At 46.4% G+C, this 66,445-nt stretch overlaps 1 protein-coding gene and 1 pseudogene across 1 annotated transcript in view; both read right to left on the bottom strand.

The window, feature by feature from the left end:
- Positions 1-10,481: 10,481 nt before the first annotated feature.
- On the bottom strand, positions 10,482-60,698 carry LOC106570510 (vegetative cell wall protein gp1-like; annotated as a pseudogene).
- An 808-nt stretch (positions 60,699-61,506) lies between these two features.
- Positions 61,507-66,445, bottom strand: part of LOC106570508 (potassium voltage-gated channel subfamily H member 8) — a 25,419-nt gene continuing 20,480 nt past the window's right edge. Inside the window, exons 4-7 of the mRNA XM_014142916.2 lie at positions 65,741-65,945; positions 63,984-64,196; positions 63,033-63,232; positions 61,507-61,812 (exon numbers count right to left, since the gene is read on the bottom strand). Of these exons, the coding sequence (XP_013998391.2) occupies positions 61,507-61,812; positions 63,033-63,232; positions 63,984-64,196; positions 65,741-65,945 (924 nt within the window). The remainder of the gene's footprint in view (positions 61,813-63,032; positions 63,233-63,983; positions 64,197-65,740; positions 65,946-66,445) is intronic.

A 66,445-nucleotide genomic window follows, 5' to 3' on the forward strand; every position in this document is an offset into this window, starting at 1 on the left:
TTCCATTACCGTACTTAAAAGCATGTCAAACGCTGTTTAAAATCAATCTTTATGGTATTTTTTCCGTAAAATTGCGATAATATTCCAACCGGACAATAGCATATTCATTCAAGAAGAAAAAGAAGGAACGGCGTGCTCGCGGGATCGCGCATATCCAATCCCTTTGTCCACAGGCAGTCCACTGATTGACTGAGCTCCTATTATCTGCCCAGTGACAGGAGAATGCTGAAAGACCTTTCTGAAGGCTGTTGACAGCCAATGGAAGGCTTAGGAAGTGCAACGTGACCCCACAGAAACTGTAGTTTCGATAGAGAATCAAAAGAAGAACTACAATTCTCAGACTTTCCACTTCCTGGTTGGATTTTTCTCAGGTTTTTGCCTGCCATATGAGTTCTGTTATACTCAGACACCATTCAAATAGTTTTAGAAACATCAGAGTGTTTTCTATCCAAATCTACTAATAATATGCATATTCTAGTTTCTGGGCAAGAGTAATAACCAGTTTAATTTGGGGAAGTTTTTTCATCCGGACGTGAAAATACAGCCCCCTACACCCCAACAGGTTAAGGACGAGCTCGCAGCATGGGAGCTGCCCTTGGACCTTGACTCTCTCATAGCGTTGACCATAAGGATCGATGGGTGACTACGGGAACACAGTAGGGAGAGGAGGTCTGACCCCGGGCACACGCCTCCGTCCACGGTTTTCCTCATCCTCCGAAGAACCCCGGAAATCCTGCATGCCTAAGAGAATCCAATGTCACCCGAGTTCCCTCAGAAATCATTGAGGACTGTTGACTCGCCTCCTCCGGCGCCCATGCAACTGGGCAGGGCTAGATTGTCCCCTGAGGAACATTTACGCAGACTAAACTCTAAAAGCTGTCTGCATTGTGGAACTTCAGGACATTACATAGCCACCTGTCCAATAAAACCCCCCAGCTCGTCTGTAGGTACGAGTACACTGGTGGGCCATAGAGGGAGTCTCCCAGCTCCCATTACTCATACTCCTCTCCATGCTATCCTGTTGTGGGGTGAACGGTCTAAATCTCTCCAGGTGCTCATGGCCTCTGGGGCCGACGAGAGCTTTATGGTCACTACCCTGGTGTCGGAGCTGGGTATCTCCACACAACTCCTCTCTGTTCCCATGGACGCCAGAGCATTGGATGGATGCTCTATTGGCAGGGTCACCCGTAATATGATTCCTATCAACCTGTGAGTGCCAGAGAATCATAGTGTGCATGCGGTTCCTGCTCATTGAATCTCCTCATGCACCCATGGGTTTGGGATTGTTGTGGCTCCAGAGGCACAAACCACTGATCGACTGGACTACGGCTTCTATCCTGGGTTGGAGCCCATTCTGCCATGTACATTGCCTCAAGGCGGAGCAGCCCATCTCCTAGACGTCCTCCTGTGGGCTTGGGTAAAGCCTCGGATCTCTCTCCGCAGAGCATCAGGACCTCCGGGAGGTTTTCAACAAGGCCGGCGCCACATCTCTTCCTCAGCTTCGACCCTATGACTTCACCATTGACCTCCTCCCTAGCACTACATCGCCTCGGGGGAGGCTTTATACCATGTCTGGTCCCAAGACCAAAACCATGGAAAGTTCATTCGTCCTTCTTCCTCCCCTCGGGCGCAGGGTTCTTCTTTGTGCTTTCTTTCGAGCCTCTCTGGGGGTGACTCTATTCCTGAAGTTGGACCTTCGGAACACCTACCATCTGGTTCCAATACGGGAAGGAGACGAATGGAAGTCAGCCTTTAACAGAGCTAGCGAGCACTTCGAGTATCTGGTTATGCCATTCGGACTGACCAACGCTCCCGCAGTGTTCCAGGCTCTGGTCAATGATGTGCTCCGTGACATGTTGAACCGGTTCATGTTTGTCTGCCTTGACGACATCCTTGTCTTTTCCCGTTCAGTTCAGGAGCATGTTCTCCATGTCCAACAAGTCCTCCAGTGCCTCGTGGAGAACCAGTTTGTCAAGGTGGAGAAGTGTGAATTTCGTCGCTCCATTATCTCCTTTCTGGGATCCATCATCGCTGCCGAGAACATTCAGATGGATCCGAACAAGGTGAGAGGGGTGGTGGTGGCCCCAACCCACATCCAGTGCACCTGCAACGTTTCCTGAGTGCAGCTGCAACATTTCCTGAGATTTGCTAATTTCCACCCCCACTTAATCCAGGGCTACAGCACCCTGGCTTCCCCCATCTCTGCACTCACCTCACCCAAAGTTCCGTTTACGTGGTCCCCAGCTGCTGACGGGGCGTTTTTGGATCTCAAGCATCGGTTCACTACAGCCTCCATCTTAATCCGGACCCATCCCGTCAGTTCGTGGTGGAAGTCAACACCTCAGACATTGGAGTGGGGGCCGTCCCAGCGTTCTGCCCAGGACCAAAAGATATATCCCTGCACTTTCCTTTCCCATCGTCTTAATTAAATTTGTTGTTGCCTAATAGTTTTTTGGTAGATTTCCACACTACTTTCCTTCCATCTATAGCATGTATTCAATTCCTTTGGCTTTGATGCCTCCTGATTGAATATACCTCTGTTCAAGTAGAGTGTGATTTTGCTGTGATCTGATAGGGGTGTCAGTGGACTGACTGTGAACGCTCTAAGAGACTCTGGGTTTAGGTCAGTGATAAAGTAGTCTACAGTACTACTGCCAAGAGATGAGCTATAGGTGTACCTACCGTAGGAGTCCCCTCAAAGCCTACCATTGACTATGTACATACCCAGCGTCCGACAGAGCTGCAGGAGTTGTGACCCATTTTTGTTGGTTATGTTGACGTAGTTGTGCCTAGGGGGGCATATGGGGGAGGGAATGCTGTCACCTCCAGGTAGGTGTTTGTCCCCCTGTGTGCTGAGGGTTTCAGGTTCTTGTCCAGTTCTGGCATTTAGGTCACCACAGACCAGTACATGTCCCTGAGCCTGGAAATTGTTGATATCCCCCTCTAGGATGGAGAAGCTGTAATTGTTAAAGTATGGGGATTCTATTGGGGGGATATAGGTAGCACACAGGAGGACATTTTTCTCTGTTGAGATAATTTCCTTATTTATTTCTAGCCAGATGTAAAATGTTCCTGTTTTGACTAATTTAAAAGAGTAGGTTAGGTCTGCTCTATTCCAAATTAGCATACCCCCTGAGTCGTGTTTCACACCAGGTAGTTTGGTGGATGGGGGGGGGGGTTGCTGTGCTGTTTTGTGGGCTTGTTCTGTCTGGATTGTGTGGACTCGCTCTCTCAGCTTCACCATGTCTCTCTCCAGCTCTGTGAATTTATACCTCTTAATGATGGAGGAACAGTGCAGTTGTGGGACCCGGGTGTGTTCAGTGCTGGGGGGGTGACTATCCTCGTCTGCAGGACAGTTTGAAGAGGTGTGATCAGACTCACTAAGGATGGGGGAGTCATCAGAGAGAGAGAGAGAGAGAGAGAGAGAGAGAGAGAGAGAGAGAGAGAGAGAGAGCTTTATCTGCTGTGCTCTCTCTTTGATCTCGTAAAAGTCCTGCTGGAACTGCATGAGGATGCCCTGCACCATTACTGTCCCAGACTGATGATGCCCTGCACCATTACTGTCCCAGACTGATGATGCCCTGCACCATTACTGTGCCAGACTGATGATGCCCTGCACCATTACTGTCCCAGACTGATGATGCCCTGCACCATTACTGTCCCAGACTGATGATGCCCTGCACCATTACTGTCCCAGACTCAGGATGCCCTGCACCATTACTGTCCCAGACTGATGATGCCCTGCACCATTACTGTCCCAGACTGATGATGCCCTGCACCATTACTGTCCCAGACTGATGATGCCCTGCACCATTACTGTCCCAGACTGATGATGCCCTGCACCATTACTGTCTCAGACTGATGATGCCCTGCACCATTACTGTCCCAGACTTGTAGACGTTGACAGAGGTTATTTCAATTTCCTCAATGTCTAGTATTCTGAGTTTCCACCCTGGGCCAATACCCTATCTCTTGACATGGGGGTAGTGTGCTCATATAGCACTGTGCCATGCCAGGGGATGGTCTGGTTAATATAGCACTGTGCCATGCCAGGGGATGGTCAGGTTAATATAGCACCATGCCAGGGGATGGTCTGGTTAATATAGCACTGTGCCAGGGGATGGTCTGGTTAATATAGCACCATGCCAGGGGATGGTCTGGTTAATATAACACTGTGCCATGCCAGGGGATGGTCTGGTTAATATAACACTGTGCCATGCCAGGGGATGGTCTGGTTAATATAACACTGTGCCATGCCAGGGGATGGTCTGGTTAATATAGCACTGTGCCATGCCAGGGGATGGTCTGGTTAATATAGCACTGTGCCATGCCAGGGGATGGTCTGGTTAATATAGCACTGTGTCATGCCAGGGGATGGACTGGTTAATATAGCACCATGCCAGGGGATGGTCTGGTTAATATAGCACTGTGCCATGCCAGGGGATGGTCTGGTTAATATAGCACTGTGCCATGCCAGGGGATGGTCTGGTTAATATAGCACCATGCCAGGGGATGGTCTGGTTAATATAGCACTGTGCCATGCCAGGGGATGGTCTGGTTAATATAGCACTGTGCAATGCCAGGGGATGGTCTGGTTAATATAGCACTGTGCCATGCCAGGGGATGGTCTGGTTAATATAGCACCATGCCAGGGGATGGTCTGGTTAATATAGCACCATGCCAGGGGATGGTCTGGTTAATATAGCACCATGCCAGGGGATGGTCTGGTTAATATAACACTGTGCCATGCCAGGGGATGGTCTGGTTAATATAGCACTGTGCCATGCCAGGGGATGGTCTGGTTAATATAACACTGTGCCATGCCAGGGGATGGTCTGGTTAATATAGCACTGTGCCATGCCAGGGGATGGTCTGGTTAATATAGCACTGTGCCATGCCAGGGGATGGTCTGGTTAATATAGCATTGTGTCATGCCAGGGGATGGTCTGGTTAATATAGCACTGTGCCATGCCAGGGGATGGTCTGTGTTAATATAACACTGTGTCATGCCAGGGGATGGTCTGGTTAATATAGCACTGTGCCATGCCAGGGGATGGTCTGGTTAATATAGCACTGTGCCATGCCAGGGGATGGGCTGGTTAATATAGCACTGTGCCATGCCAGGGGATGGTCTGGTTAATATAGCACCATGCCAGGGGATGGTCTGGTTAATATAGCACTGTGCCATGCCAGGGGATGGTCTGGTTAATATAGCACCATGCCAGGGGATGGTCTGGTTAATATAGCACTGTGCCATGCCAGGGGATGGTCTGGTTAATATAGCACTGTGCCATGCCCGGGGATGGTCTGGTTAATATAGCACTGTGCCATGCCAGGGGATGGTCTGGTTAATATAGCACCATGCCAGGGGATGGTCTGGTTAATATAGCACTGTGCCATGCCAGGGGATGGTCTGGTTAATATAGCACTGTGCCATGACCGGGGATGGTCTGGTTAATATAGCACTGTGCCATGCCAGGGGATGGTCTGGTTAATATAGAACCATGCCAGGGGATGGTCTGGTTAATATAGCACTGTGCCATGCCAGGGGATGGTCTGGTTAATATAGCACTGTGCAATGCCAGGGGATGGTCTGGTTAATATAGCACTGTGCCATGCCAGGGGATGGTCTGGTTAATATAGCACCATGCCAGGGGATGGTCTGGTTAATATAGCACCATGCCAGGGGATGGTCTGGTTAATATAACACTGTGCCATGCCAGGGGATGGTCTGGTTAATATAGCACTGTGCCATGCCAGGGGATGGTCTGGTTAATATAGCACTGTGCCATGCCAGGGGATGGTCTGGTTAAAATAGCACTGTGCCATGCCAGGGGATGGTCTGGTTAATATAGCACTGTGCCATGCCAGGGGATGGTCTGGTTAATATAGCACTGTGCCATGCCAGGGGATGGTCTGGTTAATATAGCACTGTGCCATGCCAGGGGATGGTCTGGTTAATATAGCACTGTGCCATGCCAGGGGATGGTCTGGTTAATATAACACTGTGCCATGCCAGGGGATGGTCTGGTTAATATAACACTGTGCCATGCCAGGGGATGGTCTGGTTAATATAGCACTGTGCCATGCCAGGGGATGGTCTGGTTAATATAGCACTGTGCCATGCCAGGGGATGGGCTGGTTAATATAGCACTGTGCCATGCCAGGGGATGGTCTGGTTAATATAGCACTGTGTCATGCCAGGGGATGGTCAGGTTAATATAGCACCATGCCAGGGGATGGTCTGGTTAATATAGCACTGTGCCATGCCAGGGGATGGTCTGGTTAATATAACACTGTGTCATGCCAGGGATGGTCTGGTTAATATAGCACCATGCCAGGGGATGGTCTGGTTAATATAGCACTGTGCCATGCCAGGGGATGGTCTGGTTAATATAGCACTGTGCCATGACCGGGGATGGTCTGGTTAATATAGCACTGTGCCATGCCAGGGGATGGTCTGGTTAATATAGCACCATGCCAGGGGATGGTCTGGTTAATATAGCACTGTGCCATGCCAGGGGATGGTCTGGTTAATATAGCACTGTGCAATGCCAGGGGATGGTCTGGTTAATATAGCACTGTGCCATGCCAGGGGATGGTCTGGTTAATATAGCACCATGCCAGGGGATGGTCTGGTTAATATAGCACTGTCATGCCAGGGAATGGTCTGGTTAATATAGCACCATGCCAGGGGATGGTCTGGTTAATATAGCACTGTGCCATGCCAGGGGATGGTCTGGTTAATATAGCACTGTGCCATGCCAGGGGATGGTCTGGTTAATATAACACTGTGTCATGCCAGGGGATGGTCTGGTTAATATAGCACCATGCCAGGGGATGGTCTGGTTAATATAGCACTGTGCCATGCCAGGGGATGGTCTGGTTAAAATAGCACTGTGCCATGCCAGGGGATGGTCTGGTTAATATAGCACTGTGCCATGCCAGGGGATGGTCTGGTTAATATAGCACTGGCCATGCAGGGGATGGTCTGGTTAATATAGCACTGTGCCATGCCAGGGGATGGTCTGGTTAATATAGCACTGTGCCATGCCAGGGGATGGTCTGGTTAATATAGCACTGTGCCATGCCAGGGGATGGTCTGGTTAATATAGCACCATGCCGGGATGGGAATATAGCCATGCCAGGGGATGGTCTGGTTAATATAGCACTGTCCATGCCAGGGGATGGTCTGGTTAATATAGCACTGTGCCATGCCAGGGGATGGTCTGGTTAATATAGCACTGTGCCATGCCAGGGGATGGTCTGGTTAATATAGCACTGTGCCATGCCAGGGGATGGTCAGGTTAATATAGCACCATGCCAGGGGATGGTCTGGTTAATATAGCACTGTGCCATGCCAGGGGATGGTCTGGTTAATATAGCACTGTGCCATGCCAGGGGATGGTCTGGTTAATATAACACTGTGTCATGCCAGGGGATGGTCTGGTTAATATAGCACCATGCCAGGGGATGGTCTGGTTAATATAGCACTGTGCCATGCCAGGGGATGGTCTGGTTAATATAGCACTGTGCCATGCCAGGGGATGGTCTGGTTAATATAGCACTGTGCCATGCCAGGGGATGGTCTGGTTAATATAGCACCATGCCAGGGGATGGTCTGGTTAATATAGCACTGTGCCATGCCAGGGGATGGTCTGGTTAATATAGCACTGTGCAATGCCAGGGGATGGTCTGGTTAATATAGCACTGTGCCATGCCAGGGGATGGTCTGGTTAATATAGCACCATGCCAGGGGATGGTCTGGTGAATATAGCACCATGCCAGGGGATGGTCTGGTTAATATAGCACCATGCCAGGGGATGGTCTGGTTAATATAACACTGTGCCATGCCAGGGGATGGTCTGGTTAATATAGCACTGTGCCATGCCAGGGGATGGTCTGGTTAATATAGCATTGTGTCATGCCAGGGGATGGTCTGGTTAATATAGCACTGTGCCATGCCAGGGGATGGTCTGTGTTAATATAACACTGTGTCATGCCAGGGGATGGTCTGGTTAATATAGCACTGTGCCATGCCAGGGGATGGTCTGGTTAATATAGCACTGTGCCATGCCAGGGGATGGTCTGGTTAATATAGCATTGTGTCATGCCAGGGGATGGTCTGTGTTAATATAGCACCATGCCAGAGGATGGTCTGGTTAATATAGCACCATACCAGGGGATGGTCTGGTTAATATAGCACCATGCCAGGGGATGGTCTGGTTAATATAGCACCATGCCAGGGGATGGTCTGGTTAATATAGCACCATGCCAGGGGATGGTCTGGTTAATATAGCACTGTGCCATGCCAGGGGATGGTCTGGTTAATATAGCACTGTGCCATGCCAGGGGATGGTCTGGTTAATATAGCACCATGCCAGGGGATGGTCTGGTTAATATAGCACCATGCCAGGGGATGGTCTGGTTAATATAGCACTGTGCCATGCCAGGGGATGGTGTGGTTAATATAGCACCATGCCAGGGGATGGTCTGGTTAATATAGCACCATGCCAGGGGATGGTCTGGTTAATATAGCACCATGCCAGGGGATGGTCTGGTTAATATAGCACCATGCCAGGGGATGGTCTGGTTAATATAGCACTGTGCCATGCCAGGGGATGGTCTGGTTAATATAGCACCATGCCAGGGGATGGTCTGGTTAATATAGCACTGCCAAGCCAGGGGATGGTCTGGTTAATATAGCAGTCCATGCCAGGGGATGGTCTGGTTAATATAGCACCATGCCAGGGGATGGTCTGGTTAATATAGCACCATGCCAGGGGATGGTCTGGTTAATATAGCAGCCATGCCAGGGGATGGTGTGGTTAATATAGCACCAAGCCAGGGGATGGTCTGGTTAATATAGCACCATGCCAGGGGATGGTCTGGTTAATATAGCACCATGCCAGGGGATGGTCTGGTTAATATAGCACCATGCCAGGGGATGGTCTGGTTAATATAGCACTTGCCATGCCAGGGGATGGTCTGGTTAATATAGCACCATGCCAGGGGATGGTCTGGTTAATATAGCACCATGCCAGGGGATGGTCTGGTTAATATAGCACCATGCCAGGGGATGGTCTGGTTAATATAGCACCATGCCAGGGGATGGTCTGGTTAATATAGCACTGTGCCATGCCAGGGGATGGTCTGTGTAGAAAGTGAAGTTGCTTACATTCCCCTCTTTGTAGCAGTCAGCAAATAGTATCTCTGGGTTGTCCATGAGGAGCTTCTTTGTACTTATTCTGTGTAGTGTTATTTTGTATATCCATGGGGTACTGTATTGTAATAACCTCTGGACAGGGATAAGCCATGGGGGCTTCAAAAGGCCTCACCATTTGGGTGGGGTGGGGGGGCTGTGAAAATCTCCTGCCATTGTTAGGCTCAATGGTTTTCACACCTCTCACTTCACACTTCAGTGTTAATTGAAGTTGCAGCCAGGTCAGTTTCTTTCCTAGCAGCTTGGTAGGTTAGTGTACTTATTTATTAAGCTTTATATAACAACATTACCTACAGATTATTGTCTTTTACTTTTTGGCTTCAGAAGTAGGTTCAGACTGAATATTACTCACTCAGTTTTGTGTTGGATGGTATTTCCAGGTTCCGCTGTGTTTCTGCAGGTTTTGGTTTGTTAGAAGGTTTTTTTCTTGGTAGTCCTTGGTAGTGATAATCCATTCAGGTAAGTAATGTTTGAGGTATAGAATTGTGTTTGAAGGTTTTGATGTTGAGTCCTTTTGAATCCTGTATAAGTCCTTGCGAAAAAATTATTGTTTACATTTATCCAACTGTAAATTCTATCTTCTTGCAGAAGAACTCAGCATCTCTCTCTCTCGTTCTCTCTCTCTCTCTCTCTCTCAATTTGTTCAAAACTGTTAAACTATTGTCTTTCTCTCTCTTTGAGTCAACTACTCACCGCATTTTATGCACTGCAGTGCTAGATAGCTGTACTGTAGCTTATGCTTTCAGTACTAGATTCATTGTCTGATCCTTTGATTGGGAGGACAACACAGCTGCAAAGTCAAAACTGGCTATATTGTAAAAATGTGCTTTTTCGTCTTTATTTTAGGTTTGGGCTAGGCATTAGGGTTAACAGTGTGGTTAAGGTTAGGGTTAAAATCTGATTTGATGACTTTGTGCCAGCTATTAACCTGTGCCTCTTAATGGAATTACTGAGTTTGGGTAATCCAAAAGTTATGTTACCGATTATAATGTTGGACAGGTAACTGTGGTTGTGGTGATGGTTGTGGTGCTGGTTGTGGTTGTGGTGCTGGTTGTGGTCATGGTGATGGTTGGGGTTGTGGTGGTGGTTGTGGTCATGGTGATGGTTGTGGTTGTTGTTGGGGTTGTGGTGGTGGTTGTGGTCATGGTGATGGTTGTGGTTGTTGTTGTGGTGGTGGTTGTGGTCATGGTGATGGTTGGGGTTGTGGTGCTGGTTGTGGTGATGGTTGTGGTGCTGGTTGTTGTTGTGGTGCTGGTTGTGGTCATGGTGATGGTTGTGGTTGGGGTTGTGGTGGTGGTTGTGGTCATGGTGATGGTTGTGGTTGGGGTTGTGGTGGTGGTTGTGGTGCTGGTTGTGGTTGTGGTGCTGGTTGTGGTCATGGTGATGGTTGTGGTTGTTGTTGTGGTGGTGGTTGTGGTCATGGTGATGGTTGGGGTTGTGGTGCTGGTTGTGGTCATGGTGATGGTTGTGGTTGTTGTTGTGGTGGTGGTTGTGGTCATGGTGATGGTTGTGGTTGTTGTTGTGGTGGTGGTTGTGGTCATGGTGATGGTTGGGGTTGTGGTGCTGGTTGTGGTCATGGTGATGGTTGTGGTTGTTGTTGTGGAGGTGGTTGTGGTCATGGTGATGGTTGTGGTTGGGGTTGTGGTGATGGTTGTGGTGCTGGTTGTTGTTGTGGTGCTGGTTGTGGTCATGGTGATGGTTGTGGTTGGGGTTGTGGTGCTGGTTGTGGTCATGGTGATGGTTGTGGTTGGGGTTGTGGTGGTGGTTGTGGTCATGGTGATGGTTGTGGTTGGGGTTGTGGTGATGGTTGTGGTGCTGGTTGTTGTTGTGGTGCTGGTTGTGGTCATGGTGATGGTTGTGGTTGGGGTTGTGGTGCTGGTTGTGGTCATGGTGATGGTTGTGGTTGGGGTTGTGGTGGTGGTTGTGGTCATGGTGATGGTTGTGGTTGGGGTTGTGGTGCTGGTTGTGGTCATGGTGATGGTTGTGGTTGGGGTTGTGGTGGTGGTTGTGGTCATGGTGATGGTTGTGGTTGTTGTTGTGGTGCTGGTTGTGGTCATGGTGATGGTTGTGGTTGTTGTTGTGGTGCTGGTTGTGGTCATGGTGATGGTTGTGGTTGTGGTGCTGGTTGTGGTCATGGTGATGGTTGTGGTTGTGGTGCTGGTTGTGGTCATGGTGATGGTTGTGGTTGGGGTTGTGGTGATGGTTGTGGTCATGGTGATGGTTGTGGTTGGGGTTGTGGTGGTGGTTGTGGTGCTGGTTGTTGTTGTGGTGCTGGTTGTGGTCATGGTGATGGTTGTGGTTGGGGTTGTGGTGCTGGTTGTGGTGCTGGTTGTTGTTGTGGTGATGGTTGTGGTTGGGGTTGTGGTGGTGGTTGTGGTCATGGTGATGGTTGTGGTTGGGGTTGTGGTGGTGGTTGTGGTGCTGGTTGTTGTTGTGGTGCTGGTTGTGGTCATGGTGATGGTTGTGGTTGGGGTTGTGGTGCTGGTTGTGGTCATGGTGATGGTTGTGGTTGGGGTTGTGGTGGTGGTTGTGGTCATGGTGATGGTTGTGGTTGGGGTTGTGGTGGTGGTTGTTGTTGTGGTTTTGATTGTGGTGGTGGGGGTTGTGGTTGTCATTGTGGTTATGGTTGTGAGGACCTGTAAATGTGGCAGGTGCATTCCCTGGACAGCTGACTGGACAGGATCGACTGGGAGAGAAGGAGAACAGTGGAGACGTCTCTGTACCTTCAGTATCCTCTGTACCGTCCACAAACCTGGAAGGTGGAGAAGAGAGAAGAGAGAGAGAGACAGTGAAATAGAAAGAGAGAGAAGCGGAGGGAGAGGAGGAGAGGAAAAGAGGGAGAGAGAGGGGGAAGGGAAGGGAGAGAGAGTGACAGATTAGACATGTGGACTGATAGACAACTGACTAAAATAATTGACGAGTCAGTAGATTGCGCGATAGTATTAGCTGTTACCTAGGGCTGAGGTTGGAGGGGTCTAGCGTGGTGAGAGCTGTCTGGTGGATCTGGATCTTCTTCCTCAGTTTCCTAGTGCTCTGGTGTGTTACTTCTCTGCCGCGGTGCAACTCTCTCCCCATCCCGGCTCTACCCGGTGGAGACTTCCCAGAAGACACCTCTCTGGTGTACAGGACGCTGTTCCGCACCAATTCCGGAGATACAGATGCCAACTCATCTTCCTCCTCCTCTTCCTCCTGGTTCTCAATGATGGATGGATAGCACTGGATCACTCGTCCGTTGCCTCTCCCCTCTGTCTGCAGAGAGCGAGGAGAGAAAGAAAGAGGATGTAGGACAGAGAGCATTTGTTGGAAATTTAAACATCATTCCCTTAGTCTTCATTTAATTTCACAGACAGACAGGCAACATCACTTCTGTTTGCAGTCAAACTCAATTTTGGGGACGCCTAGTTATACTGATGAATCTGGGCGCTACGGAATTGAGAGAGCAGAAGATTGCTGTAAATATTTATTTTATTTAACCTTTATTTAACTAGGCAAGTCAATTAAGAACAAATTCTTATTTACAATGAGGGCCTACACCGGCCAACCCACCCCTAACCCGGACGACGCTGGGCCAATTGTGCGCCGCCCTATAACTAAACGGCTGTCTGGAACAGACAACACCATTGAGACCAGTACAGGATTCCATTGTACTGTGTGTCAGCCAAACGTCCACCTCAGAGTAGAATGTTCTATTTCCATAACAACTAAAGTTCTCTCAGGGTTCTGTGCTGCCAAGGCTGACTCAAGCACCTGCTCAGGTAACTAGTAGCTGCAACGGATTACATTTAGAAAGTTACCTACCCAACCCTAGCTGTAATGAACAGCGTGAACCTGACCTCAATGTTTGTCATAACCTTTGAACACCTAATGAGTCAGATCTAGACTGCTAATCACATGCAATATGAGATGCTGATGGAGTAAATAAAATTGGAATTTATAAGCAGAAAATAGCATGAAATGTCTTTTGATTGATGACCTATGTTCTCATTCTTAGTCAAAAGAAAATCACAGTTGAGGTTATTGAATCCAACTACTGAATGAGATTCAAAACGCTCATTGAAACAGCTGATGTCTAAATTATTACTGGCTCTGTGTACGCATGTACACTCGCACACACACACTACCCCCCTACACCCTCCTTCACACACTGCAGCCCCCCTACCCCTCTCTGTTTAATAACCTGATCTAATACTGTTCCCACATTTCTACTCCTAATTCCATCACTTCCTCTTGTGAATAATGAATGGTGCTCCACTCTGCTGTGTAATTGAACGAGTCGCCAAAGTTTCCCCGGCAGTCCGTCAATCAAATCAGCTCTTAAATTCAAACTTCCCCCACCAATTAATATCCCTCCATCACCTCATCCCTCATTCCCCTCCTTCTTCTGCCTCCGAACCCTTCCTCCCATCTCTCCATCACCATAAAAACTAATTCATTTTGGGGCAGTTTTTAAAGGGGCTCTGGGAGGCCATTCAAAAAACCCCCAGGATAATTTCTAGAACCGCTGACTCTATAAAGTCTCAGTTCAATCCTATTTTCTTTGTTTTACATAAGAAAGACCCAACATTGTTAGAGGAATGTTTGAGAACTGTTATTGGATATATTGGACATTGTTTCAATATCATAGTTATAATTGTCACATACACTGGATAGGTGCAGTGATATGTGTTGTTTTACAGGGTCAGCCAAAGTAGCACAATAGGTACAGTGAAATGTGTTGTTTTACATGGTCAGCCAAAGTAGCACGATAGGTACAGTGAAATGTGTTGTTTTACATGGTCAGCCAAAGTAGCACAATAGGTGCAGTGAAATGTGTTGTTTTACATGGTCAGCCAAAGTAGCACGATAGGTACAGTGAAATGTGTTGTTTTACATGGTCAGCCAAAGTAGCACAATAGGTACAGTGAAATGTGTTGTTTTACATGGTCAGCCAAAGTAGCACAATAGGTGCAGTGAAATGTGTTGTTTTACAGGGTCAGCCAAAGTAGCACAATAGGTGCAGTGAAATGTGTTGTTTTACAGGGTCAGCCAAAGTAGCACAATAGGTGCAGTGAAATGTGTTGTTTTACAGGGTCAGCCATAGTAGTACGATAGGTACAGTGAAATGTGTTGTTTTACAGGGTCAGCCATAGTAGTACGATAAGTGCAGTGAGATGTGTTGTTTTACAGGGTCAGCCACAGTAGTAGGGCACCCCTGGAACAAGCTAGGGGTTTTGTGCTTTCTTCAAGGGCACAGACGGGGTTTTCACCTTGTCAGCTCTAACCACTAGGCTACCTGCTGCCCCCAGTGTCTGCTGAGCCAGTACCTGTGTGTCCAATGGTTTGGTGGACAATCTGGATATGACCTGTAAAAAGATGGAAGAGAAAAGGGAGTGAATTCAACATGTCTATATTGTTAGCACAGCTCAACCCAGATGTTATCCTTCCTCTCAGAAACTGTCAGTGGTGGAAAAAGTAACCAATTGTTATGCTTGAGTAAAAGGAAAGGAAAGGGAAAGGGATACCAGTTGTACAACTGAATGCATTCAACTGAAACCCAACCCCTCTGAATCAGAGAGGTGCGGGGGGCTGCCATAATTGAAATCCACGTCTTCGGCGCCCGGGGAACAGTTGCCCAGGGGCAGAACGACAGATTTTTATCTTGTCAGCTCGGGGATTCCATCCAGCAACCTTTCGGTTACTGGCCCAACACTCTAAGATACCTTAATAGAAAATTACTCAAGTAAAAGTGAAAGTCACCCAGTAAAATACTACTTGAGTAAAAGTCTAAAAGTATTTGGTTTTAAATATACTAGTATCAAAAGTACATGTAATTGCTCAAATACACTTTAAAATTCATAATATTAAACAAACCAGGCAGCGCAATTTTCTTGTTTTTTAAATGTATGGATAGCCAGGGACACACTGCAACATTCAAACATAATGTGGGGCGGCAGGTAGCCTAGTAGTTAGAGCGTGGGACTAGTGACCGGAAGGTTGCAAGATCGAATCCCTGAGCTGACAAGGTAAAAATTGGTCGTTCTGCCCCTGAACAAGGCAGTTAACTAACTGTTCCTAGGCTGTCATTGAAAATAAGAACTTGTTTTAACTGTCTTGCCTAGTTAAATAAAGGTAAGATAAAAAAATGTTTTACAAACAAAGCATTTGTATTTAGTGAGTCTGCCAGATCAGACGCATTAGGGATGACCAGGGATGTTCTTTTGATAAGTATGCGAATTTGACCATTTTCTGTCCTGCTATGCATTTAAAATGTAAGAAGTACTTTTGGGTGTCAGGGAAAATGTATGGAGTAAAAGTAAAAGTAGTGAAGTAAAAGTAAAAGTTGTAAAAAAATGTAATAGTAAAGTACAGATACCCCAAAACAACGATTTAAGTAGTACTTTAAAGTATTTTTACTTAAGTACTTTACACCACTGAAAACTGTGTCATACATAATGTTGTTACAGGAAATCTCTTCTGAGATAACCCCTCTTCTAACCTTCCCCCAAGTCTCTGTCCTTATTTTGGGGTGCCGCTCTCAATACTTTAGTTTCACATGTTGCCCTGCAGCAGTGTCTGAGGGTGTGTGTGAGTGTTGGTTCTTCTATCCTTGTGGGGACCTAAAATCCCCAAAAGTCCACCCAAGGATAGTAAAACAAGGACAAAGGCTATTTTAAGCTTAGGGGTTAGGTTTAAAATTAGGGTTAGGGTAAAGGGTTAGTGGTTAAGTTATGGGTTAGGTTTAGGGTTTGGGTTTGGGTTTGGGTTAGGGTTAGGGTTATGGTAAGGGTAAGGGTTAGGTTTAGGTAAAGTAGGATATTGAATGGAAATGAATATTAGGTCTCCATGAGGATAGAAGAAAATAATGTGTGTGTGTGCATGTGTGCGTGTGCGTGTGCGTGTGCGTGTGTGTGTGTGTGTGTGTGTGTGTGTGTGTGTGTGTGTGTGTGTGTGTGTGTGTGTGTGTGTGTGTGTGTTTGAAAGTGGGCCAGTGTTATTTGGGCAGCAGGAGGAGACACACCTGACTGTAATTACAGCAGCAGCCCAGGCTACTTCTGCACTTCATCTTCTCTCTCTCTGTCTCTGTCTATATCCTCACTCACTCTCTCTCTATAAATATCCTCACTCTACCTCTCTTCACTCTCTCTGTCTCTGTCTATATCCTCACTCACTCTCTCTCTATATATATCCTCACTCTACCTCTCTTCTCTCTCTCTGTCTCTGTCTATATCCTCACTCACTCTCTCTCTATATATATCCTCACTCTAACTCTCTTCTCTCTCTCTGTCTCTGTCTATATCCTTACTCACTCTCTCTATATATATATCCTCACTCTACCTCTCTTCTCTCTCTCTGTCTCTGTCTATATCCTCACTCACTCTCTCTCTATAAATATCCTCACTCTACCTCTCTTCACTCTCTCTGTCTCTCTCTCGCTGTGCTCACACTACCTCGATTCTTACTGTGAAATGAAACAATGTTTAATAGTAGTGACAACAGGACTAGAATAAAAATATTGTTAAGTGGTATTAATTTGGCATTAAATATAATATACCAGTAAACATGACTTATGTGGTACTAGTGTCATGGCAGTACTGGTGTCACTGATAGTAATACTGGTGTGTGTGTGTGTGTGTGTGTGTGTGTGTGTGTGTGTGTGTGTGTGTGGTGTGTGTGTGTGTGTGTGTGTGTGTGTGTGTGTGTGTGTGTGTGTGTGTGTGTGCATGTGCACAGAGAAAAAATTGAAATAATAGAAAAATAATAGCACAAGGAATAAATACACAATGAATAACGATAACTTGGCTATATACACAGGGTACCAGTACCGAGTCCATGTGCAGGGGTACGAGGTAATAATTTGAATATATACACAGGGGACCAGTACCGAGTCCATGTGCCGGGGTACGAGGTAATAACTTGGATATATACACAGGGGACCAGTACCGAGTCGATGTGCAGGGGTACAAGGTAATAACTTGCCTATATACACAGGGGACCAGTACCGAGTCCATGTGCAGGGGTACGAGGTAATAACTTGGCTATATACACAGGGGACCAGTACCAAGTCCATGTGCAGGGGTACCAGTACCGAGTCCATGTGCAGGGGTACGAGGTAATAACTTGGCTATATACACAGGGGACCAGTACCGAGTCCATGTGCAGGGGTACCAGTACCGAGTCCATGTGCAGGGGTACGAGGTAATAATTTGACTATATACACAGGGGACCAGTACCGATAGATATTTAGGTAATTGAGATAGATATTTACACATAGGTAGGGATAAAGTGACTCGTTAACAGGATAGATAATAAACAGTAGCAGCAGCGTATGTGATGAGTCAAAAGAGTTAGTGCAACAAGCTTCAATGCAGAAGGTCCGGGTAGCTATTTGTTAACAATTTAACTATCTATTTATCAGTGTTATGGCTTGGGGGTAGAAGCTGTTTAGGGTCCTGTTGGTTCCAGACTTGGTGCATTAGTACTGCTTGCCGTGTGGTAGCAGAGAGAACAATCTGTGACTTGGGTGACTTTGCCAATTCTGAGGGCCTTCCTCTGACACAGGCTGGTATAGAGGTCCTGGATGGCCGGGGAGCTCGGCACCTGTGACGTACTGGGCCGTACACACTACCCTCTGAAGCGCCTTGTGGTCGGATGCCAAGCAAATGCCATACCAAGCGGTGATGCAGCAAGTCAAGATGCTCTCAATGGTGCAGCTGTAGAATGTTTGGAGGATCTGAGGGCCCATGTCAAATCTTTTCATCATCCTGAGGGGGAAGAGGTGTTGTCGTGCCCTCTTCACGGCGGTGTTGCTGTGTGTGGACCATGATAATTCCTTAGCGATGTGGACACTGAGGAACTTGAAGCTCTCGACCAATAGAGGGTATTTAGCTCATCTGGTAGGCTCACATCACTGGACAGCTCGCGATTTGCTTTCCCTTTGTAATCCGTGATAGTTTACAAGCCCTGCAACATCCGACAAGCATCAGAGCCGGTGTACTAGGATTCGATCTTGGTCCTGTATTGACACTTTGCCTGTTTGATGGTTCGTCGGCGGGCGTAGCGGGATTTCTTATAAGCGTCCGCATTAGGGTCCCACTCCTTGAAAGCGGCAGCTCTAGCTTTTAGCTCAGTGCGAATGTTGTCTGTAATCCATGGCTTCTGTTTGGGATATGTACTTGCGGTCACTGTGGGGACGATGTCGTCAATACACTTAATAATGATGCTGGTGACTGATGTGGTGTACTCCTCAATGCCATCGGATGAATCCCGGAACATATTCCAGTCTGTGCAAGTGAAACAGTCCTGTAGTTTAGCATCCACTTCATCGGACCACTTCCGTATTGAGCGCGTCACTGGTACTTCCTGTTTGAGTTTTTGCTTGTAAGCAGGAATCAGGAGGAAATAGTTATTGTCAGATTTGCCAAAGGGAGGGCAAGGGAGAGCTTTGTATACGTCTCTGTATGTGGAGTAAAGGTGATGAAGAGTTTTTTCCCCTCTACTTGCACAGGTGACATGCTAGTAGAAATTAGTTAAAATGGATTTCAGTTTTCCTGCAGTAAGGTCACTGGCCACTAGGAGTGCCGCCTCCGGATGAGTATTTTCTTGTTTACTTATGGCCCTATACAGCTTGTTGAGCATGGTCTTAGTGTGTGTGTGTGTGCGTGCCTGCTTCCATGTTTAACTGTGTAGGTGTTTTACGTCACTCACATGGCGCTCGTGTCCCTCCCTCAGGTTGTATGTGAGGTCCAGCTGGATGTCTTGGACAAAGCGGCTGGTGTACTCTGGGTAGAGGTCCAGTACCTCGTACAGACCACTCAGGTTGATACACTGCAGGTCACAGTAGGTTAGGGCCTTCACATCTGCGTTGGTCTTTATCACCCGGTCATCTATAGACATGTTGGCCCCGATCAGGTCACCCTTACCTGGGGAGGGAGAGGGAGTGGTGGAGGTTTCAGACAGAGAGTTCTAAACATAGAAATATAATTTCTAGAATAGACAAAGCCCCATACCATGTAATTTCTAGGGCTGTACTTCTGTGTCATGGAATGTTCTTAATATATGGTCATAAGTTAAAAACACAAAACAGAATCTGATCAGTCATAGATCATAGTTAGAATACAACATATAATATGTTTCATGTCATAAAGTCACACTATCTTTCTGTTTTCATAGACTGTTTACTCTGCCCTCATTTTCTTGTGTGTACTGTGTTGGATGTCTGATTAGATTTGATTAGGATCTCTCTTTGGGGGGGGGAGCGGAAGAGATGGGCAGTATTTCTGTTACATGTGTTTGAAATATGTATTTAATTTACTTCAATTACTATTTTGTGGCCCCCTTTCACCCTGCATTGGTATCAAAAGTCTGATAGCCTTATGGTGTGATAAGAGTGTTGGCTAACTGAACTAAATACACTACAAGACCAAAAGTGCGTGTTAGATAGATAGCAGTGGTGTAAAGTACTTAAGTAAAAATACTTCAAAGTACTTTTGGGGGGTATCTGAACTATACTTTACTATTTATATTTTTGGCAACTTTTAATTTTACTTCACTACATTCCGAAATAAAATGTATTTTTTACTCCATATATTTTCACTGACACCCCAAATTTACTGGTTACATTTTGACAGGAAAATTGTCCAATTCACACACTTATCAAGAAAACATCCCTTGTCATCCCTACTGCATCTGATCTGGCAGACTCACTAAACATAAATGCTTCATTTGTAAATTATGTCTGAGTGTTGGAGTGTGCCCCTGGCTATCCGTCAATAAAAAATTAAAAATGTTTGCTTAATATAAGGAAAATAAGGAATTTGAAATGATTTATACTTTTACTTTTACTTTTGATACTTAAGTACATTTTAGCAATTCCATTTACTTTTGATACTTAAGTATTTTTTTTAAAACATAATACTTTTAGACTTTTACTCAAGTAGTATTTTACTGGGTGGCGTTTAGTTTTGAGTCATTTTCTATTAAGGTATCTTTACATTTACTCAAATATGACAATTTAGTACTTTTTCCACCACTGATAGATAGTTAGTTAGTTCGATAGTTGGTTAGTTCGATAGATAATTAGATAGTTGGTTAGTTCGATAGTAAGTTACATAGATAGTTGGTTAGTTCGATAGTTGGTTAGTTGCTTAGTTCGATAGTTGGTTAGTTGGTTAGTTCGAAAGTTGGTTAGTTTGATAGTTGGTTAGTTCAATAGTTGTTAATTCAATAGATAGTTGGTTAGTTGGATAGTTGGATAGTTGGTTAGTTCAATAGTTGGTTAGTTCGATAGATAGTTGGTTAGTTGGATAGTTGGATAGTTGGTTGGTTCGACGGTTGGATAGTTGGTTAGTTCGATAGATAGTTGGTTTGTTTGACAGTTAGTTGGTTAGTTCGACAGATAGTTGGTTAGTTCAAAAGTTAGTTGGTTAGTTCGACAGTTGGTAGGTTAGTTCGACAGTTGGTTAGTTCGACAGTTGGTTAGCTAGTTCAATAGTTAGTTGGTTAGTTCAACAGTTGGATAGTTGGTTAGTTCAACAGTCAGTTGGTTAGTTCGACAGTTGGTTAGTTCGACAGTTGGTTGGTTAGTTCGACAGTTGGTTGGTTAGTTCGACAGTTGGTTAGTTCGACAGTTGGTTGGTTAGTTCGACAGTTGGTTGGTTAGTTCGACAGTTGGTTAGATCGACAGTTGGTTAGTTCAATAGTTAGTTGGTTAGCTCGACAGTTAGTTGATTAGTTCGATAGTTGGTTATTTCGATAGATAGTTGGTTGGTTAGTTCGACAGTTGGTTGGTTAGTTCGACAATTGGTTAGTTTGACAGTTGGTTGGTTAGTTCGACAATTGGTTAGTTTGACAGTTGGTTGGTTAGTTCGACAGTTGGTTAGTTTGACAGTTGGTTAGTTCAATAATTGGTCGGTTAGTTTGATAGTTAGTTGGTTAGTTCGACAGTTGATTAGTTGGTTAGTTCGATAGTTAGTTACATAGGTAGTTGGTTAATTCGACAGTTGGTTAGTTAGTACGACAGTTGGTTAGTTTGTTCGACAGTTGGTTAGTTAGTTCGACAGATGGTTAGTTCAATAGTTGGTTACATAGATAGTTGGTTAGTTCAATAGCTGGAAAGTTTGTTAGTTTGACAGTTAGTTGGTTAGTTCGATAGTTGGCTAGTTCGATAGATAGTTGGTTAGTTGGTTAGTTGGTTAGTTCGACAGTTAGTTGGTTAGTTCGACAGTTTGTTGGTTAGTTCGACAGTTGGTTAGTTGGTTAGTTGGTTAGTTCGATAGTTGTTTAGTTCGATAGTTAGTTACATAGATAGTTGTTTAGTTCGACAGTTGGTTAGTTCGATATTTGTTTAGTTCGATAGTTAGTTACATAGGATAGTTGGATAGTTGGATAGTTGGTTAGTTCGACAGTTAGTTGGTTAGTTCGATAGTTGGTTGGTTCAATAGATAGTTGGTTAGTTCAATAGTTGGTCAGAGGGTTAGTTCAATAGTTGGTTAGTTCGATAGATAGTTGGTTAGTTGGTTAGTTCGACAGTTGGTTGGTTAGTTTGACAGTTGGTTGGTTAGTTCGACAGTTGGTTAGTTCGACAGTTGGTTAGTTCAATAGTTAGTTACATAGATAGATGGTTAGTTGGATAGTTGGTTAGTTCGACAGTTAGTTGGTTCGACAGTTAGTTGGTTAGTTCGATAGTTGGTTAGTTCGATAGATAGTTGGTTGGTTAGTTCGACAGTTGGTTAGTTTGATAGATAGTTGGTTGGTTAGTTCGACAGTTGGTTGGTCAGTTTGACAGTTGGTTAGTTCGACAGTTGGTTGGTTAGTTCGATAGTTGGTTAGTTGGTTAGTTCAAAAGTTGGTTAGTTCGATAGTTGGTTAGTTCGATAGATAGATAGTTGGTTAATTCAATAGTTGGTTAGTTCGATAAATAGATAGATAGATAGATAGATAGATAGATAGATAGATAGATAGATAGATAGATAGATAGATAGATAGATAGATAGATAGATAGATAGATAGATAGATAGATAGATAGATAGATAGATAGATAGATAGATAGATAGATAGATAGATAGATAGATAGATAGATAGATAGATAGATAGATAGATAGATAGATAGATAGATAGATAGATAGATAGATAGATAGATAGATAGATAGATAGATAGATAGATAGATAGATGGTTAGTTCGACAGTTGGTTGGTTAGTTCGATAGTTGGTTAGTTGGTTAGTTCAAAAGTTGGTTAGTTCGATAGTTGGTTAGTTCGATAGATAGTTAGTTGGTTAATTCAATAGTTGGTTAATTCAATAGTTGGTTAATTCAATAGTTGGTTAGTTCGATAGACAGACAGATAGACAGACAGACAGACAGACAGACAGACAGACAGACAGACAGACAGACAGACAGACAGACAGACAGACAGACAGACAGACAGACAGACAGACAGACAGACAGACAGACAGACAGACAGACAGACAGACAGACAGACAGACAGACAGACAGACAGACAGACAGACAGACAGACAGACAGACAGACAGACAGACAGACAGACAGACAGACAGACAGACAGACAGACAGACAGATAGATAGATAGATAGATAGATAGATAGATAGATAGATAGATAGATAGATAGATAGATAGATAGATAGATAGATAGATAGATAGATAGATAGATAGATAGATAGATAGATAGATAGATAGATAGATAGATAGATAGATAGTTGGTTAGTTTGACAGTTGGTTGGTTAGTTTCACAGTTGGTTATTTCGACAGTTGGTTAGTTCGATAGTTAGTTACATAGATAGTTGTTTAGTTCGATAGTTAGTTACATAGATAGTTGTTTAGTTAGATAGTTGGTTAGTTCGATATTTGTTTAGTTCGATAGTTAGTTACATAGATAGTTGGATAGTTGGATAGTTGGATAGTTGGTTAGTTCGACAGTTGGTTGGTTCAATAGATAGTTGGTTAGTTGGTTAGTTCAATAGTTGCTCAGAGGGTTAGTTCAATAGTTGGTTAGTTCAATAGATAGTTGGTTGGTTGGTTAGTTTGACAGTTGGTTAGTTCGACAGTTGGTTAGTTCAATAGTTAGTTACATAGATAGATGGTTAGTTGGATAGTTGGTTAGTTCGACAGTTAGTTGGTTAGTTTGACAGTTGGTTGGTTAGTTTGACAGTTGGTTAGTTCGACAGTTGGTTGGTTAGTTCGACAGTTGGTTAGTTCGACAGTTGGTTAGTTCAATAGTTAGTTACATAGATAGATGGTTAGTTGGATAGTTGGTTAGTCAGTCAGTCAGTCAGTCAGTCAGTCAGTCAGTCAGTCAGTCAGTCAGTCAGTCAGTCAGTCAGACAGACAGACAGACAGACAGACAGACAGACAGACAGACAGACAGACAGACAGACAGACAGACAGACAGACAGACAGACAGACAGACAGACAGACAGACAGACAGACAGACAGACAGACAGACAGATAGATAGATAGATAGATAGATAGATAGATAGATAGATAGATAGATAGATAGATAGATAGATAGATAGATAGATAGATAGTTGGTTAGTTCGACAGTTGGTTGGTTAGTTTGACAGTTGGTTAGTTCGACAGTTGGTTGGTTAGTTCGATAGTTGGTTGGTTAGTTCGATAGTTGGTTAGTTCGATAGATAGATCGTTGGTTAGTTCAAGAGTTGGGTAGTTTGATGGATAGGTAGCTGGTTAGTTCAACGTTTGGTTAGTTCAACAGTTGGTTGGTTAGTTCGACAGTTGGTTGGTTAGTTCAGCAGTTGGTTAGTTTGACAGTTGGTTAGTTTGACAGTTGGTCAGTTCGACAGTTGGTTAGTTTGACAGTTGGTCAGTTTGACAGTTGGTTAGTTTGGCAGTTGGTTAGTTCGATAGTTGGTTAGTTCGATAAATAGATAGTTGGTTAGTTCAATAGTTGGTTAGTTCGATAGATAGATAGTTGCTTAGTTCAACAGTCGGTTGGTTAGTGCGACAGTTGGTTGGTTAGTTCAACAGTTGGTTAGTTCGAAAGTTGGTTAGTTTGACAATTGGTTAGTTTGACAGTTGGTTAGTTCGACAGTTTGTTCGTTCGACAGTTGGTTAGTTTGACAGTTGGTTAGTTTGACAGTTGGTTAGTTTGACAGTTGGTTAGTTCGATAGTTAGTTACATAGATAGTTGGTTAGTTCGACAGTTAGTTAGTTTGACAGTTGGTTAGTTCAATAGTTGGTTAGTTAGTTCGATAATTAGTTGGTTAGTTTGACAGTTGGTTAGTTCGATAGTTGGTTAGTTCGATAGTTAGTTACATAGATAGTTGGTTAGTTCGATAGATAGTTGGTTAGTTGGTTAGTTCGACACTTGGTTGGTTATTTCGACAGTTGTTTTGTTTGACAGTTGGTTAGTTCAATAGTTGGCTAGTTCGACAGTTGGTTAGTTCGACAGTTGGTTAGTTTGATAGTTAGTTACATGGATAGTTGGTTCGTTCGATAGTTGGTTAGTTCAACAGTTAGTTGGTTAGTTCGATAGTTGGTTAGTTCGATAGATAGTTGGTTGGTTAGTTCGACAGTTGGTTAGTTTGACAGTTGGTTGGTTAGTTCGACAGTTGATTAGTTAGTTCGATAGTTGGTTAGTTCGATAGTTAGTTGGTTAGTTTGATAGTTAGTTCGATAGTTGGTTAGTTCGGATGTTGGTTAGTTTGGTAGTTGGTTAGATAGATCGTTGGTTAGTTGGTTAGTTTGGTAGTTAGTTTGATAGTTGGTTAGTTCCATAGTTGGTTAGTTCCATAGTTGGTTAGTTCAATAGATACAGTGTATTCGGAAAGTATTCAGATCCCTTCCCTTTTTCCACATTTGTGACCCGTTTCAGGAAACTGGTCATATGTCGCGGGTTACCACTTCACAGGAGAGCCGTTATTAAAATGCTTTTTTGGCAGAAATGCCTTCTCTAACATGTAAACTTTCATGTGCCTTAATAACAAACTTGTATGCCATCTTTAAATACGAATAAAATTGTTAAATTACGAGCCAAGTTGGTTTAGCCAAAGAAAAAAAAGGCAGCAACCTTCCCGCTAACCATGATTGGCTGAGATAATGAGTGGGCTGGACATGCCGAAAGATGAGTTTGGATTGGTCTGCCATATAGCACGCTTCTGTCTATTTGAGCTGGTTAGTATGTCTAGGTAATCCTGTCTAATGCTGCTTTTTAAAAATGTATTCTGTATTACAACTGCATAAGTTTTGTTCTCCAATTTCTGAAGGACTGATTTTTGAAATCAGTTGAATTCGAGTATGATAGCTAAAGAGATGGAGAAAACACCTGTCTCCAGATTACATCTTCAAACTGAGGGCAACCATGGCATCTGACAGGAGACGCATCCAACCATGAATGATGTTTACGGGTAAAATAGTCTAGCTAGCTACATTTTCAGATATTACACGTTTCTAATTTTGACAGAAAGAGCCATTTGCTTGGCTAGCTATAGCCTAATGTTAGCTAGCTAACATTGAACCTGGTTGGTTAATTACCTGCAGATTCATGCAGGGTAGTAACGTCATGAGTTGGGATTATGCTTCGTTGTTTACCTAGCTAGCTAGCTACAGGTCTTAACAAAAGACTTCACTATGCAAGTAACCATTTCGGGTGCATTCATAATTCAGTCTGGCAATCTACTTCGATTTCAGAGCACTCTCATCTGAGTGTGCCAGAGAGCGCAGAATAACTGATGAATTTGAATATGGCCGGTGTCAGTAAACGTCAGCAAAAAAACGTAATAAAAAATTGTTGCCAGCAGCACAGCTGCTAGGGTAAGTAAAATGGTCAGAGTGGGGTGTTCTCTCATTATGTTTCTGGAAGTAGCTAGCAAGCTAGCCAATGTTAGCCAGTTAGCTTGGGTGATTGATTGCCGTTGTGAGGTCAGAACGTTCGGATCAACCATACTCATTGGCCAGAGCGTCCGGTGTGCGCTCTGAACTTGAAACGCTCTGAATTTACTAATAGACAATCTGACAATACAGTTGCAGTCACCAACGGTCTGGATAACATAACTGCCTAACCAACTCTGTTAGGGCGAGTAATGTTCAGCGAGCTGTTCTCTCTCACTTAGATGTCTGGAAGTAGCTAGCAAGTTAGCTTGGGTGCTTGACTGCTGTTGTTAGTACATTCAGATTAACCCTTAAAGAGATGGGTGGGGCTAAAGCTTAAGAGGGTGTGAACGATGCTGAATGGGTGTAGACAAAGAAGGGCTCTCCAATAGTAGTACCAAAACATTCAAAGGCCATTTTCTCAAAAGTGAGTTTACAAGTTTAGCAACTTTCAAAGCAAAATGACTAATGTAACCAAGATGGCGTAGCAGTCAGACGTCTTTGTCCCCGTCTTGTCGTATATAGTTTTATATATTTTTTCCTCGCATATCTTTTTTATATTTTTCTAAACCTCAACTTCAAAATACTCTCCTGCTACCCGCCTCACCCAATGTGGTGCGGATCTGCTTTTTCTAAAGAATTTTTCTTTACTTCTGAACCGTAACCCCAACAGAAGCTAGCCAGCTAACTAGCTACTAGCTACTAGCTACTGCCCGAGGGGGTTCATCAACCGGCTATTACATCGCAACGTCCCCCCATCTGCTAGCCTGCTAGCCGCGGCCTGCTAGCTGTCTAGAGCATATCGGACTGTTAGCTGAATAGGTCCATCGGCCAATTTCTTGGGCCACTATACTTATTTTGCCAATTGGCCTGGTCCCCTTTTACTACACGGAGCCCTGCGTACCCATCACGACTGGACTGCCGACGTAATCTGCCCGAGGGTTTTTTTTTTCAACAGGCCCTCCGTCGCAACGTCCCCTGAATGCCCATCTGCTAGCCTGCTAGCCGCTAGCATATTGGACTGTTAGCTGAAGAGATCCATCGGCCAATTTCTTGGGCCACTATACCTATTTTGCCAATTGGACTGGACCCCTTTACTACACGGAACCCTACTAATCCATCACGACTGGACTACCAACGTAACAGCACGAGGAGGCTCTGCACGAGGAGGCTATAACAGACTTCTTCCATCGCGACATCCCTCTAAGGCCCTTCTGCTAGCTTGCTAGCCCCGGCCGCTAGCTGTCTGAATCGCCATGTCTCCAGCCAGCTTAACTACTCACTGGACTCCTATGATCACTCGGCTACGCATGCCTCTCCCTAATGTCAATATGCCTTGTCCATTGCTGTTCTGGTTAGTGATTATTGTCATATTTAACTGTAGAGCCTCTGCCCTGCTCAATATGCCTTAGCTAACCCTTTAGTTCCACCTCCCACACATGCGGTGACATCACCTGGTTTAAATTATGTTTCTAGAGACAATATCTCTCTCATCATCACTCAATGCCTAGGTTTACCTCCACTATTCACATCCTACCATACCTTGGTCTGTAGATGATGTCTTGAATCTATTCTATCGCGCCCAGAAACCTGCTCCTTTTACTCTCTGTTCTGAACGTACTAGACGACCAGTTCTTATAGCCTTTAGCCGTACCCTTATCCTACTCCTTCTCTGTTCCTCTGGTGATGTAGAGGTTAATCCAGGCCCTGCAGTGCCTAGCTCTACTTCCATTCCCCAGGCGCTCTCATTTGTTGACTTTTGTAACAGTAAAATCCTTGGTTTCATGCATGTTAACATTAGACGCCCCCTCCCTAAATTTGTTTTATTCACTGCTTTAGCTCACTCTGCCAACCCGGATGTCTGAATCCTGGCTTAGGAAGACCACCAAAAACCCTGAAATTTCCATCCCTAACTATAAGCATTTTTCTACGGCTGGCCATGCTTTCTACCTGGCTACCCCTACCCCGGTCAACAGCCCTGCACCCACCATAGCAACTCGCCCAAGCCTCCCCATTTCTCCTTCACCCAAATCCAGATAGCTGATGTTCAGAAAGAGCTGCAAAACCTGGACCCCTACAAAACAGCCGGGCTAGACAATCTGGACCTCTCTTCCGAAAGTTATCTGTCAAAATTGTTGCAACCCCATTACTAGCCTGTTCAACCTCTCTTTCGTATCGTCCGAGATTCCCAAAGATTGGAAAGCTGCCGCGGTCATCCCCCTCTTCAAAGGGGGAGACACTTTAGACCCAAACTGCTACAGTCCTATATCTATCCTACCCTGCCTTTCTAAGGTCTTCAAAAGCCAAGTTAACAAACAGATTACCGACCATTTCGAATCCCACCGTACCTTCTCCGCTATGCAATCTGGTTTCAGAGCTGGTCATGAGTGCACCTCAGCCACGCTCAAGGTCCTAAACGATATCATAACCGCCATCGATAGGAGACAATACTGTGCAGCCGTATTCATCGACCTGGCCAAGGCTTTCGTCTCTGTCAATCACCACACTCTTATCGGCAGACTCAACAGCCTTTGTTTCTCAAATGATTGCCTCGCCTGGTTCACCAACTACTTCTCTGGTAGAGTTCAGTGTGTCAAATCGGAGGGCCTGTTGTCCGGACCTCTGGCAGTCTCTATGGGGGTGCCACAGGGTTCAATTCTCGGGCCGACTCTCTTCACTGTATACATCAATAATGTTGCTCTTGCTGCTGGTGATTCTCTGATCCACCTTTACACAGACGACACCATTCTGTATACTTCTGGCCCTACTTTGGACACTGTGTTAAACTTATTTATGCTAGGGGGCAGTATTTTGAAGTTTGGATGACAAACATGCCCAGAGTAAACTGCCTGTTACTCAGGCCCAGAAGCTAGGATTATTATACCTTTATTTCAACAAGGAACACAGACTGAGACCAAGGTCTCTTTTACAGCTGGGCCCTGTGTATACATGTTCACACATACAGTTTAGGTACAATGATTAAGAAACTACACAAGACAAACAAAACAATCACAGATAACACAAAAAAATACAGCAACAGATTACATTTACACATAGGTTATTCCTCTAACAGCACAAGAACTTGCATTACCCGAAACAGTTACAAGCAATACAAAAATAAAAATCCTCCAATAAATATTTAAAACGGACAAGGGGGACAAGGATGGGCAAGGATATGCATAGAATTAGTATAATAGTATTAGTATATTTGGATAGAAAACACTCTGAAGTTTCTAAAACTGTTAAAATGATGTCTGTGAGTATAACAGAACAGATATGGCAGGCAAAAACCCGAGGAAAATCCATGCAGGATTTTTTTTTTTATGTGAGTGGTTTTCCATTAAAAGGCTATTGACTATATTGGGTGTAGCGCCCAGATTGCAGTTCCTATGGCTTCTACTAGATTTCAACAGTCTTTAGACTTGGTTTCAGGCATGTTTTTTGAAAAACGATGAAGAATAAGACCTTTTTGTAAGTGGTCTATGGAATCATGCAGTACTGGTTTGTGCGCGTGACTGTGTGCACGCCCTTCGTTCTTTTTCCTTTCTATTGAATACGCTATTGTCCGGTTGAAATATTATAGATTATTTAGATAATTGACAACCTGAGGATTAGTTATAAACATCGTTTGACATGTTTTGACGACCTTTACCGGTACTATTAGGATGTATTTGTCTGCATGTTTTGACCGCCTTTGAGCCAGTGGATTACTGAACAAAACTCGCCAACAAAACTGAGTTTTTGGGATATAAAGAGGGATTTTATCGAACAAAACAATCATTTATTGTGTAGCCGGGACCCTTTGGATTGCCAACAGAGGAAGATCTTCAAAGGTAAGAGATTTATTTTATCGCTATTTCTGACTTTCGTGACGCCTCTGCTTGGTTGGAAAATGTTTGTATGCTTTTGTAAGCGGGGCGCTGTCCTCAGATAATCGCATGGTATGCTTTCGCCGTAAAGCCTTTTAGAAATCTGACAAAGTGTGAGTAACAGGCAGTTTACTTTGGGCACGCTTTTCATCCAGACATCAAAATACTGCCCCTAGCCCAAAGAGGTTAAGAAGAAGTTAATCTTTTAACCGATGTATAACACTTGTATTTTCATGAATGTTTATTATTACAATTTTTGTCATTTGAATTTGGCGATTTGCAATTTCACCGGATGTTGTCGAGGTGGGTCGCCTAGCCCAAAGATTAACTAACCCCCAGACGAGCTTCAAAGCCATACAACTCTCCTTCTGTGGCCTCCAACTGCTCTTAAATGCAAGTAAGAACGCTAGCGGAACGCCTCACCAATATCCAATGGTAGAGCTTGGCGCGAAATACAAATACCTCAAAAATGCTATAACTTAAATTTCTCAAACATATGACTATTTTACACCATTTTAAAGACAAGACGCTCGTTAATCTAACCACATTGTCCGATTTCAAAAGGCTTTACAGCGAAAGCAAAACATTAGATTATGTCAGGAGAGTACCCTGCCAAAAATAATCACACAGCCATTTTCAAAGCAAGCATATATGTCACAAAAACCAAAACCACAGCTAAATGCAGCACTAACCTTTGATGATCTTCATCAGATGACACTACTAGGACATTATGTTATACAATACATGCATGTTTTGTTCAATCAAGTTCATATTTATATCAAAAAACAGCTTTTTACATTAGCATGTGATGTTCAGAACTAGCATACCCACCGCAAACTTCCGGTGAATTTACTAAATTACTCATGATAAACGTTCACAAAAAAACATAACAATTATTTTAAGAATTATAGATACAGAACTCCTTTATGCAATCGCGGTGTCAGATTTTAAAATAGCTTTTCGGCGAAAGCACATTTTGCAATATTCTGAGTAGATAGCTCGGCCATCACAGGCTAGCAAATTTGACACCCACCAAGTTTGGGGCAACCTAAACTCAGAGTTACTATTGGAAAAATTGGATTACCTTTGCTGAACTTTCGCAGCATACGACATTAACAGTCGCACTACGCTTCGCTCCACAGGTAATATTACACTTCACTACATTACAACGGCTTGAGTTGTTTGATCTGAGCAATTCTTCTTAGCTAGCTACATAGCCGTCTTTGTATCAAAGATAATTGTGTAGTTTAGAGTAATTGAGTAATTATCGAGGCTAGCTATCTTCGTCCTCCTAACGTAGTCAACACTGCTAGCTGCTAGCTAGCTAGTCATCACTGCTAGCTAGCCAACCTCTACCGACTAGCAGCACTGTAGAAACTATTACATTACAACGTAACGACTTGATTAGTGTGGTGTTAGTGTTAGTTAGCCAGCTACATAGTTGTCTTTGCTGTCTCTGTATCTAAGATAATTGTGTAGTTTGAGTAATTATCGAGGTGAGCTAGCCAGCCGCGCTACGGGCAGACTTAGTCAACACACCTAGTCATCATTAACCCACTGCTAGCTAGCCAACCGTTACCGACTAGCAGCGCTGTAGATACTAATACTTTACAACGGAACGATTTGACTAGTGCAGTGTTAGCTAGCTAGCTACTTAGTTGTCTTTGTCATAGCTTGATAATCGTGTAGTCTAGTAATTACCGAGGTTAGCTAGCCAGCCATCGAGGTTAGCTAGCCAGCTATTTCCGTCCCCCGCGATGCCATTTTTCCTAACCCAGCCAACTATTACCGACGAGCAGCATTGTAGAAACTAAATACATTACAAGGAACGTCTTGATTAGTGTTATGTTAGCTAGCTAGCTACAAAGTTGCTTTGTATCATGACAAGGTGTAGTACTGAAACTATCGAGGTTACCTAGCCAGCTACACGTTCAAAGTCAACAACGCAGCCACTGCTAGCTAGCCTACTCCACCAGCCAGCAGTACTGTATCATTTTAGTCAATAAGATTTTTGCAACGTAAGCTTAACTTTCTGAACATTCGAGACGTGTAGTCCACTTGTCATTCCAATCTCCTTTGCATTAGCGTAGCCTCTTCTGTAGCTTGTCTACTATGTGTCTGTCTATCCCTGTTCTCTCCCCTCTGCACAGGCCATACAAACTCTCCACACCGCGTGGCCGCTGCCACTCTAACCTGGTGGTCCCAGCGCGCACGACCCACGTGGAGTTCCAGGTCTCCGGCAGCCTCTGGAACTGCCGGTCTGCAGCCAACAAGGCTGAGTTCATCTCAGCCTATGCTACCCTCCAGTCCCTAGACTTCCTGGCGCTGACGGAAACATGGATTACCACAGATAACACTGCTACTCCTACTGCTCTCTCCTCGTCTGACTACGTGTTCTCGCATACCCCTAGAGCATCGAGCCAGCGGGGTGGTGGCACTGGAATCCTCATCTCTCCCAAGTGGACATTCTCTCTTTCTCCCCTGACCCATCTGTCTATCTCCTCATTTGAATTCCATGCTGTCACAGTTACCAGCCCTTTCAAGCTTAACATCCTTATCATTTATCGCCCTCCAGGTTCCCTTGGAGAGTTCATCAATGAGCTTGACGCCTTGATAAGTTCCTTTCCTGAGGATGGCTCACCTCTCACAGTTCTGGGTGACTTTAACCTCCCCACGTCTACCTTTGACTCATTCCTCTCTGCCTCCTTCTTTCCACTCCTCTCCTCTTTCGACCTCACCCTTTCACCTTCCCCCCCTACTCACAAGGCAGGCAATACGCTTGACCTCATCTTTACTAGATGCTGTTCTTCCACTAATCTCATTGCAACTCCCCTCCAAGTCTCCGACCACTACCTTGTATCCTTTTCCCTCTCGCTCTCATCCAACACTTCTCACTCTGCCCCTACTCGGATGGTATTGCGCCGTCCCAACCTTCGCTCTCTCTCTCCCGCTACTCTCTCCTCTTCCATCCTATCATCTCTTCCCTCTGCTCAAACCTTCTCCAACCTATCTCCTGATTCTGCCTCCTCAACCCTCCTCTCCTCCCTCTCTGCATCCTTTGATTTCCTCTGTCCCCTATCCTCCAGGCCGGCTCGGTCCTCCCCTCCTGCTCCGTGGCTCGACAACTCACTGCGAGCTCACAGAACAAGGCTCCGGGCAGCCGAGCGGAAATGGAGGAAAACTCGCCTCCCTGCGGACCTGGCATCCTTTCACTCCCTCCTCTCTACATTTTCCTCTTCTGTCTCTGCTGCTAAAGCCACTTTCTACCACTCTAAACTCCAAGCATCTGCCTCTAACCCTAGGAAGCTCTTTGCTACCTTCTCCTCCCTCCTGAATCCTCCTCCCCCTCCCCCCCCTCCTCCCTCTCTGCGGATGACTTCGTCAACCATTTTGAAAAGAAGGTTGACGACATCCGATCCTTGCTAAGTCAAACGACACCGCTGGTCCTGCTCACACTGCCCTACCCTGTGCTTTGACCTCTTTCTCCCCTCTCTCTCCAGATGAAATCTCGCGTCTTGTGACGGCCGGCCGCCCAACAACCTGCCCACTTGACCCTATCCCCTCCTCTCTTCTCCAGACCATTTCCGGAGACCTTCTCCCCTACCTCACCTCGCTCATCAACTCATCCTTGACCGCTGGCTACGTCCCTTCCGTCTTCAAGAGAGCGAGAGTTGCACCCCTTCTGAAAAAACCTACACTCGATCCCTCCGATGTCAACAACTACAGACCAGTATCCCTTCTCTCCTTTCTCTCCAAAACTCTTGAACGTGCCGTCCTTGGCCAGCTCTCTTGCTATCTCTCTCAGAATGACCTTCTTGATCCTAATCAGTCAGGTTTCAAGACTGGGCATTCAACTGAGACTGCTCTTCTCTGTGTCACGGAGGCTCTCCGCACTGCTAAAGCTAACTCTCTCTCCTCTGCTCTCATCCTTCTAGACCTATCTGCTGCCTTTGATACCGTGAACCATCAGATCCTCCTCTCCACCCTCTCCGAGCTGGGCATCTCCGGCGCGGCCCAAGCTTGGATTGCGTCCTACCTGACAGGTCGCTCCTACCAGGTGGCGTGGCGAGAATCTGTCTCCGCACCACGTGCTCTCACCACTGGTGCCCCCCAGGGCTCTGTTCTAGGCCCACTCCTATTCTCGCTATACACCAAGTCACTTGGCTCTGTCATATCCTCACATGGTCTCTCATATCATTGCTATGCAGATGACACACAATTCATATTCTCCTTTCCCCCTTCTGACAACCAGGTGGCGAATCGTATCTCTGCATGTCTGGCAGACATATCAGTGTGGATGACGGATCACCACCTCAAGCTGAACCTCGGCAAGACGGAGCTGCTCTTCCACCCGGGGAAGGACTGCCCGTTCCATGATCTCGCCATCACGGTTGACAACTCCCTTGTGTCCTCCTCCCAGAGTGCTAAGAGCCTCGGCGTGACCCTGGACAACACCCTGTCGTTCTCCACTAACATCAAGGCGGTGACCCGATCCTGTAGGTTCATGCTCTACAACATTCGCAGAGTACGACCCTGCCTCACACAAGAAGTGGCGCAGGTCCTAATCCAGGCACTTGTCATCTCCCGTCTGGATTACTGCAACTCGTTGTTGGCTGGGCTCCCTGCCTGTGCCATTAAACCCCTACAACTCATCCAGAACGCCGCAGCCCGTCTGGTGTTCAACCTTCCCAAGTTCTCTCACGTCACCCCGCTCCTCCGCTCTCTCCACTGGCTTCCAGTCGAAGCTCGCATCCGCTACAAGACCATGGTGCTTGCCTACGGAGCTGTGAGGGGAACGGCACCTCCGTACCTTCAGGAGGTCTGAGGAGGTCCTTCCTGTATGGAATCTTCTCAGGTTTTGGCCTGCCATATGAGTTCGGTTATACTCACAGACACCATTCAAACAGTTTTAGAAACTTTAGAGTGTTTTCTATCCAAATCATTTCTGGGCAAGAATAGTAACCAGTTTAAATCGGGTACGTTTTTTATCCGGCCGTGCAAATACTGCCCCCTAGCCCCAACAGGTTAAACAGCGTTTGACATGCTTCTAAGTACGGTAATGGAACATTTTGACTTTTCGTCTCTCGTTCCGCGCTCGCGCGTTATGCCTTTGGATAAGTGATCTGTACGCACGAACAAAACGGAGGTATTTGGACATAAATATGGATTATTTCGAACAAAAACAACATTTCTTGTGGAAGTAGCAGTCCTGGGAGTGCATTCTGACGAAGATCAGCAAAGGTAAGAGAATATTTCTAAAACTAATTCTGAGTTTAGGTTGCCCCGAACTTGGCGGGTGTCTGAATAGCTCACCGTGATGGCTAAGCTATGTACTCAAAATATTGAAAAATGTGCTTTCTCCGTAAAGCTATTTTAAAATATGACACAGCGGTTGCATCCAGGGGTAGTCCATCTATAATTCTTTAAATAATTGTTATATATTTTGTCAGTGTTTATGATGAGTATTTTTGTAAATTGATGTGCACATTCACCGGCAGTTTTGGTGGGAATACATTTTCTGAACATCATGCGCCAATGTAAAATGCTATTTTTGGATATAGATATGAACTTTATCGAACAAAACACACATGTATGTTGTAACATAATGTCCTAGGAGTGTCATCTGATGAAGATCGTCAAAGGTTAGTGCTTCCTTTAGCTGTGTTTTGGGTTTTATTGACACATGTCCTTGCTTGGAAAATGGCTGTGTGATTATTTTTGTCTATGTACTCTCCTAACATAATCTAATGTTTTGCTTTCGCTGTAAAGCCTTTTTGAAATCGGACAATGTGGTTACATCAAGGAGAAGTGTATTTTTAAAATGGTGTAAAATAGTTGTATGTTTGAGAAAGTTGAATTATGACATTTTGTTGTTTTTGAATTTGCCGCCCTGATATTTCACTGGCTGTGTCCCGCAGGTCTAGCGTCCCACCTAGCCCATAGAAGTTAACAAGAAATTTGTGGAGTGGTTGAAATACGAGTTTTAATGACTCTAACCTAAGTGTATGTAAACTTCCGACTTCAACTGTACTTGCAATACATTTCTGTATTTTAAAATACAAAATACATGTATTTTAAATTAAATAAATGTCAAAATACAACTATTTCGTAGTTTTGATATATTGATCTTTATGGTATTTTGTACAATTCTTTTTTTCCCATCCCTGGATGCTAGGGGGTTGGGGGGTACTGATAGTAATCAGTGACTGCTCTAAACAATGACTGTTCTTATTCCCTCTCTCTCCTCTATTCACTCCTACCTACCTGATCTCTCTCCTCTCCTCTATTCACTCCTACCTACCTGATCTCTCTCTCTCCTCTCCTCTATTCACTCCTACCTACCTGATCTCTCTCCTCTCCTCTATTCACTCCTACCTACCTGATCTCTCTCATCTATTCACTCCTACCTACCTGATCTCTCTCCTCTCCTCTATTCTATTCTATTCACTCCTACCTACCTGATCTCTCTCATCTCCTCTTCTCTATTCACTCCTACCTACCTGATCCCTCTCCTCTATTCACTCCTACCTACCTGATCTCTCTCCTCTCCTCTATTCACTCCTACCTACCTGATCCCTCTCCTCTATTCACTCCTACCTACCTGATCTCTCTCCTCTCCTCTATTCTATTCTATTCACTCCTACCTACCTGCTCTCTCTCATCTCCTCTTCTCTATTCACTCCTACCTACCTGATCTCTCTCCTCTCCTCTATTCACTCCTACCTACCTGATCTCTCTCCTCTCTCCTCTCTCCTCTCTCCTCTATTCACTCCTACCTACCTGATCTCTCCTCTCTCCTCTATTCACTCCTACATCCCTCACTCCCTCTCTTTCAATTTTTTTCTCATTTCCTTTCCTCTGCTCTATCCATTCCTCCCCTCTACCCCTCCTCTTTATTATATTGTTTTGTCTGTGAGAAGGTTTGTAAGGAGTTGGCGTGACTCTTTAGAGAGATTTCACTGTTCCCAGACACTCAATGTCAGGCTGACCTTCTGCACAGTCAGCAGGAGAGCTCTGAAAGGGAGTGTTGTCCCTCCAATACTGTATGCACACATGACACAAAGAGACACACACACACACACACACACACACACACACACACACACACACACACACACACACACACACACACACACACACACACACACACACACACACTGTACACACGTACAGAGCAGATGCGAACACAAACAAACAGACAAATACTCAGTCATAGATACTTTACACAGCGACTCACACACAGTCAAACAAATACAGTCAGACACTTACTGTACAGAGCCACACACAGATAGAGAGTCAGAGATATTTTACCATATGAACAAGCAAAAGCTCATAAACACACACACACACACACACACACACACACACACACACACACACACACACACACACACACACACACACACACACACACACACACACACACACACACATTCACACCAACTGGGGGAAAAGGAGGAAGACATGAGAGACACATAAGTGGTCTGTCTGTCAAATGTTAATAAAGAAATGAGTGAGAACTAGAAAATGAGAGTGAGAGGGAGAGAGGAGAGGAGAGAGGTCGGAGAGAGGAGAGCGAGAGAAAAGGCGAGAGAGAGAGAGAGAGAAAAGGAAAGAGGGAGAGAAAAGGAGAGCGAGACAAAAGGAGAGCGAGAGAAGAGGAGATGGAGAGGGAGAGGGAGAGAGATAAAGGGAGATGGACAATAGGAGAGAGAGAGAATGGGCTCCTGAGTTCTGCAAAAATATAGAATTTACAGTTGGATAAATGTAGATTAACTTGAATTTTTTCACAAGGATTTATACAGAATACCAACTTCAAAATCAAAACGTTCAATCCAAACCACAATTCCATACCAAAAACCTTGATTTTGGACAAAATGACCTGAATGGACGATTACTACCAAGGACAGTCAAGAAAAAACTTCTAACAAAACAAAACCTGCAGAAACACAGCGGAACCTGGAAATACCATCCAACACAACACTGAGTGAGTAATATTCAGTCTGAACCTACTTCTGAAGCCAAAAAGTAAAAGACAATAATCTGTAGGTAATGTTGTTATATAAAGCTTAATAAATAAGTACACTAACCTACCAAGCTGCTAGGAAAGAACAGACATGGCTGCAACTTCAACTTGCACTGAACAAAGAATAAGTACAAAAGAAGCTCCTCAAGGACAACCCAGAGACACTATTTGCTGACTGCTACAAAGAGGGGAATGTGAGCAACTTCACTTTCTACACAGACCATCACCTGGCATGGCACAGTGCTATATTAACCAGACCATCCCCTGGCATGGTGCTATATTAACCAGACCATCCCCTGGCATGGTGCTATATTAACCAGACCATCCCCTGGCATGGTGCTATATTAACCAGACCATCCCCTGGCATGGTGCTATATTAACCAGACCATCCCCTGGCATGGTGCTATATTAACCAGACCATCCCCTGGCATGGTGCTATATTAACCAGACCATCCCCTGGCATGGTGCTATATTAACCAGACCATCCCCTGGCATGGTGCTATATTAACCAGACCATCCCCTGGCATGGTGCTATATTAACCAGACCATCCCCTGGCATGGTGCTATATTAACCAGACCATCCCCTGGCATGGTGCTATATTAACCAGACCATCCCCTGGCATGGTGCTATATTAACCAGACCATCCCCTGGCATGGCACAGTGCTATATTAACCAGACCATCCCCTGGCATGGTGCTATATTAACCAGACCATCCCCTGGCATGGTGATATATTAACCAGACCATCCCCTGGCATGGTGCTATATTAACCAGACCATCCCCTGGCATGGTGCTATATTAACCAGACCATCCCCTGGCATGGTGCTATATTAACCAGACCATCCCCTGGCATGGTGCTATATTAACCAGACCATCCCCTGGCATGGTGCTATATTAACCAGACCATCCCCTGGCATGGCACAGTGCTATATTAACCAGACCATCCCCTGGCATGGTGCTATATTAACCAGACCATCCCCTGGCATGGTGCTATATTAACCAGACCATCCCCTGGCATGGTGCTATATTAACCAGACCATCCCTTGGCATGGCACAGTGCTATATTAACCAGACCATCCCCTGGCATGGTGCTATATTAACCAGACCATCCCCTGGCATGGTGCTATATTAACCAGACAATCCCCTGGCATGGCACAGTGCTATATTAACCAGACCATCCCCTGGCATGGTGCTATATTAACCAGACCATCCCCTGGCATGGTGCTATATTAACTAGACCATCCCCTGGCATGGTGCTATATTAACCAGACCATCCCCTGGCATGGTGCTATATTAACCAGACCATCCTCTGGCATGGTGCTATATTAACCAGACCATCCCCTGGCATGGTGCTATATTAACCAGACCATCCCCTGGCATGGTGCTATATTAACCAGACCATCCCCTGGCATGGTGCTATATTAACCAGACCATCCCCTGGCATGGTGCTATATTAACCAGACCATCCCCTGGCATGGTGCTATATTAACCAGACCATCCCCTGGCATGGTGCTATATTAACCAGACCATCCCCTGGCATGGTGCTATATTAACCAGACCATCCTCTGGCATGGTGCTATATTAACCAGACCATCCCCTGGCATGGTGCTATATTAACCAGACCATCCCCTGGCATGGTGCTATATTAACCAGACCATCCCCTGGCATGGTGCTATATTAACCAGACCATCCCCTGGCATGGTGCTATAATAACCAGACCATCCCCTGGCATGGCACAGTGTTATATTAACCAGACCATCCCCTGGCATGGCACAGTGCTATATTAACCAGACCATCCCCTGGCACAGTACTATATTAACCAGACCATCCCCTGGCATGGCACAGTGCTATATTAACCAGACCATCCCCTGGCATGGCACAGTGCTATATTAACCAGACCATCCCCTGGCATGGCACAGTGCTATATTAACCAGACCATCCCCTGGCATGACACAGTGCTATATTAACCAGACCATCCCCTGGCATGGCACAGTGTTATATTAACCAGACCATCCCCTGGCATGGCACAGTGCTATATTAACCAGACCATCCCCTGGCATGGCACCGTGCTATAATAACCAGACCATCCCCTGGCACAGTGCTATATTAACCAGACCATCCCCTGGCATGGTGCTATATTAACCAGACCATCCCCTGGCATGGTGCTATATTAACCAGACCATCCCCTGGCATGGCACAGTGCTATATTAACCAGACCATCCCCTGGCATGGCACAGTGTTATATTAACCAGACCATCCCCTGGCATGGCACAGTGCTATATTAACCAGACCATCCCCTGGCATGGCACAGTGTTATATTAACCAGACCATCCCCTGGCATGGCACAGTGTAATATTAACCAGACCATCCCCTGGCATGGCACAGTGCTATATTAACTAGACCATCCCCTGGCACAGTACTATATTAACCAGACCATCCCCTGGCATGGCACAGTGCTATATTAACCAGGCCATCCCCTGGCATGGCACAGTGTTATATTAACCAGACCATCCCCTGGCATGGCACCGTGCTATATTAACCAGACCATCCCCTGGCATGGCACAGTGTTATATTAACCAGACCATCCCCTGGCATGGCACAGTGCTATATTAACCAGACCATCCCCTGGCACAGTACTATATTAACCAGACCATCCCCTGGCATGGCACAGTGCTATATTAACCAGACCATCCCCTGGCATGGCACAGTGCTACATTAACCAGACCATCCCCTGGCATGGCACATTGCTATATTAACCAGACCATCCCCTGGCATGACACAGTGCTATATTAACCAGACCATCCCCTGGCATGGCACAGTGTTATATTAACCAGACCATCCCCTGGCATGGCACAGTGCTATATTAACCAGACCATCCCCTGGCATGGCACAGTGCTATATTAACCAGACCATCCCCTGGCATGGCACAGTGTTATATTAACCAGACCATCCCCTGGCATGGCACAGTGCTATATTAACCAGACCATCCCCTGGCATGGCACAGTGCTATATTAACCAGACCATCCCCTGGCATGGCACAGTGCTATATTACACAGTCCATCCCCTGGCATGGCACAGTGTTATATTAACCAGACCATCCCCTGGCATGGCACAGTGCTATATTAACCAGACCATCCCCTGGCATGGCACAGTGCTATATTAACACAGACCATCCCCTGGCATGAAACAGTGTTATATTAACACAGACCATCCCCTGGCATGGCACAGTGCTATATTAACCAGACCATCCCCTGGCATGGCACAGTGCTATATTAACACAGACCATCCCCTGGCATGACACAGTGTTATATTAACACAGACCATCCCCTGGCATGGCACAGTGCTATATTAACACAGACCATCCCCTGGCATGACACAGTGCTATATTAACACAGACCATCCCCTGGCATGACACAGTGTTATATTAACACAGACCATCCCCTGGCATGACACAGTGCTATATTAACCAGAACATCCCATGGCATGACACAGTGTTATATTAACCAGACCATCCCCTGGCATGGCACAGTGTTATATTAACCAGACCATCCCCTGGCATGGCACAGTGCTATATTAACCAGACCATCCCCTGGCATGGCACAGTGCTATATTAACCAGACCATCCCCTGGCATGGCACAGTGTTATATTAACCAGACCATCCCCTGGCATGGCACAGTGCTATATTAACCAGACCATCCCCTGGCATGGCACAGTGCTATATTAACCAGACCATCCCCTGGCATGGCACAGTGCTATATTACACAGTCCATCCCCTGGCATGGCACAGTGTTATATTAACCAGACCATCCCCTGGCATGGCACAGTGCTATATTAACCAGACCATCCCCTGGCATGGCACAGTGCTATATTAACACAGACCATCCCCTGGCATGGCACAGTGCTATATTAACCAGACCATCCCCTGGCATGGCACAGTGCTATATTAACCAGACCATCCCCTGGCATGGCACAGTGCTATATTAACCAGACCATCCCCTGGCATGGCACAGTGCTATATTAACACAGACCATCCCCTGGCATGACACAGTGCTATATTAACACAGACCATCCCCTGGCATGGTACAGTGCTATATTAACACAGACCATCCCCTGGCATGGCACAGTGCTATATTAACCAGACCATCCCCTGGCATGACACAGTGTTATATTAACCAGACCATCCCCTGGCATGGCACAGTGCTATATTAACCAGACCATCCCCTGGCATGGCACAGTGCTATAAGAGCACACTACCCCCATGTCAAGAGAGAAGGTAGTCACCCCCCCCCAGCACTGAACACACCCGGGTCCCACAACTGCACTGTTCCTCCATCGTTGAGAGGGATACATTCACAGAGCTGGAGAGAGACATGCTGGAGCTCAGAGAGCTAGTCCACACAATCCAGACAGAACAATCCAGACCAGCACAACAACACCCCCCAACAAGACCCAGAGGGCAGAAGGTGGAGATGGACAGCTGTCTGAGAGAGCTGGCTGCTCTACGGAGGTGAGAGAACTTAGAGGCACACATGGCACTGAAGGACGAGGTCAGAAAGCTGAGGTGTGACAGAGATCAGGATACCCCCGCAGGCAAGCCAGCAGAACAGCCCACCTCAGACCCAGACCACAACCTCAACACCACAATGGTGTCATGACGTTGGCCTCTTTTGGTACAGGGAGGACAGTTGACTTCCCCCCAATCCACCCCACCCTGTGTGTAAAGGGACGTAAAAACTCTAAAATTCCAGGAGAGTCTCTGGCCACATGGCCCATAGAGAGACACAGGAAATTCTTCCAACTCATAGAATTGGAGAGCCAAGCGACATTTTGTGTTCTGGAGAAGGTATGGAAGATTGGTGAAGAATCCAGCTACGAACTGATCCGCTTGGTACAATTTTGTGATACTCAGAAGAGACAATATAGCCATATTACCATAAAACTGTTTATATAATAGACTCAGCTTAAGACTTGCATCATATGGGTGTATGGAATGTATTAATAAGGATAAAGCTTTTGTAAGACATTGAGATGCTATTGTACTGATGTAATGTGATAGAATTGTATTTCTGTAACCAAATCTAACTCAGTCATAGGCACGCCCCCAGGGACCCATACAGGACCAGGCGTCATTTGACAAGCCTGTTCTATGGGCACTATAAAACACCCCCTGATTTACATTTCTTCAGACCAGGCCTACACTCTATGGCCAGAGGTTTGACCATCCAAGTACTCTACTGAAAGTGAACCATACCACGTGGTTAACTTTTAGACTATTGATACCGACAGAATAAGAACAAGTCTTTGATATTAATTATTAGTCTGCAGCTAAGTAAATTATATCATTGAACGCGAAGACCAACGAAACAACCATTCGATGACGACATTAATGAATGTCGCTCTGAAAGATCCATTCTAACCGAGAGAGAGAGAGAGAGAACGCGGACAAAACTCCCCAACAGAACAGAACTCTCGAACAAGGATCACGACGACACACTGAGCGTAAATATATATTGATTGCAATTGTTCCCGAATGAGTGAGCCTTCAATTGTCAATTGTTAATATTAATGAACTCTGTGCAACTTCTCAGCTGACCGTTTATGACCCATTGTTCAACAGGCCGACCTGCCTGTTTAGCCCACAAGGGCACATTCCTCTACCAATCCTTTGTGACGATAATTACTGTCTGTATGTTTTCTGTTAATTACTTAGTGTAGTAAATAAATGATTTTAAGACAATTGATGTATGGATGATTTTAGTAAAGACTGGGTTCGTGCAGATACAACAATTTACGACGTTTGGAATGAGACTGGACTCGAGGTAAAATACACCATTTAAACCAGAAGATAATCGGCCTATACTATAATAGAATATAATATTATAGTACAGGAAAGTTATATTAGGAAAATTATAGCTTTGTAATCTGAATATTCTCCTTGGTGCCCCGATCTCCTAGTTAATTACAATTAAACGATTAATCAGTTTAATCGCGTGATAATAATTACAGGGAGCTAATTGATAAACATATCTTCCGTTTAATGGTACCCCAAAGACACGACAATGGGATAAGCAACACAGTACCCACCAACCCCACAGACCCCACCCCCTCCTAACAGCCCTCCTGTCAACTCCCCCGATAGCCCTCCTGACAAGCCCCCCCCACACACACACACACACACACACACACACACACACACACACACACACACACACACACACACACACACACACAAAAGCCAGAGATTGTGCTCTGGCTTTTCATTCATACATACACTTTTTTACCAAACACAAAGTGGCTAAACTCTGGTGCCCAAACACTAGGCATGCCCTGGAGCTGTTGTCAGAGGACAGACTAGGGTCTCCCAGCAACATCATAATTCACACATTCACAAATGACCTGATGGCCAGGCAGGAAAGGGTGGCAACAGCACTCAAGGGAGTGACTGAAAAAGCTTCTTCCACGTTCCCCAACGCACAAGTGGTTATCTCCATACAGCGGGTGAATTCAAGCATTTCACGAGACTGTGCCTTAAAACCTAATGTCTACCTGGCCCACCACTCCACCCTGGACTTGAACAGCCTTTATGACCAGGTCCACCTCCACAAGGCAGCAATCCCAACTTTTGCCAGGACCCTGAAAGACGTCACCCTGAACCGTAGCCCCCCCATCAGACCAATGCCCCTTCTGCCCAGCTCATGCCCCCCACCCCTGCGGCAAGGACCTCAATATGACAGCAGGACATATGCCCAGGCTGTGAGCAGAGCAACAGGCCCAACCCCCACTATTACACCTGCCCAAGCCCCATCCTGTGACCTAAGAGGTATGTATCAGTTGCTCAACATGCTCTGCTCACACCTACTGTAATGGTCCGGGCCTAAACCACACAAAAACAACACTAGACACTATAGAACACAAAGTTTTAACTATCTCATCCTGGAATATACAAGGTCTGACGTAAGGACAGGAACCCAGACTTTGTCAAAGAAATTAGAAATACAGACATTGTCATCCTACAAGAAACATGGTATAAAGGAGATGGACCCACTGGTTACCCTCAAGGTTACAGAGAGCTGGTAGTCCCATCCACCAAACTACCAGTTGTGAAACAGGGAACTGACTCAAGTGGTATGCTAATTTGGTATAGAACAGACCTAACACACTCTATTAAAATAGTCAAAACAGGAACATTTTACATCTGGCAAGACATTAATGAGGAAATTATTTCTAGAGAGAAAAATGTCCTCCTGTGTGCTGCCTATATCCCCCAATAGAATCCCCATACTTTAACAATTACAGCTTCTCCATCCTAGAGGGGGAGATCAATCATTTCCAGGCCCTGGGACATGTACTGGTCTGTGGTGACCTAAATTCCAGAACTGGACAAGAAACCAACACCCTCAGCACACAGGGGGACAAACACCTACCTGGAGGTGACAGCATTCCCTCCCACATATGCCCCCCTAGGCACAACTACGACAACATAACCAACAAAAACAGGTCGCAACTCCTGCAGCTCTGTCGGATGCTGGATATGTACATAGGCAATGGTAGGCTTCAGAGGGGACTCCTATGGTAGGTACACCTATAGCTCATCTCTTGGCAGTAGTACTGTGGACTACGCTAGCCTCAACCCAGAGTCTCTTAGAGCGTTCACAGTCAGTCCACTGACACCCCTATCTGATCACAGCAAAATCACACTCTACTTGAACAGAGCTATATTCAATCATGAGGCATCAAAGCCAAAGGAACTGAATAATATTAAGAAATGCTATAGATGGAAGGAAAATAGTGTGGAAATCTACCAAAAAACAATTAGGCAACAACAAATTCAATCCCTTCTAGACAATTTACTGGACAAAAGATTTAACTGTAATAGCGAAGGTGTAAACTTGGCAATAGAAAACCTAAACAATATTTTTCACCTCCCTATCAAATCTAAACATTTCAAGCAGACATTGTAAGAAAAAGAATAACAATGACAAATGATTTGATGAAGAATGTAAAAATAAAGAAATTGAGAAACCTATCCAACCAAAAACATAGAGACCAGAAAATCTGAGCCTACACCTTCACAATGGTGAATCACTAAAACAATACAGAAATACACTACGGACAAAGAAGGAACAGCGAGTCAAAAATCAGCTCAATGTAATTGAAGAATCCATAGAATCTAACCACTTCTGGGAAAATTGGAAAACTCAAAACAAACAACAACACGAAGAGTTATCTATCCAAAATGGAGATGTATGGATAAACCACTTCTCCAATCTTTTTGGCTCTATAACAAAGAACAAACAGCAAAAGCATATACATGATCAAATACAAAATCTTAGAATCAAAATATTAAAGACTACCAGAACCCACTGGATTCTCCAATTACATTGAATGAACTACAGGACAAAATAAAACCCTCCAACCAAAAAGGGCCTGTGGGGTTGATGGTATCCTAAATTAAATGATCAAATATACAGACCACAAATTCCAATTGGCTATACTTAACCTGATGGGGCTAGGGGGCAGTATTTTCACGGCCGGATAAAAAACGTACCCGATTTAAACTGGTTACTACTCTTGCCCAGAAATGAGAAGATGCATATAATTAGTAGATTTGGATAGAAAACACTCTAAAGTTTCTAAAACTGTTTGAATGGTGTCTGTGAGTATAACAGAACTCATATGGCAGGCCAAAACCTGAGAAGATTCCATGCAGGAAGTGCCCTGTCTGACAATTTGTTGTCCTTCTGTTGCATCTCTATCGACATTACAGCATCTGTGCTGTTGCGTGACACTTTCTAAGGCTTCCATTGGCTCTCTAAAGCGTTCAGAAAGCAGAATGACGTGTCTCCTGTCTCTGGGCAAAGTACAGCAGCAGAGTTTGTAAGTGGCCTGCCTGGGGACAGTGAGACTGGAGATGCGCATTCACGAGACTTCCCCATTTTTTTCTTTCAGTCTATGAATGAATACAACGTTGTCCGGTTGGAATATTATCGCTATTTTACGAGAAAAATAGCATAAAAACGTATTTTAAACAGCATTTGACATGCTTCTAAGTACGGTAATGGAATATTTAGAATTTTTTTGTCACGAAATGCGCGCGCGCGTTACCCTTCGGATAGTGACCTGAACGCACAAACAAAATGGAGGTATTTGGATATAACTATGGATTATTTGGAACCAAAACAACATTTGTTGTTGAAGTAGAAGTCCTGGGAGTGAATTCTGACGAAGAACAGCAAAGGTAATCCAATTTTTCTAATAGTAATTCTGAGATTAGGTTGCCCCAAACTTGGTGGGTGTCAAATTAGCTAGCCTGTGATGGCCCGAGCTATGTACTCAGAATATTGCAAAATGTGCTTTCGCCGAAAAGCTATTTTTAAATCTGACATAGCGTTTGCATAAAGGAGTTCTGTATCTATAATTCTTAAAATAATTGTTATGTATTTTGTCAACGTTTATCATGAGTAATTTAGTAAATTCACCGGAAGTTTGCGGTGGGTATGCTAGTTCTGAACATCACATGCTAATGTAAAAAGCTGTTTTTTTATATAAATATGAATTTGATTGAACAAAACATGCATGTATTGTATAACATAATGTCCTAGGAGTGTCATCTGATGAAGATCATCAAAGGTTAGTGCTGCATTTAGCTGTGGTTTTGGTTTTTGTGACATATATGCTTGCTTTGAAAATGGCTGTGTGATTATTTTTGGCAGGGTACTCTCCTGACATAATCTAATGTTTTGCTTTCGCTGTAAAGCCTTTTTGAAATCGGACAATGTGGTTAGATTAACGAGAGTCTTGTCTTTAAAATGGTGTAAAATAGTCATATGTTTGAGAAATTTAAGTTATAGCATTTTTGAGGTATTTGTATTGTCACGTTACAGCAGAGATGCTGTATTTTTGATAGAGATGCCCTAGAAGGAGAACAAATTGTCAGACAGGGCACTTCCTGTATGGAATCTTCTCAGGTTTTGGCCTGCCATATGAGTTCTGTTATACTCACAGACACCATTCAAACCGTTTTAGAAACTTTAGAGTGTTTTCTATCCAAATCTACTAATTATATGCATATTCTAGTTTCTGGGCAGGAGTAGTAACCAGATTAAATCGGGTACGTTTTTTATCCGGCCGTGAAAATACTGCCCCCTATCCCAAACAGGTTAACAGGAGACTTGTACATTTCCTCAAAGAAGACAATGTACTGAGGAAATGTCAAATTGGCTTTTTACCAAATTACTCTACAACAGACCACGTATTCACCCTGCATACCCTAATTGACAAAGAAACAAAAAAACAAAACAAAGGCAAAGTCTTCTCTTGCGTTGTTGATTTTAAAAAAGCCTTCAACTCAATTTGGCATGAGGGCCTGCTATACAAATTGATGGAAAGTGGTGTTGTGTCACGTGTGCTCCCTCTCCGGCCTCTAGGTCACCAGGCTGCTCGTTAGGGCGCACACCTGTCACCAGCGTTACACGCATAACGACACTCACCTGTTCTCCATCATCTCCTTGATTACCTGCCCTTTATATGTCACTCCCTTTGGTTTCTTCCCCAGTCGTCATTGTTGCTGTTTCATGACGGTGCGCTGTTTGTGTTTCTTGTTTTGTTCATTTATTTATTAAATGTATTCACTCCCTGAACTTGCTTCCCGACTCTCAGCGTACATCGTTACATGATTGGGGAAATACAACATTATAAAATCCATGTACACAAACAAGCGTGTGGTTAACCTGTTTGGGCTAGGGGGGCAGTATTGAGAATTTTGGAAAAAATATGTGCCCATTTTTAACTGCCTCCTACACCAACTCAGAAGCTAGAATATGCATATTATTGTTCAGGTTTGGATAGAAAACACCCTAAAGTTTCTAAAACTGTTTGAATGGTGTCTGTGAGTATAACGGAACTCCTATGGCAGGCAAAAACCTGACAAGGTTTCATGCAGGAAGTGGCCTGTCTGACAAGGAGTCGTGCGTCTTGCATCTGTTTATTGAAGAGTAAGGATCTTAGCTGTAACGTGACAATTCCCAGGGCTCCAATAGGCTCTCAGAACCCGGGAAAAACCTGAACGATGACGAGGCAGCCTCTGGCTGAAACAGATTATCGCCTTATCCAAGTGGCCGATCAGAGGACCATTGAATGAGGCGCGTGCACGATTCGCCCCCGTGGAGAAATTTCATTCGGCTGTTTAGCTTATTGCAGATTCCCGGTCGGAATATTATCGCTTTTCTACGAGATAAATGGCATAAAAATTGGTTTAAAACAGCGGTTGACATGCTTCGAAGTACGGTAATGGAATATTTAGACATTTTTTGTCACATCATGCGCCATGCGCGCGACCGTTATTTACCATTCGTATAGTGTCTAGAACGCACGAACAAAACAGAGGATATTTGGATATAACGATGGATTATTTGGGACCAAACCTACATTTGTTATTGAAGTAGAAGTCCTGGGAGTGCGTTCTGACGAAGAACAGGAAAGGTAAGAACATTTTTCTTATAGGAAATAGGATTTTGGTGAAGGCTAATCTTGCCGGATGTCTAAATAGCTAGCCGTGATGGCTGGGCTATGTACTTAGAATATTGCAAAATGTGCTTCATCCGAAAAGCTATTTTAAAATCGGACATATCGAGTGCATAGAGGAGTAATGTATCTATAATTCTTAAAATAATTGTTATGCTTTTTGTGAACGTCTATCGTGAGTAATTTAGCAAACTGTTAGTAAATTCCCCGGAAGTTTGCGGGGGTATGCTTTTTCTGAACGTCACATGCTAATGTAAAAAGCTGTTTTTTATATAAATATGAACTTGATTGAACAGACATGCATGTATTGTATAACATAATGTCCTAGGTGTGTCATCTGATGAAGATCATAAAAGGTTAGTGCTGCATTTAGCTGTGGTTTGGGTTTTTGTGACATTATATGCTAGCTTGAAAAATGGGTGTCTGATTATTTCTGGCTGGGCACTCTCCTGACATAATCTAATGTTTTGCTTTCGTTGTAAAGCCTTTTTGGAATCGGACAGTGTGGTTAGATTAAGGAGAGTCTTGTCTTTAAATAGCTGTAAAATAGTCATATGTTTGAGAAATTGAAGTAATAGTATTTCAAACGATTCAAAAATCGCGCCACTGAATTCAGGTGGCTGTTACGTAGGTGGGACGAATTCGTCCCGCCTTGCCCATAGAGGTTAAAATTGGCCAGAAACACACATTTCTTTCCACAGGGTGAGACAGGGATGCAGCTTTAGCCCCACCCTCTTCAACATATACACTGCTCAAAAAAATAAAGGGAACACTTAAACAACACAATGTAACTCCAAGTCAATCACACTTCTGTGAAATCAAACTGTTCACTTAGGAAGCAACACTGATTGACAATAAATTTCACATGCTGTTGTGCAAATGGAATAGACAACAGTTGGAAATTATAGGCAATAAGCAAGACACCCCCAATAAAGGAGTGGTTCTGCAGGTGGGGACCACAGACCACTTCTCAGTTCCTATGCTTCCTGGCTGATGTTTTGGTCACTTTTGAAAGCTGGCGGTGCTTTCACTCTAGTGGTAGCATGAGACGGAGTCTACAACCCACACAATTGGCTCAGGTAGTGCAGCTCATCCAGGATGACACATCAATGCGAGCTGTGGCAAGAAGGTTTGCTGTGTCTGTCAGTGTAGTGTCCAGAGCATGGAGGCGCTACCAGGAGACAGGCCAGTACATCAGGAGACATGGAAGAGGCCGTAGGAGGGCAACAACCCAGCAGCAGGACCGCTACCTCCGCCTTTGTGCAAGGAGGAGCAGGAGGAGCACTGCCAGAGCCCTGCAAAATGACCTCCAGCAGGCCACAAATGTGCATGTCTGCTCAAACGGTCAGAAACAGACTCCATGAGGGTGGTATGAGGGCCCAACATCCACAGGTGGGGGTTGTGCTTACAGCCCAACACCGTGCAGGACGTTTGGCATTTGCCAGAGAACACCAAGATTGGCAAATTTGCCACTGGCGCCCTGTGCTCTTCACAGATGAAAGCAGGTTCACACTGAGCACGTGACAGACGTGACAGAGTCTGGAGACGCCGTGGAGAACGTTCTGCTGCCTGCAACATCCTCCAGCATGACCGGTTTGGCGGTGGGTCAGTCATGGTGTGGGGTGGCATTTCTTTGGGGGGCCGGACAGCCCTCCATGTGCTCGCCAGAGGTAACCTGACTGCCATTAGGTACCGAGATGAGATCCTCAGACCCCTTGTGAGACCATATGCTGGTGCGGTTGGCCCTGGGTTCCTCCTAATGCAAGACAATGCTAGACCTCATGTGGCTGGAGTGTGTCAGCAGTTCCTGCAAGAGGAAGGCATTGATGCTATGGACTGGCCTGCCTGTTCCCCAGACCTGAATCCAATTGAGCACATCTGGGACATCATGTCTCGCTCCATCCACCAACGCCACGTTTCACCACAGACTGTCCAGGAGTTGGCGGATGCTTTAGTCCAGGTCTGGGAGGAGATCCCTCAGGAGACCATCCGCCACCTCATCAGGAGCATGCCCAGGCGTTGTAGGGAGGTCATACAGGCACGTGGAGGCCACACACACTACTGAGCCTCATTTTGACTTGTTTTAAGTACATTACTTCAAAGTTGGATCAGCCTGTAGTGTGGTTTTCCACTTTAATTTTGAGTGTGACTCCAAATCCAGACCTCCATGGGTTGATAAATTGGATTTCCATTGATAATTTTTGTGTGATTTTGTTGTCAGCACATTCAACTATGTAAAGAAAAAAGTATTTAATAAGATTATTTATTTCATTCAGATCTAGGATGTGTTGTTTAAGTGTTCCCTTTATTTTTTTGAGCAGTGTATATCAACGAATTGATGAGGGCACTAGAATAGTCTGCAGCTCCCAGCCTCACCCTATTAGAATTTGAAGTAAAATGTCTACTGCTTGCTGATGATCTGGTGCTTCTGTCCCCAACCAAGGAGTGCCTACAGCAGCACCTAGATCTTCTGCACACATTCTGTCAGACCTGGGCCCTGACAGTAAATCTAAGTAAGACAAAAATAGTGGTATTCCAAAAAAGGTCCAGTTGCCAGGATCACGAATACAAATTCCATTTAGACACCGTTACCCTAGATCACAAACTTTACATAGCTTGTGTCACGACTTCCGCCGAAGTCGGCCCCTCTCCTTGTTCGGGCGGCGTTCGGCGATCGACGTCACCGGCTTACTAGTTACCACCGATCTATGTTTCCTGTTTTGTAATTGTTGGAGGTGTTTCTCCCAACCATGTTTTATTGCTGTGGGAGAAGTTGGATTATGGTTTTGAGTAAACACGTTTTGTTTGCACTCATCCCTATGTCCTGCGCCTGACTCCGATACTTCTCCTACGAAAATCATTACAGAATCACGGACCATATAATGGAGTCAGCAGGAGGAGCCAGCACTCCTTTTTCCCTAAAGGAGCGCATCCAGCAGCATGCGATATTGTTACAGAGTCTCGGGACAGTGTTGAGAGAGGAGGATTTCCCTTCGACCCAGCCATTCCATCGCCACCAGAACCACATCATACACCCATGCCCACCCATCCGTCGTCAGTATCCAGTGGGATTCGGCTCTCGCTCCCGGGAGCGTATGACGGAACAGCTGCTGGGTGCCAGGGGTTTCTACTCCAGCTGGAGCTCTACCTGGCGGCTGTCCAGCCGGCACCTTCGGGACACGAGAGAGTGAGCGCTCTTATCTCCTGTCTGACTGGTAAAGCCCTGGAGTGGGCCAACGCCATCTGGGAAGGGGAAGGCCCTACTCTGGATAACTACAAGGACTTCTCCAGCCACTTTCGGGCAGTATTTGATCATACACCGGAGGGGAGAGCGGCGGGGGAGCGCTTGTTGCATTTAAGACAGGGGATGAGGAGCGCTCAGGAGTTTGCGCTGGACTTTAGAACTCTGGCGGCGGGTGCGGTATGGAATGAGCGGGCCCTGATCGACCACTACAGGTGTAGTTTGCGAGAGGACGTTCGTCGGGAGCTAACCTGGAGGGACACCACCATCCACCTGGACCAGCTGGTGGACTTATCGATCCGGCTGGATAACCTGTTGGCCTCCCGATGAGGCGGACGTCCGGATCGGGGTTCGTTGGTTCCATCCCCCAGCCCCTTAGACCCAACACCTATGGAGTTGGGAGGGGCTGGTAAGAGGGAGACCGGAGGGGGAACCATTCCATGCACTAGCTGTGGCCGCAGAGGACACACTGCTGGTCGGTGCTGTGGAGGTTCTCCAGGAAGTCGAGGTGGTAGGCGGAACACTGGTGATTCATCTCAGGTGAGTAGGCACACGACTCACCCAGACCCCCCTGTTGCTCACATGTAGTTATCCATAGGATTTCCGGGGTTTTCCCCGCATTACCAGCATAAGGCGCTAGTAGATTCAGGCGCAACTGGGAACTTTATTGATCGGTATTTGGCTCATAGATTAGGGATTCCTATTGTTCCCATTGATGTTCCCTTCCCTGTACATGCCCTAGATAGTCGTCCTTTGGGGTCGGGCTGATTAGGGAGGTCACAGCTCCCATTGCTATGGTAACGCAGGGGTGTCATGAGGAGAGCATTAGTCTCTTTCTGATTGACTCCTGCGTTTCCCGTTGTTTTGGGTCTTCCCTGGTTGGCTTCTCATGATCCTATTATTTCGTGGCAACAGAGGGTTCTCAAGGGATGGTCCTGTCAGTGTTCAGAGAGGTGTTTAGGTGTTTCCTTAGGTGCCACTACGGTGGAAAGTCCAAACCAGGTTTCCACCATGCACATTCCCCCCGAATATGCCGATTTGGCAATCGCCTTCTGTAAAAAGAAGGGGGATTGTGCGATAAATCTCCGAGAGGGCGCTGCACTACCCAGGAGTCACGTGTATCCTCTGTCACAGGAGGAGACGGAGGCTATGGAGACATATGTCACCGAATCTTTGGAACAAGGATACATTCTGCCCTCCATTTCACCTGTCTCCTCGCGTTTCTTTTTTGTGAAGAAGAAGGATGGAGGTTTACACCCGTGCATCGACTATCGAGGTTTGAACCAGATTACGGTAAAATACAGTTACCCGCTGCCTCTTATCGCTAGTATGACAGAGTCATTGCACGGGGCGCGCTTCTTCACAAAATTGGACCTCAACTTGGTGCGTATCAAGGGAGGGGATGAGTGGAAGACGGCATTTAGCACCACTTCTGGGCACTATGAGTACCTCGTCATGCCGTATGGGTTAATGAATGCTCCATCCGTCTTCCAATCATTTGTGGATGAGATCTTCAGGGACCTGCACGGGCAGGGTGTAGTGGTGTATATAGATGACATTCTAATATACTCCACTACCCGCGCTGAGCATGTGTTCCTTGTACGCATGGTGCTTGGTCGACTGTTGGAGCGGTTTTTAGGGTTTGCCAACTACTACCGGAGGTTTATTCGGGGTTTTGGCCAGGTGGCGGCTCCCATTACCTCCTTACTGAAGGGGGGACCGGTGCGACTGCGGTGGTCGGCTGAGGCGGACAGAGCTTTTGGTAACCTGAAGGCTCTGTTTACCACGGCTCCAGTGCTGGCGCATCCTGATCCCTCCTTAGCGTTCATAGTTGAGGTGGACGCATCCGAGGCTGGAATAGGGGCTATGCTATCTCAGCGCTCGGGTAAGCCACCAAAACTCCGCCCCTGTGCTTTCTTTTCGAAGAAGCTCAGCCCGGCGGAGCGAAACTATGATGTGGGGGATAGGGAGTTGTTGGCTGTTGTCGGGGCTCTGAAAGCGTGGAGACATTGGCTCGAGGGGGCTAGACACCCTTTCCTCATTTGGACTGACCACCGAAATCTGGAGTACATTCAGGTAGCGAGGAGACTGAACCCTCGCCAGGCTAGGTGGGCTATGTTTTTCACACGCTTTGCTTTCACCCTTTCCTACAAACCAGGTTCCCAGAGCGTGAATGCAGACGCACTGTCCCGGCTGTATGTTACAGAGGAGCGGTCCACGGAGCCCACTCCCATAATTCCAGCTTCTTGCCTAGTGGCACCGGTGGTATGGTAGGTAGACGCGGACATCGAACGGGCGTCACGTGCAGAACCCACTCCCCCCCAGTGTCCCGTTGGGCGCGTGTACGTTCCATTTGATGTTCGCGATCGTTTGATCTGTTGGGCCCACACATCACCCTCCTCTGGTCATCCTGGTATTGGTCGGACGGTGCGCTGCCTTGCGGGGAAGTACTGGTGGCCCACGTTAGCTAAGGACGTGAGGGTTTATGTCTCCTCCTGTTCGGTATGCGCACAGTGCAAGGCACCTAGACATCTGCCCAGAGGGAAATTACAACCCCTTCTCGTTCCGCAACGACCGTGGTCACACCTATCTGTGGATTTCGTGACGGATCTTCCCCCGTCACGGGGTAACACCATGATCCTGGTCGTTGTGGATCGGTTTTCTAAGTCCTGCCGTCTCCTTCCTTTGCCCGGTCTCCCTACGGCTCTACAAACTGCGGAGGCTCTGTTCACCCATGTATTCCGACACTACGGGGTGCCTGAGGACATAGTGTCTGATCGGGGTCCCCAATTTACGTCTAGAGTCTGGAGGGCGTTTATGGAACTCCTGGGGGTCTCGGTCAGCCTTACCTCGGGTTTCCACCCCGAAAGTAACGGCCAGGTGGAAAGAGTAAACCAAGAGGTGGGTAGGTTTCTGCGGTCCTATTGCCAGGACCGGCCGGGAGAGTGGGCGTCGTTTATCCCCTGGGCGGAGATGTCCCAAAACTCCCTACGCCACTCTTCCACTAATCTTACCCCTTTTCAGTGTGTGCTAGGTTATCAGCCGGTCCTGGCTCCATGGCATCAGAGCCAGATCGAGGCTCCTGCGGTGGATGAATGGTTTCAGCACTCGGAGGAGACATGGAACGCTGCCCATGTACGACTACAACGAGCCATCAGGCGGCAAAAGGCGAGTGCCGACAGCCACCGCAGTGAGGCCCCGGTTTATGCACCGGGATCTCGGGTCTGGCTCTCGACCCGAAACCTGCCCCTTCACCTGCCCTGCCGGAAGCTGGGTCCGCGGTTTGTGGGGCCTTTCAAAGTCCTGAGGAGATTGAACGAGGTTTGTTATAGGTTACAACTCCCCCTGATTATCATATTAACCCCTCGTTCCATGTGTCTCTCCTCAGGCCGGTGGTGGCAGGTCCGCTCCAGCAGTCTGAGGTGCGGGAGGTTCCTCCGCCCCCTCTGGACAGTGTGGGGGCCTCGGCGTATACAGTACGAGCCATTATGGACTCCAGACGTCGGGCGAGGGGCCTTCAGTACCTCTTGGAGTGGGAGGGGTATGGTCCGGAGGAGCGAAGCAGGGTACCGGCAGAGGACATCCTGGACCCATCGTTAATCCAGGAGTTTCACCGCTTCCGTCCGGATCGCCCTGCTCCCCGTCCTCCGGGTCGTCCCCGAGGCCGGTGTCGGCGTGCTGCTGGAGCCGCACGTCAAGGGGGGGGGTACTGTCACGACTTCCTCCGAAGTCGGCCCCTCTCCTTGTTCGGGCGGCGTTTGGCAATCGACGTCACCGGCTTACTAGTTACCACCGATCTATGTTTCCTGTTTTGTAATTGTTGGAGGTGTTTCTCCCAACCATGTTTTATTGCTGTGGGAGAAGTTGGATTATTGTTTTGAGTAAACACGTTTTGTTTGCACTCATCCCTGTGTCCTGCGCCTGACTCCGATACTTCTCCTACGAAAATCATTACAGCTCGGCCTAAACATTAGCGCCACAGGTAACATCCACATAGCTGTGAACGATCTGAGAGACAAGGCAAGAAGGGCCTTCTATGCCATCAAAAGGAACATAAAACTCGACATACCAATTAGAATCTGGCTAAAAATACTTGAATCAGTGGTAGAACCCATTGCCCTTTATGGTTGTGAGGTCTGGGGTCCGCTCACCAACCAAGAATTCACAAAATGGGACAAACACCAAATTGAGACTCTGCATGCAGAATTCTGCAAAAATATCCTCTGTGTACAACGTATAACACCAAATAATGCATAGAGAGCAGAATTAGGCCAATACCCGCTAATTATCAAAATCCAGAAAAGAGCCAAATCAATTCTACAACCACATAAAACGAAGCAATTCCCAAACCTTCCATAACAAAGTCATCACCTACAGAGAGATGAACCTGGAGAAGAGTCCCCTAAGCAAGCTGGTCCTGGGGCTCTGTTCACAAACACAAATAGACCCCACAGAGCCCCAGGACAGCAACACAATTAGACCCAACCAAATCATGAGAAACCAAAAGGAGAATTACTTGACACATTGGAAAGAATTAATACAGACTCAGTGAGCATAGCCTTGTTAATGAGAAAGGCCGCTGAAGGCAGACCTGACTCTCGAGAAGAAAGGCTATGTGCACACTGCCCACAAAATGAGGTGGAAACTGAGCTGCACTTCCTAACCTCCTGCCAAATGGATGACCATATTAGAGACACATATTCCCCTCAGATTACACAGACCCACAAATTCGAAAACAAATCAAATGATCAACTCCCATATCTATTGGGTGAAATACCACAGTGTGCAATCACAGCAGAAAGATTTGTCACCTGTTGCCACAAGAAAAGGGCAACCAGTGAAGAACAAACACCATTGTAAATACAACCTATATTCATGTTTATTATTTTCCCTTTTGTACTTTAACTATTTGCACATCATTACAACACTGTATATAGACATAATGACATTTGAAATGTCTTTATTATTTTGGAACTTTTGTGAGTGTAATGTTTACTGTTCATATTTATTGAGCATTTCACTTTTGTTTATTATTTATTTCACTTGCTTTGGCAATGCAAACATATGCTTCCCATGCCAGTAAAGCTCCTTAAATTGAAGAGAGGAAAAATATAGAGAAGTGTAGATGGTCTTTCTGTCAGATGCCGTCATACAGCTGGAGGTCAGATACAGTAGCAGTCATTATCACGGCTGTGATAAGGAACGGACCAAGATGCAGCGTTTTTGTAGTTCCACATAATTTATTTAATGTGAAACTAAAATGCACTTAACAAAACACTGAAGGGAAAAACAAACCGTGACGCAGGAGGAACATACACACTCACAAAATATAATCACCCACAAGGACAGGTGGACAAACATCAACTTAAATATGGCCTCCAATTAGAGACAACGACAACCAGCTGCCCCTAATTGGAGGTCATGCCAAACAACGACCAACATAGAAATACAAAAACTAGAACTGAACATAGACATACAAAAAAACAGATAAACACCCCCTGTCACACCCTGACCACTCTACCATAGAAAATAACAACTTACTATGGTCAGGACGTGACAATACCCCCCCCCCCAAAGGTGCGGACTCCGACTGCACCTACCAAACAACAACCCCCACAACCCCCCCAAAAATAAAATAATAAAACACAAAACACAAAGGGAGGGTAGGGTGGGTGAATAATGTCTTATGGCGGCGGCTCTGGTTCCGGGCGTAGTACCCCCACCGCCCGCTGATTCCCCCGCTTCTGTATGTCCGGAGGAACCAGACCATGGATCATCGCCGGAGGCTTCGGACCACCAACCGCCACTGAAGACTCTGGGCTAAAAGCCGCCGCTGAAGACTCTGGGCTGCAGACCACCGCTGAAGGCTCTGGGCTGCAGACCACCGCTGAAAGCTCTGGGCTGCAGACCACCGCTGAAGGCTCTGGGTTGCAGACCACCGCTGAAGGCTCTGGGCTGCAGACCACCGCTGAAGGCTCTGGGCTGCAGACCACCGCTGAAGGCTCTGGGCTGCAGACCACCGCTGAAGGCTCTGGGCTGCAGACCACCGCTGAAGGCTCTGGGCTGCAGACCACCGCTGAAGGCTCTGGGCTGCAGACCACCGCTGAAGGCTCTGGGTTGCAGACCACCGCTGAAGGCTCTGGGCTGCAGACCACCGCTGAAGGCTCTGGGCTGAAGACCACCGCTGAAGGCTCTGGGCTGCAGACCACCGCTGAAGGTTCTGGGTTGCTGAGGAGCGTCACTGGAGGCTCTGGGCTGAGCAGCATCGCTGGAGGCTCCGGGCTGAGCAGCGTCGCTGGAGGCTGCGGGCTGAGGAGCATCGCTGGAGGCTCCGGGCTAAGGAGCGTCGCTGGAGGCTGCAGACTGGAGAGCGTCACTGGAGGCTCCGGGCTGAGGAGCGTCACTGGAGGCTCCGGGCTGAGGAGCGTCTCTGGAGGCTCCGGGCTGAGGAGCGTCTCTGGAGGCTCCGGGCTGAGCAGCGTCGCTGGACGCTCCGGGCTGAGCAGCATCGCTGGAGGCTCCGGGCTGAGGAGCGTCGCTCGACGCTGCGGGCTGAGGAGCATCGCTGGAGGCTCCGGGCTAAGGAGCGTCGCTGGAGGCTGCAGACTGGAGAGCGTCGCTGGAGGCTCCGGGCTGAGGAGCGTCGCTGGAGGCTCCGGGCTGAGCAGGCGCACTGGAGGCCTGATGTGTGGGACTGGCATAGGAGGCATCAGACTAGTAACATGCACCTCAGGGCTAGTGCGGGGAGCAGGCACAGGACGCCCCGGACTGGGCAGGCGCACTGGAGGCCTGATGCGTGGGACTGTCATAGGAGGCGCCAGACTAGTAACACGCACCTCAGGGCTAGTGCGGGGAGCAGGGACAGGACGTACTGGGCTGGGCAGGCGCACTGGAGGCCTGATGCGTGGGGCTGGCTTTGGAGGCGCCAGACTAGTAACACACACCTCAGGGCTAGTGCGGGGAGCAGGAACAAGACGTACTAGGCTGGGCAGGTGCACTGGAGGCCTGATGCGTGGGGCTGGCTTTGGAGGCGCCAGACTAGTAACACGCACCTCAGGGCTAGTGCGGGGAGCAGGGACAGGACGTACTGGGCTGGGCAGGCGCACTGGAGGCCTGATGCGTGGGGCTGGCTTTGGAGGCGCCAGACTAGTAACACACACCTCAGGGCTAGTGCGGGGAGCAGGGACAGGACGTACTGGGCTGGGCAGGCGCACTGGAAGCCTGATGCGTGGGGCTGGCTTTGGAGGCGCCAGACTAGTAAAACGCACCTCAGGGCTAGTGCGGGGAGCAGGGACAGGACGTACTGGGCTGGGCAGGCGCACTGGAGGCCTGATGCGTGGGGCTGGCTTTGGAGGCGCCAGACTAGTAACACACACCTCAGGGCTAGTGCGGGGAGCAGGAACAGGACGTACTGGGCTATGAGGGCGCACTGGAGGAAGAGTGCGCAGAACAGGCACAGGGTACACTGGGTCTTGGAGACGCACTGGAGGTCTGGAGCGCACGGCCTGCACAACCCATCCTGGCTGGATGGTCACTGTAGCCCGGCAACACTGCGGAGCCCATATCGACCGCACCGGACTGTGCGTGCGGATGGGCGAGATAGTGCGCACTACCCCGTAATGCATTTCTCGCCCCTCTGTCTGCCCGCTTCGCAGTGCCCTTTCCGCCAGCACCATTCTCCGGAATCTCGCGTCAAGCTCCTCGCTTGACTCCTTGACTGGCTCCGGTTTGCTCCATGGCTCTCTCCTGTACGCCCGGGAAGTTAGGTCAGGGCTGCCCCCTGACTTAGCCAAACTCCCCATATGCCCCCCCAAAATTTATTTGGGGGGGCTGCCTCTCGTCCTTGCCTCTTGGTGGATATCGCGCTTCATAGTATCGCCGCTCTGCCTTCGCTGCCTCAAGTTCCTCCTTCGGGCGTTGGTACTCCCCAGCCTGCCTCCAGGGTCCCTTGCCATCCAGCATTTCCTCCCATGTCCATGACTCCTGCTGCTCCATGCCACGCTGCTTGGTCCTTGGTTGGTGGGTGATTCTATCATGGCTGTGATAAGGAACGGACCAAGATGCAGCGTTTTCGTAGTTCTACATAATTTATTTACTGTGAAACTAAAATGCACTTAACAAAACACTGAAGGGAAAAACAAACCGTGACGCAGGAGGAACATACACACTCACAAAATATAATCACCCACAAGGACAGGTGGGACAAACATCAACTTAAATATGGCCTCCAATTAGAGACAACGACAACCAGCTGCCTCTAATTGGAGGTCATGCCAAACAACGACCAACATAGAAATACAAAAACTAGAACTGAACATAGACATACAAAAAACAGATAAACACCCCCTGTCACGCCCTGACCACTCAACCATAGAAAATAACAACTTACTATGGTCAGGACGTGACAGTCATAAAGAACAGGGGTATTCATTGTGAATGGAATGGATGGATAACTCATGGGAGTGACAGGCGACAGAGGACTGTAGATTCCGCCCAACAATGGAAACTATGATCCACAGGTGGCCTGTTGGGATGGAATCAGACAAGTAGCATCACAAAGTGTTCCAACAATGGACTCGAATTCCCTGTCTGTCTGTCTGTCTGTCTGTCTGTCTGTCTGTCTGTCTGTCTGTCTGTCTGTCTGTCTGCCTGCCTGCCTGCCTGCCTGCCTGTCTGTCTGCCTGCCTGCCTGCCTGCCTGCCTGCCTGCCTGCCTGCCTGCCTGCCTGCCTATCTCTGTATGTCTGCCTGCCTGCCTGCCTGTCTCTGTCTGTCTGTCTGTCCCCGGCCTGCCTGCCTGCGTGTCAGCCTACCGTTCGGCCCGCCCACCTGTCCGTCCCTCCCTCCCTCCATGTCTCACCCAGTATAGCCAGCACCATGCCGTCCTTCAGCACCTCCATGGACCCAGAGCAGACGAAGAAGATGGCCTGCAGGGCGTCCCCCTGGCGCAGCAGGTACTCCCCAGGGGCACAGAACGTTGTCTTGATGTGCAGGGACAGGGAGCGCAGGCACCCCCTGCTGGCCGAGGCAAACAGAGACAGCTCCAATATCTCCTTGTTCAGGTGCATGGTGATGTCAGAGCGCAGCTCATCTGGGAAGTCCTTCAGCAACTGAGGGGAGGGGGGAGGTGGACAGAGAGCAAGAGGGGGGGAGAGGGAGAAGTAGAGGGAAAGGAAGAGGAGAGGGGAAGGAGGAAAGAGGGAGAGAGGGAGAGAGATTGACAGCCATGGCATGATTGCGTTGACTCTAAACTGTTATCTTGGTCAGTTTTCTCTTTCTTTTTTTTTATTTTTATTATTCACCTCAAGGGACTTCCTGGTTAAATAAAGGTTAAAAAAAGGTCAGGTAAATAAATAAAAAGTGATGATGTCACCAAACATCAGCATGTATCAGGTCACTTTGAATGAAGGCACTTTGGTGAAAATATTGCAAGTGTTTTTTCAGTAAGTTGTGTTGACTTTAGGCTGTGCTGCATGGACACAGCACAACTGGGCATAGCCTTGGGAAGTAGGAGTGCTGAAGTTGCTGCAGCAGCCCCTGATAAATCACAATTCAAAAATCATTTACATATATTTTAGTCAGAGCAATTTGGGTTAAGTGCCTTGCTCAAGGGGACCGATATATTTTTCACCTAGTCGGCTCAGGGATTTGAACCAACAACCTTTCGGTTACTAGCCCAACGCTCTTAACCATTACTCCTTAACCATGACTCCTGAGAAAAATACTTTTCAGCAGAGTGGGGAGGAATCTTTACAAATTGTATTGAATGGACAGAGGGGATCTGATCCTAGATTTTGAGACGCTTCATGTATACCGGCCCAGACCCTATATTGAGAACTCTGCCTAACACTATTGTTCCCATCACAAAGCACCAGCTACATTACTATCACAGTAATCAATCTCTCCAACATCTAATCATCCCTGACACACAATGTTTGTCAGTCACTGTTTCAGCAAATAACAGAAAAGTGCTGAGCAGAAAAGATCAATGAGTCATCAGCCCACAGAGACCCACTTTAATCAACAGGCCTATCTATAATTCATACATCTGTGATTCATCTCCCTATCCTATATGAATGCTTTGCTCTGTTCTGTTATGTGTCTCACAGGCAAACATCTCCTGAGGCATGATTGGCCACTGTCTCTCACTCAGCTTCTGTCTCTATCTTTTTCTTGGTCTACCTACGTATCTGTCTCTCTGTCTCAGGGAGTCTCAGTCACTCTCTCTCTCTTTCTCTCTCTCTCTTTCTCTCTCTCTCCACATTTTCAGCAAAATCTCTTAATTGTCTACAATCAAAGTCATCATCAAGCCCTTGATTAGTTGAATCACCTCGTTGGAGTCAATGCCGTTGTTGACGGACCATGTGGTCTGGAAGTACTCAAGCATGCGTTGTTTGAGTCCCTGGGGCAGGTGGTGGACTCGGATGAAGTCCTTCAGGTCCTTGGTACGGGTGTGGTACTGGGACCAGCGAGAGTACATCCGCTGGATAATGGCCGTCACGTTACCAAACACCAGGGCGTGCATCAACGCTAGAGGGGGAGGGAGGGAAGCAGGGTTTTGGGGGGTTCAATTAGGATTTGCAGGGGCATGAAATTGGAAGATGGGGTGGGCATGATATTGGTTTGGGGTTAGAGTGTGGGAGTAAAATTGGGGTTGGGGGTTGTTTGGAGGGTTCAATTGGGAGTTGGATGGGCATGAGATTGAGAGGTGGGGCATGAGATTGAGCGAAGAGAAGAAAAAGATTTACTCGAGGCTAATAACTCAATTTCCCCTATATACTGTACACACTAGGTCTGACCTATACCAGACTCTATCTGGGCTGGCTAGGTCTTCGTTTTCATCTCATAAACACTGGGGACAGGGGAGATGAGGCGTGTGGGACACACACACACACACACCCACACACACACCCCTTATGTCTCTATCCTCCCTGTGTGTGTGAGTGTGCGTGCGTGTGATTGCCCCCAGGCAGTCAGGGACATTTACCACATCCAGACTCATGAACATCCAGAGGGAGAACACTTGCCACTGTGACCTCATTTAAACCCTCTGCCCCAAAACCAGTTCACGTCTCTGGTTTGAACCAGATAAAACTGGTCCAAACCAACTGATCAGCCACTTTAGTCTTTATCACAGTACAACTAGATGAAACCAGACATAACGAAAATGATGACCATCAATTAAATAGAACTATCTGCCTGGCGGTCACAGACCACTTTCTGACCACTATTTTACATGCATGAATTGTGATGTGTGTATGTGTGTGTGTGTCTCCCCTACCTCCGATGAGCATGGTGCAGATGGAGAAGATCTTCTCAGCGTCGGTGTTGGCCGACACGTTGCCAAAGCCCACGCTGGTCAGACTGGACAGGGTGAAGTAGAGAGAAGCGATGTAGACACTTCTCAGAGAAGGTCCGCTCAGCCCCGTCCCGTTCACTTCCCCCTGGGGGTCGTAGGGAGACTCTAGACGCTTCCCCAACTCATGGAGCCAGCCTGGAGACAGAGAGGAGGGAGGGAAAGACAGGCTTTGTTCCAATTCTCTACCCTTCTCTCGTACACTCCCTCTCATGATGTAGAAGAAGTGTAAGGAATGTGGTGGAAACTTCCTCCAGTCATTCTTGTGAGGCTTTGTCCTAAATGTCTCCCTATTCCCTACGTGGTTTACTTCTTTTCCCCAGAGCCTTGCACTAGCTATGTAAATATATATAACATAATTGGAGCCCACTGTCTCCACTGTATCCAGAGCCCTGGATGCCTAACATACAAACTGGAGTAATAGCAGGTAGAAACGGACTGGCCATAGGGCACTTTGGGAAAATGCCAGATGGGCTGGTCCATCTGAAGCCCGGTGGGCCAGTCTAAATTGGGGGTTTTGCGCAGAATGATCATCATTTGGAAAATAATGGGGGTGTGAAACAACCAGGACAATTTCTGGTCGCAATCCATCCCATAACAATCCAATCCATAGGAAGTACCTGAGAACCAAAACTGATCCTAGGTCAGGTTCTATCTGTGACGTGAGTGTTGAGACAGCCATCAGGCCCCTGAGACCTCCACCAGACACTGAAGAATGGTAATTGGATATACCTCTCTCACAGAGCTCCTGACACTGATGTGGGATCAGCGTTAGAATACCGTAATTGGGATACAGCACATTAATCCGGTAGCCCTGATATACTGACCTCAGATCATTTTATGACACTGAGGCTGAGTTAATTGGGGGAAAAAGCATCAGCTTCTCATGGCCCTATCAATACTGACTCAGAATCAGTTTGGAGACATCAGGTAGAGGTAATTGAGAACAGCGCCTGGCTCATCGATACTCACTGGGGATCTGCCCTAGAGGCCTCATTATGTGTTGGATCTGGAGTAGTTCAGGGGAAGCTTGGGCCGATGACTAGTCATTACTGTGGGACTATGCTACTCTGTCAATCATAACCCCAGAAACAAATAAAAACAGGACATGCTTTTTCCACAGTCACATTCAATTCCCCATGCATGAATATGTTATAGCATATGTAACGAAGGTCTCGCTAGAAATCACTCAATTCAATAAAATAATCAACACAGCCATTAAAACTGCAGAGAGAGATGCTTGCTGGAAAGCTAATATAGGCTAGCCAAAAACAACCACACATAAGCCATGATATGCTGCGAAAACCAGCTGACACTACCAACCAAAAACACCCACTCACCAAATGTCAGCCCCACCCCTGAGCTCTAAGACAGAACTAGCTGCTCACCGATGTCCGGCTAATTCATTGATGTCCATGGTCTCTAGCCAGGTGACAGATCCCATCCCTGAACCCCTCCAGACAGAACTAGCCACTTACCGATGCGATGCCCACTATACCCCTGATCCATTCTCTGACATGTTCACCCCTCAGATGCTCACCCCTCACCCTCCCACCCCTCTTCCTGACCTTTACTTTCTGCTTTCCATCTCTGAAGCCCCCCTTCCAAGTCAGAACAAACTGCTCGGTGATGTGATGCCCCAAATCCCTGATCAGACAGAAGTAGCCGCTCCCACCACTCACCGATGTCCCAGGAGTAGGCGTTGGCCTCCATCTCCTTCTTGCCGATGACGTACCAGATGCAGGCCATCCAGTGGGCCAGCAGGGCGAACATGGACATGAGCAGGGTGAGAACCACAGTGCTGTGCTGGGAGTACCGGTCCATCTTCTGGAGCAGACGCAGCAGCCGGAGCAGACGCACTGTCTTCAACAGGTGGACTACTGATACCTGGGTGGGGAATGAATGACAGGTGTGGTTCTATTACAGTGATAGCAGATGAGGTACAGAGGTGAGCAAGTGACAAGAGTCTTCATCGCCATTATCATCCTCCTCCTCCTCAGCTAACTGGCAAATTGTTGTACTTAAAAGATGCATTTCAGAACCGGCTGCTTCTTGATCAATGTGACCTGCACGACTGCATTATGGAAATGGCAGAGAGCTCGTAGTGAGGATCTGGCATTCACCTGGCATTACCATCAACCTGGCATCACCATCACCTGGCATCAACATGGCCTGGCATCCCCCATTAACTGGCATCACCAAAAACCTGGCATCACCATCATCTGGCATCACCACTACCTGGCATCACCACTACCTGGCATCACAACCACCTGGCATCACCATCATCTGTCATCACCATCATCTGCCAACACCACTACCTGGCATCACCATACCTGGCATCACCAACACCTGGCATCACCATCATCTGGCATCACCATAACCTGGCA

This window comes from Salmo salar, chromosome ssa14, assembly GCF_905237065.1.
Source record: "Salmo salar chromosome ssa14, Ssal_v3.1, whole genome shotgun sequence".
Lineage (NCBI taxonomy): Eukaryota > Metazoa > Chordata > Actinopteri > Salmoniformes > Salmonidae > Salmo > Salmo salar.